At 51.2% G+C, this 70,078-nt stretch overlaps 2 protein-coding genes and 1 non-coding gene across 3 annotated transcripts; all 3 read left to right on the forward strand.

Annotated features, from left to right (window-relative positions):
* Positions 1-2,999: 2,999 nt before the first annotated feature.
* Positions 3,000-35,447, forward strand: LOC119942546 (integrin alpha-X-like). The gene is made up of 30 exons (XM_038763382.1): positions 3,000-3,084; positions 13,610-13,715; positions 17,321-17,430; positions 20,200-20,270; positions 20,462-20,576; positions 21,386-21,516; positions 21,671-21,816; positions 23,531-23,684; positions 25,199-25,349; positions 25,600-25,673; positions 25,871-26,000; positions 26,156-26,298; positions 26,592-26,732; positions 27,441-27,650; positions 27,885-28,015; positions 28,122-28,279; positions 28,989-29,149; positions 29,581-29,712; positions 29,810-29,883; positions 30,375-30,516; positions 30,598-30,699; positions 30,850-30,929; positions 31,067-31,150; positions 32,574-32,652; positions 32,878-32,985; positions 33,125-33,208; positions 33,405-33,518; positions 33,691-33,792; positions 34,004-34,114; positions 34,262-35,447. The coding sequence occupies exons 1-30, from the start codon at positions 3,051-3,053 to the stop codon at positions 34,379-34,381; spliced, it is 3,498 nt and encodes a 1,165-aa protein (XP_038619310.1). The 5' UTR covers positions 3,000-3,050; the 3' UTR covers positions 34,382-35,447.
* Positions 35,448-38,402: 2,955 nt separating this feature from the next.
* LOC119943062 lies at positions 38,403-38,540 on the forward strand. The gene has a single exon (XR_005455546.1). It is a non-coding gene; the product is annotated as a small nucleolar RNA SNORA7 (small nucleolar RNA).
* Positions 38,541-46,334: 7,794 nt separating this feature from the next.
* LOC119942547 (integrin alpha-D-like) lies at positions 46,335-63,309 on the forward strand. The gene is made up of 30 exons (XM_038763383.1): positions 46,335-46,390; positions 47,027-47,132; positions 48,568-48,671; positions 49,010-49,080; positions 49,244-49,358; positions 50,703-50,833; positions 51,001-51,146; positions 53,472-53,625; positions 55,373-55,523; positions 55,775-55,848; positions 56,095-56,224; positions 56,340-56,482; positions 56,872-57,012; positions 57,121-57,330; positions 57,544-57,674; positions 57,798-57,955; positions 58,210-58,370; positions 58,791-58,922; positions 59,020-59,093; positions 59,576-59,729; positions 59,811-59,900; positions 60,035-60,114; positions 60,249-60,332; positions 60,885-60,963; positions 61,204-61,311; positions 61,787-61,870; positions 62,183-62,296; positions 62,477-62,578; positions 62,789-62,899; positions 63,048-63,309. The coding sequence occupies exons 1-30, from the start codon at positions 46,360-46,362 to the stop codon at positions 63,135-63,137; spliced, it is 3,459 nt and encodes a 1,152-aa protein (XP_038619311.1). The 5' UTR covers positions 46,335-46,359; the 3' UTR covers positions 63,138-63,309.
* The last annotated feature ends 6,769 nt before the right edge of the window (positions 63,310-70,078 follow it).

Below are 70,078 nucleotides of genomic sequence, written 5' to 3' on the forward strand. Positions count from 1 at the left end.
GATGGGTAGGGACCGTCTCTATATGTTGCCAACTTGTACTTCCCAAGTGCTTAGTACAGTGCTCTACTCACAGTAAGCGCTCAATAAACACGACTGAATGAATAAACCTGACTTCCTTGTATCTACCCCAGGGCTTAATACAATGCCTGGCGTGTAGTTAGCGCTTAACAAATGCCATAATTATTATTATTATGATGTACAAATCTCCCACCTCCAGCCCAAACCCCAACCCTTACTTCGCCTTCTCCCCACCCAAATCTGTTTCCTCTCTAAATTCCTCTCCTTTGTAAGAAATCAGTCTCTAGCTTTCCCCTCTCTCCTCCACTCTCTGCCACTCTCTGGCTCTCTCTGCTCTACCCCACTCTACAGCTCTCTTCTCTTCCAGGATCCATTCCCCATTTTCTAGCTACAATCAAAGCCTCTTCTCCCTTCTCCCTCTGATCCAGCCCTAGGATTGAGACATTTATCCCAAGACATGAAACCTGCTCTCCCTTCCTCTTTTTAAGGAATCTGACCTCAGCTGCTAATTCTGGCGTCAGGATCTGACTCCAGACAAGACTTTCTCAATGGTTTAGTGCAGCCCTGATTAAGCCACCATTTGTATTGTTCGTCTCCATTTGTCGGCAGTTTTTGAAACTACAAAAATAGATCCCTTTCCCAGTTGGGTTTCAACAGCCAGGAGGCCCTAAGATCCAACATACTCACTGTGCCTTGTTCTTGTTTCTCCGACTTGCCAGTACCATGGCACTTGTCTGGAACTGCCCCCTGCTTCGGATCTGGAGGTCTGTTGGTCTCCCCATCTTCAAAACCCTTCTGAAATTTTCTTCCGAAATCTTTTCCAAAGAGACCAGTCCTAGTCTTGCCTTACGCTGAGTCGTGTCCGACTCATAGCGACTCCGTGGACACATCTCTCCCAGCACGCCCCACCTCCAGTTGCAATTGTTCTGGCAATGTTTCCATAGATTTTTCTTGGTAAAAATACATAAGTGGTTTACCATCGCCTCCTTCCATGCAGGAAACTTGAGCCACCGCCCTCGACTCCCTTCCACGCCACTGCTGCCCAGCATGGGTGAATTTTGACTTGTAGCAAATGGCCTTCCACTCGCTAGCCACTGCCCAAGCTAGGGATGGAATGGGAGTCTGCTTGACTCCCCAGTAGCTATCCTGAGAGGGGCCAACAATCCAACCCTTATTAATTTCTAGTCTTCCCACCTTACACCCTCCAACTGCAACTTCAGCGGTTCATCTTCCCCTAAGCACTTAAGTTGTCCCCACTCCCCTGTAGCACTTATGTTAATCAATCATTCAATGGTGTTTTTTGTGTGCTAACTGGGTGCAAATCAATCGATGATATTTATTGAGCGCTTACTAGGTGCAGAGCACAGCACTGCGCGCTTGGGAGAGTACAGCAGAATTAGCCAGCACATTCCCTGCCCATAATGAGCTTAGTATGTGCAGAGCACTCTACTAAGCGCTTGAAAGAGTACAATACAACAGAGTTGGTAGACACTTTTAGACTGTGAGCCCACTATTGGGTAGGGACTGTCTCTGTATGTAGCCAACTTGTACTTCCCAAGCGCTTAGTACAGTGCTCTGCACACAGTAAGCGCTCAATAAATACGATTGATGATGATGATGATGTTCCCTGGCCATTGGCGAAACAGCATGGCCTACTGGATGGAGCTTGGGCCTGGAAGCCTGAGGACCTGGGTTCTAAACCTGGTTTCGCCACTTGTTTGCTGCGTGATCTTGGGCAAGTCACTTCTCTGGGCCTCACTAACCTCACCTGTAAAATGGATATTAAGGCTGTCAGCCCCATGTGGTAGAGGGACTCTGTCCAACCTGATTATCTTGTATCTACCCCAGTGCTTAGTAGAGTGCCCAGAATATAGTAACTGCTTAGCAAATACCATTAAGAAAAAGGTGCTTACAGTGTAGAGGGGGAGATAGAAATTAAAATAAATTACAGATATATACATAAGTGCTGTTGGGGAGTGTATATTTTTATATTCTATTACTTCCTCGGATCTGTAACTGATTTTTGTGTCTGTTTCTTCTGCTAAACTGTAAGCTCCTTGAAGGCAGGAACCATGTCTACGAGTTCTCTTTTATTCTCCTGGTCATTTAGTCTGGTGTTTGGCACACAGTAATAATAGAGGAGCAGCGTGGCTCAGTGGAAAGAGCCCGGGCTTTGGAGTCAGAGGTCATGGGTTTGAATCCCGGCTCCACCACAAGTCTGCTGTGTGACCTTGGGCAAGTCACTTAACTTCTCTGAGCCTCAGTTACCTCATCTGTAAAAATGGAGATTAAGATGTGAGCCCCATGTGGGACAACTTGATCACATTGTATTCCCCCAGTGCTTAGAACAGTGCTTTGCACATAGTAAGTGCTTAATAAATGATGTCATTATTATTATTATTATTATTATTAATAATAATAATGATGATGGCATTTATTAAGCGCTTACTATGTGAAAAGCACTGTTCAGAGTAGACCCTCAGTAAATACTTTGATTGTGAGTGATCTCTAGCTCCTTCAACTCTGCAGTGTGGCTTTCTCTCTGCGCCTTGTTGTTCTGGACCCCAGGCTCACAGCTTTCCCTGTTATTTTATTATTTTTGTTATTGTTATTATCATGGTATTTGTTTAGTGATTACTATGGGTCAAGCGTTGTTTTAAGAACTGGGATAGAAAACACAACTGGACACAGCCCCTGCCCCACGTGGGGCTTACGGTTTAAGTAGAAAGGAGATCGGACTGGCTTAGCCAGGGCTGTTTTCTCTCCTTGGCTTCCCCATTTCCTCTAAAATTCCTTCCCCTCCAGCTGTTAACAACCTGCAACTTGGACACCCACACGTATTCAGGGCTCAAGGACCGCCCACTCCCAAACTCTCCCTCCCCTTATTCCCTAGGCCACCTATCCCAAGCGACTTCCCCTCCTCCTAGCTGGCCAACATTAGTCAGTAATCCGGCGGAGTAGATCTTCATTTATTTTGTGTGAAGTTTACCTGTGGCAACCCTGCTGTTCTGACTCTCTCAGTTGCCTCAGCCATGACCACCAGGTGTTCTGTCTTTCTGCTAACCGGTGAGCAGGAGCTACGGGGAGTAGGGAAGGGTTGGGGTTGGGCGGGGGGTAAGAGTTAAATGCTGGGGGACAGGGAAGTTGGGTCCTGTAGGGGAAAAGGGTCTGGTGTGGAGGACGCATACAGTGCTAAGTGCTTAATACAGTGCTTTGCGCACAGTAAAAGTCCAATGAATAGGACTGAATGAATTGAATGAGTGAATGGATGGGGAGGAGGCGAGCCAGGTTGTGGATAGCATCCCTGGCGTTAGATGGGGAAGACCATAGGACTGAACACAAGACCTCTGTGATCCAGAGGTGCACAGTGGCTGGGGTACGGTGCAGACCGAAGCGTAGTCCCCTCCGTTGTGTTTTCCAGAGAGGCTGAGGATGGCCCCAATCCAGGCTTCCTGCTCCGCCACCCCTGTTTCCTTTGATAATCCAAACCTCGGGCCCTCCCTCCCCTGGTGTCCTCCAGGTGGTCAGATGGATCCTAAGCTTGGGGGTCCTCACTCCGGCTGCCCAAAAATCTGAGCACCCCTAGCCCCCTTCTCTTTCAGGCACTGACCACAAGTCTCCTGGGGTTTGCTCAACAGGGAAATGACTCAGCTGGGCAATAGTGGGAACTTCCTCCTGGGAGCTTGTGTGGGTGGAAAGCTTGGCGTTAGGAGAGGAAAGCAGGACTTGGGGTGGCCACGACTTGCCCCTGGTGGTCCCCAGGCTGTAGCCTTTGGCATTCCTGAGTTGAGATCCAGGGTGAAGAGGGTAGGGGTGGGATGGGCATGGGGGGGCTATGGATGGCGGAGGGGGCAGTAGGTTCTAAGGGGCAGGAATGGTGAATCATTGATGGTGAATCTTGGTGCTGACCTCTCGCCCACATCCTGCCTCTGGCCTGGAACGCCCTCCCTCCTCATATCAGAGAGACAATTGCTCTCCTCTGCTTCAACGTCTTATTGAAGGCACATCTCTTCTAAGAAGCCTCCCCTGACTAAGCCCTCCTCTTCTCTTCTCCCACTTACTTCCTTCTGTGTCACCCTGACTTATTTATTCCCTTCATTCATCCCCCCACCCAGCACCACGCACTTATGTCTATATCTGTCATTTATTTATTTATTTATTTAATGTCTGTCTCCCCCTCTAGACTGTGAGCTTGTTGTGGGTAGGACATGTATCTGTTTATAATAACGATGGCATTTGTCAAGCGCTTACTGTGTGTGAAGCACTGTTCTAAGCATTTATTGTAATAGTGTACTCTCTCAAGTGCTTGGTGCAGTGCTTTGCACACAGTACCGTGTGCTGTGTACCGTACCTCGTTCTTACCTGTCTCGCCATCGACCCCCGGCCCACATCATCTCCCGGGCCTGGAATGCCCTCCCTCTGCCCCTCCGCCAAGCTAGCTCTCTTCCTCCCTTCAAGGCCCTGCTGAGAGCTCACCTCCTCCAGGAGGCCTTCCCAGACTGAGCCCCTTCCTTCCTCTCCCCCTCGTCCCCCTCTCCATCCCCCCCATCTTACCTCCTTCCCTTCCCCACAGCACCTGTATGTATGTATATATGTTTGTACATTTTTATTACTCTATTTATTTATTTATTTATTTTACTTGTACATATCTATTCTATTTATTTTATTTTGTTAGTATGTTTGGTTTTGTTCTCCGTCTCCCCCCCTTTTAGACTGTGAGCCCACTGTTGGGTAGGGACTGTCTCTATATGTTGCCAATTTGTACTTCCCAAGCGCTTAGTATAGTGCTCTGCACATAGTAAGTGCTCAATAAATACGATTGATGATGATGATGACAGTAAGTACTCAATAAATACAATTGAATGAATGAATGGTGGGCAGGGGAGGAAAATGTTAATATGATCAGCATTGAGACCTTCTAGGGTTTTTGGTGGTTTGTTTTTAGCACAGTCAGCTGTGAATTTAACACTCCAGTGGCTGGGACTGGCCCAGATAGATTATTGCTGTAGCTGGCACAGGCCTGCTAATCAACCATAATTATTGCCAGTTTAAAGGGTGCAGAGCTCTGTACTAAGCGCTTGGGAGAGTAGGGCCTGAGAGAAGGTCAGGGCTCTAATCCCGGCTCTGCCACTTGTCTGCTGTGTGATTTGGGCAAGGCACTTCACTTCTCTGAGCCTCAGTTACCTCATCTGTCAAATAATAATAATAATAATGACATTTATTAAGCACCTACTGTTCTAAGCACTGGAGAAGCAGCATGGCTCAGTGGAAAGAGCCCAGGCTTTGGAGTCAGAGGTCGTGGGTTCAAATCCCGGCTCCACCAATTGTCAGCTCTGTGACTTTGGGCAAGTCACTTAACTTCTCTGGGCAAGTCACTTAACTTCTCTGGGCCTCAGTGACCTCATCTGTAAAATGGGGATTAAGACTGTGAGCCCCCCGTGGGACAACCTGATCACCTTGTAACCTCCCCAGCGCTTAGAACAGTGCTTTGCACATAGTAAGCGCTTAATAAATGCCATCATCATCATCATCATCACTGGGGAGGTTACAAGGTGATCAGGTTGTCCCACGGGGGGTGCTCAGTCTTCATCCCCATTTTAAAGATGAGGTAACTGAGGCCCAGAGAAGTTAAGTGACTTGCCCACAGTCACACAGCTGACAATTGGTGGAGCTGGGATTTGAACCCATGACCTCTGATTCCAAAGCCCGGGCTTTTTCCACTGAGCCATGGAGATAGAGGCTGTGAGCCCCACATGGGACAGGGACTGTCCAACTCGATTTGCTTGTATCCATCCCGGCGCTTAGTACAGTGCCTGACACATAGTAAGTGCTTAACAAATACCATCATTATTACAGTAGAACAGAGTTGGTAGTCATGTTCCCTGTCTACCAGGAGCTTACTGTCTAGAGGGGGAGACAGATGTTAATATAAAGAAATACATTATGGATATGAACTTGAGTGGTGTGGGGCTGAGGGAGGGGGTGAGTAAATAGTCAATGAGTGGTATTGAGTACTTACTGTGTTCAGGGCACTGTACTAAGTGCTTGGGAGTGCTTGGGGAAGCAGTGTGGCTTAGTGGAAAAGATCCCGGGCTTGGGAGTCAGAGGTCATGTGTTCGAATCCTGGCTCTGCCACTTGTCAGCTGTGTGACTTTGGGCAAGTCACTTAACTTCCCTGGGCCTCAGTTCCCTCATCTGTAAAATGGGGGTTAAGACTGTGAGCCCCACGAGGGACAATCTGTTAACCTTGTATCTACCCCAGCACTTAGAACAGTGCTCAGTGTATAAGAAGCACTTAACAAAAACCACCATTATGATTATTATAATAGCACTAAATTGGTGGTCAGGTTTCCTGTCCACAAGAAGCTTACAGTCTAGAGGGGGAGACAGAAATTAATATAAAGAAATACATTATGCATCTGGACATAAGTGGCGTGGAGTTGGAGGGGCAAATAATCAATTAATGGTATTTATTAAGTGCTTACTGTGTGCAGAGCACTGTACTAAGCGCTTGGGAGAGTACAAGCCGGAGAAGCAGCGTGGCTCAGTGGGAAGAGCCCGGGCTTTGTAGTCAGAGGTCATGGGTTTGAATCCCAGCTCCGCCACATGTCTGCTGTGTGACCTTGGGCAAGTCACTTAACTTCTCTTAGCCTCAGTTCCCTCATCTGGAAAATGGGGATTAAGACTGTGAGCCCCACATGGGACAACCTGATCACTTTGTACCCCCCCCCCAGTGCTTAGAACAGTGCTTTGCACATAGTAAGCGCTTAACAAATGCCAACATTATTATTATTACAATAGAACAGAGTTGGTAGATGGATTCCCTGCCCACAACAAGCTTACAATCTAGAGGGGGAGACAGACATTAATATAAAGAAATAAATTACAGATATATGCATAAGTGTTGTGGGGTCGGGAGTGGGGATGAATAAAGGAAGCAAGTCAGGGCAATGCAGAAGGGAGCAGGAGAAGAGGAAAAGAAGAGGGAAGAACATGATCCGGGGGTCGGGGGAAGGCAGAAGTTCTTCCATAGAGAGCTGAGGGACAGGGGGTGGGAGAACACAACACCAGGGATTGTAATGATCATTATTATCAATAATGCCAACCTATTCACTGGGCCATCAAAGCTTTACCCTTGTCCTACCTCTGGCCTGGAAGTCACTTCACTTCTCTGTGCCTCAGTTCCCTCATCTATAAAATGGGGATTGAGCCTGTGAGCCCCATGTGGGACAGGGACTATATCCAATTCAATTTGCTTGTATCCAATTCGATTTGCTTGCATCTACCCCAGCGCTTAGTACAGTGCCTGGCATATAGTAAGCACTTAACAAATACCATTATCATCAACTCCCTTCCCCCTTCATGTCTAACCGTTGCCCAATCTCCCCCACCTTCAACGTCCTCCTAAAATCACATCTTCTCCAAGAGGGTTTCCTCAATGAAAGCCTTGTCCCCCACCCCTTTTTTAAAAAAATGGTACTTGTTAAGCTCTTACTATGTACCAGGCACTGTACTAAGCACTGGGGTAGATACACACTTATCAAGTTCTAAGTGCTGTTGTAGATCCAAGTCAATCAAGTCAGAGTCCCTGCCCCACTTGAGGGACACCAATCTTAATCCCCATTTTACAGATTATAATAATAATGATGGCATTTATTAAGTGCTTACTGTGTGCAAAGCACTGTTCTAAGCGCTGGGGAGGTTACAAGGTGATCAGGTTGTCCCACCAGGGGCTCACAGTTTTAATCCCCATTTTACAGATGAGGGAACTGAGGCACGGAGAAGTGAAGTGACTTGCCCAGAGTTTCACAGCCGACAGTTGACGAAGCTGGGATTTGAACCCATGACCTCTGACTCCAAAGCCCGGGCTCTTTCCACTGAGCCACGCTGCTTCTCATGCTGCTCTTCTTATCCAACAGACAATTAGGGGGTGATGGAAGCCTGGAGGGGAGAGCTGGAAGTTGAGCAACCTGACCCCAGGACCACCTGTGTCCAACCCTAGGGTCTTCATAGCCCCCCGCACTTTTTCCTCTCTTCCTCCCCAGGGCCCCACCTCCTTCCCCTCCCCACAGCACCTATATATATATTTGTACAGATTTATCACTCTATTTTACTTGTACATATTTACTATTCTACTTACTTTGGTAATGATGTGCATATAGCTATAATTCTATTTGTTCTGACGGTTTAACACCCGTCTATATGTTTTGTTTTGTTGTCTGTCTCCCCCTTCTAGACTGTGAGCCCGTTGCTGGGTAGAGACCGTCTCTATATGTTGCCGACTTATACTTCCCAAGCGCTTAGTACGGTGCTCTGCACACAGCGCTCAATAAATACGATTGAATGAATGAATAGCCAACGGATGATCATCCTCCCTACCTTCAAAGCCTTAATTAAAAGCACATGTCCTCCATGAGGCCTCATTTCCTCTTCTGTCACTCCCTCTGTGTCACTCTTAAACTTGGATTTGTCCCTTTCTCGTCCCTCTCATTCATTCATTCAATCATATTTACTGAGCTCTTCTGTGTGCAGAGCGCTGTACTAAGCACCTGGAAGGTACAATTCAGCAACAGAGACAATCCCTGCCTAACAAATGGGCTCACAGTCTAAAAGGGGAGACAGACATCAAAACAAGTAAACAGGTAACAATAGCATCAATATAAATAAATAGAATTATAGCTATATACACATCATTAATATAATGATTAGTAGCGAGCAGAAGAGAAGCAGTGTGGCTCAATGGAAAGGGCACGGGCTTGGGAGTCAGAAGTCATGGGTTCAAATCTTGACTGCCAATTGTCAGCTGTGTGACTTTGGGCAAGTCACTTAACTTCTCTGTGCCTCAGTTACCTCATCTGTAAAATGGGGATGAAGACTGAGAGCCCCATGTGGGACAATCTTATCACCTTGTATCCTCCCTAGTGCTTAGAACAGTGCTTTGCGTATAGTAAGCACTTTACAAATGCCATTATTATTATTATTATAAATAAATAGAATTATAAATATGTATACACAAGTGCCGTGGGGCGGGGAAGGGGGGTAGAGCAAGGGGAGGGAGTCGGGGCGATGGCGGGGGGAGCAGAAGAAAAGGAGGGCTTAGTCAGGGAAGGCCTCCTGGAGGCCTCCCTCCCTCCCACAGCAAGAAGTGTGGCTGAGTGTAAAGGGCATGGGCTTTGGAGTCAGAGGTCATGGGTTCAAATCCTGACTCCACCAATTGTCAGCTGTGTGACTGGGCAAGTCACTTCACTTCTCTGGGCCTCAGTTCCCTCATCTGTAAAATGGGGATTAAGACTGTGAGCCCCACGTGGGACAACCTGATCACCCTGTAAGCTGCCTAGCGCTTAGAACAGTGCTTTGCACATAGTAAGTGCTTAATAAATGCCATCATGATTATTATTATTATCATAATTCATTTATTTAAATCATTCATTCAGTTGTATTCATTGAGTGCTTACTGTGTGCAGAGCACTGTACTAAACGCTTGGGAAGTAGAAGTTTGCAGCATATAGAGATGGTCCCTACCCAACAATGGGCTCACAGTCTGGAAAATCAATATCTGTCTCCCTCTCTAAGCTCGTTTTTTTTTTTTAATGGTATTTATTAAGAGCTTACTATGTGCAAAGCACTGTTCTAAGCGCTGGGGAGGATACAAGGTGATCAGGTTGTCCCACGTGGGGCTCACAGTCTTAATCCCCATTTTACAGATGAGGTAACTGAGGCACAGAGAAGTGAAGTGACTTGTCCAAAGTCACACAGCTGACAAGTGACGGAGCCGGGATTTGAACCCGTGACCTCTGACTCCAAAGCCAGAGCTCTTTCCCCTGAGCCACACTGCTTCTCTGCTTCTGCTGCTTCTGCTGTTGTGGACAGGGAATGTGTCCACCAACTCTGTTATATTGTACTCTTCCAAGCGCTTAGTACAGTGCATTGCACACACCAAGTACTCAGTAAATACGATATTAAGTGGGTGGATTCTAAGGGGACACCCATCGCTCATGGGCTTACCTCATTCCTGGCCAGCAGTGGTTTCTGGTTCTAGTGGGGCTTAAGATGAAGAGTCGGAAATCTTGAGGGCAAATTCCCCTGTCCCCACTCAGTTTGAGCCACTTTCTGTTCCTGACACATGTCACTGCCATCTCCATGAGCCATTGCGTTTGTCATTTCCTTCCCTCTCCTCTTTCCCTCTTTAAAATTCTATTTAAAGCTCCCTTCAAGACAAGCTTTCTACCTGGCTCCAGTTATGCCGCAAGCTTTAGCATTTCTGAAGATTTCTGAACCGTGTCTCAATGTCCCAATCATTTGGGTTCTAATGAGATAAGTGTATCTTCATGATGATGATGATGATGGTATTTAAGTGCTTACTATGTGCAAAGCACTGTTCTAAGCGCTGGGGAGGTTACAAGGTGATCAGGTTGTCCCATGGGGGGCTCACAGTTTTAATCCCCATTTTCCAGATGAGGTAACCGAGACCCAGAGAAGTTAAGTGACTTGCCCAAAGTCACACAGCTGACAGTTGGCGGAGCTGGGATTTGAACCTATGTCCTCTGACTCCAAAGCCCGGGCTCTTTCCTCTGATCCACGCTAGATCATGATTGTGTGTCTGCCTTCCTACTCCCATTTTACTGGAATCAATCAATCAATCAATCGTATTTATTGAGCGCTTACTGTGTGCAGAGCACTGTACTAAGTGCTTGGGAAGTACAAGTTGGCAACATATAGAGACAGTCCCTACCCAACAGTGGGCTCACAGTCTAAAAGGGGGAGATGGAGAACAAAACCAAACATACTCACAAAATAAAATAAGTAGAATAGATATGTACAAGTAAAATAAATAGAGTAATAAATATGTACAAACGTATATACATATATACAGGTGCTGTGGGGAAGGGAAGGAGGTAAGATGGGGGGATGGAGAGGGGGACGAGGGGGAGAGGAAGGAAGGGGCTCAGTCACTTGATGCCAGGGTTGATGGAAGTGATGGAAGTCACTTGATGCCAGGGACCACTACTAATAAAAACCCAATCTTTGCCTCCCAATCCCTCACCTATCCCCTACATTTTTCTCTTCCAGGATCAAACTACTTAATGGGGTTTGCTCCTCCTCCTTCCTGCCTGGAATTCCTTCCCTCTTCCTAGCCAACAAACCACCACTCTCCTCATCTTCAAAGCCCTACTCAAATCATCATTATCAATCAGATTTATCGAGTGCCTACTGTGTGCAGAGAACTGTACTGAGGGCTTGGGAGAATACAATTTAACAGATTTGGTAGACATGGCCCCATCATATTTCCTCCAGGAAACCTCCTCTGACTAATCTCCCATTCTAATTCCCCTTCCCACCCCAACTATTATTGTTAAGGTCTTTATTAACTGCTTACTATGTGTTAAGCACTGTTCTAAGTGCTGGGATAGATACAAGTTAATCAGGTTGGACACAGTTCCTGTCCCACATGGGGCTCACAGTATAATAATAGTAATGACGGTATTTGTTAAGCACTTACTATGTGCAAAGCACTGTTCTTAGTGCTGGGGAGGTTACAAGGTGATCAGGTTGTCCCACGGGGGGCTCACAGTTTTAATCCCTATTTTCCAGATGAGGTAACTGAGGCCCAGAGAAGTGAAGTGACTTGCCCAAAGTCACACAGCTGACAGTTGGTGGAGCTGGGATTTGAACCCATGACCTCTGACTCCAAAGCCAGTGCTCATTCCCCTGAGCCACACTGCTTCTCCTAGAAGGGAGAAAAGGCATTAACAATATAATAATAATAATAATGAGACTTGTTAATAATAATGATGGTATTTGTTAAGCACTTACTGTGTGCCAGGCACTGTACTAAGCGCTGAGGTGGCTACATGCAAATTGGGTTGGACACAGTCCTTGTCCCACACGGGGCTCACAATCTTAATCCCCATTTTCCAGATGAGGAAACTGAGGCCCAGAGAAGTGAAGTGACTTGCCTAATAGAACCCATGACCTTTGACTCCCAGGTTTGTGCTCTAGTCACTGAGCCATTTACTATGTGCCAAGGACTGTTCTAAGCACTGGAGTAGATTCCAGTTCATCCGGGTGGAGACAGTCCCTGTCCTACATAATAATAATAATAAAGATGGTATTTGTTAAGTGCTTACTATGTGCAAAGCACTGTTCTAAGCTCTGGGTTGGGGCTCACACTCTTAATCTCCATTTTACAAATGAGGTACTGAGGACTGGAGAAGTGAAGTGACTTTCTCAAGGTCACATAGCAGACATGTGACGGAGCTGGGATTAATAATAATAATAATGATGGCATTTGTTAAGCGCTTACTATGTGCCAAGCACTGTTCTAAGCGCTGGGGAGGATACAAGATGATCAGGTTGTCCCACGTGGGGCTCACAGTCTTAATCCCCATTTTACAGATAAGGTAACTGAGGCCCAGAGAAGTTAAGTGACTTGCCCAAAGTCACACAGCTGACAAGTGGCGGAGCCAGGATTTGAACCCATGACCTCTGACTCCCAAGCCTGGGCTCTTTCCACTGAGCCACGCTGCTTCTCTATGATTCTCTTCTCCATGTGATTAGAACACAGGTCCTTTTGACTCCCGCCCCATGCTCTCTCACTAGCCACGCTGTTTCGCTGCTTCTCAATAGATCCCCATTGTACAGATGAGGAAACTGAAGCATAGAGAAGTTGTGACTTTTCCAAGGCCACATGGCAGGCAACTGGCAGAGCTGGGATTAGAACCCAGATCCTCTGACTCCATGACTCCGGGCTCTTTCTACTGGGCTGTGCTGTTTCTCTGTTATCCACACTGCTCACCTCCTCCAAGAGGCCTTCCCAGACTGAGCCCCCTTTTTCCTCTTCTCCTCCCCATCCCCTCCCGCCCTACCTCCTTCCCCTCCCCACAGCACTTGTAGATATTTGTACAGCTTTATTACACTATTTTACTTTTACATATTTACTATTCTATTTATTTTGGTAATGATGTGCATATAGCTATGATTCTATTTGTTCTGACTATTTTAACTCCTGTCTCCATGTTTTGTTTTGTTGTCCGTCTCCCCCTCCTAGACTGTGAGCCCGTTGTTGGGTAGGGACCGTCTCTCTATGTTGCCGTCTTGTACTTCCCAAGTGCTTAGTACAGTGTTCTGCATAGAGTAAGCGCTCAATAAATATGATTGAATGAATGAATGTTGTTCTCCCTCCTTACTGTCTCTCCATGCACTTGAATCCATACCCCACTATCCCATATGTACTCAACCTCCCCTACCCCTGCTTTTTATATCTTTATACTCTATTATCATCATCATCAATCATATTTATTGAGCGCTTACTGTGTGCAGAGCACTGTACTAAGCGCTTGGGAAGTACAAGTCGGCAACATATAGAGACAGTTACTTCTTCTACCTGTAATTGATTTTAATGTCTGTCTCCCCAACAAGATTGTAAGCTACTTGAGGGCAGGGGGTGAGTCCACTTACTCTACCGTACTCACCCAAGCACTTAACACAGTGTTCTGCACAGAGTAAAAAAGTAAACGATCAATCGATACCATTGGTGGCTTGATTGATAGATATCGTTGGCTGACTGACTCCGTGCTTTTTCTCTTCTCAGCCCTGATCCCGTGTTTGGGGTTCAATTTGGACTCGGAAAACCCCACGATTTTCCAGATGGACAGAGACGGGTTTGGACAGAGTGTGGTCCAGTTTGACGGAGCCAGGTGAGGTCTTGGGGGATATCTATCCTGGAGAGTAGTAGTAATAATAGTATTTATTAAGTGTAGATAAGCAATGTGACAGTGGAAAGAGCTTGGGTTTGAGAGTCAGAGGACATGGGTTCTAATACCGCCACCGCCACTTGTCTGCTGTGTGACCTCGGGCAAGTCACTTCACTTCTCTGTGCCTCAGTTGCCTCATCTGTAAAATGGGGATTAAAAGTGTGAGCCCCAGGTGGGACAACCTGATTACCCTGCTTCTACTCCAGCATTTAGTACAGTCCTTGGCACATAGTAAGTGTTTAACAAATGCCATTATTATTATTATTACACAAGTGGAATTAGACCCAGTCCCTATCCCTTGGGGGGCTCACAGTCTAAGAGTTTAAGTGGGGTGAAGGGATTGGAGACAGCCTTGTCAGGAGCGATGAAACATTAAAACATGACCCTGCATGAGAAGCAGCATGGCCTAATGGAAAAAGCAGGGGCCTGGGACTCAGAGGACCTTCATTTATTCATTCATTCATTCAATCGTTTTATTGAGTGCTTACTGTGTGCAGAGCACTGTACTAAGTGCTTGGAAAATACAATTCAGCAATTAAGAGAGACAATCCAGGCCCATACTGGGTTTACAGTCTGGAAGAGGGAAGACAGACATCAAACCAAGTTAACAGGCATCAATATAAATATTCTAATCCTGGTTTCATTACTTGTCTGCTGTGTGATCTTGGGTGAGTCACTTAACTTCTCCCTCAGTTCCCTCATCTGTAAAATGGGGATTAAGATTGTGAGCCCTATGTGGGACATGGATTGTGTCCAAACTGATTATTATATCTAGTAGAGTGGCTGGGACTTATTCATTCATTCAATCGTATTTATTGAGCGCTTATTGTGTGCGGAGGACTGTACTAAATGCTTGGGAAGTACAAGTTGGCAACATATAGAGATGGTCCCTACTCAACAACGGACTCACAGTCTAGAAGGGGGAGACAGACAACAAAACAAAACATATTAACAAAATAAAATAAATAGAATAGTAAATATGTACAAGTAAAATAAATAGAGTAATAAATCTGTACAAACATATATGCAGGTGCTGTGGGGAGGGGAAGGAGGTAGGGCGGTGGGGGGATGGGGACGGGGAGAGGAAGGAGGGGGCTCAGTCTGACCAAAGCCCCCACCCACAAATAAATACTTAAAATAAGCTCAATGTCTCAGAGGGGATGGAAAAATCAGAGAGAATTTGGGAGCAGTTTTAATTCCTGGTCTAGTGTGTCTGGAACCTGCTGGGAGTGGGGACCCTTGACTGGAGAGAAGGTTGTGGTTATCATGGGATTTTCTCCAGGCCCGTTGGTTTAGACCTAGGGTGATGCCTAAATATTTCTTCCAGATCTGAGTATGAGTCTGTGGCAGGGCTGAATCCCTAAGAATTCCTCTTCCTTCCTCTCTCCTCCTCCCCTACTATGAAGGGCAGAGATGGGAGGTGGGGATAGAGTGGAGTAAGTTTTCTATTCCCCACAACTGAAAATATAAAACTAAGGGAATGACTTGTCCTATTGATATTTACCTGTCCGTACCATTTTATTTTTCAGGCTTTTTGGAACATTTTTCTTTTAATGTTATTTGTTAAATAATAATAATAATAATAATAATGGCATTTGTTAAGCACTTTGTCATGTGTTTATGTGCTTACTATGTGCTTTGTATTTGTTATTTGTTATGTGCCAAGCACTGTTCTAAGTGCTGCGGGGGGATACAAGGTCATCAGTTTGTCCCATGTGGGGCTCACAGTCTTCATCCCCATTTTCCAGATGAGGTAACTGAGGCTCAGAGAAGTTAAGCGACTTGCCCAAGATCACACAGCAGACATATGGCGGAGCCGGGATTAGAACCCATGACCTCTGACTCCCAAGCCTGGGCTCTTGCGGCTGAGCCACGCTGCTTCTCATAAATGCTTACTATGTGGCAGGCACTGCACAAAATGCTGGCGTAGATACAAGATAATCAGGTTAGACACAGTCCCTGTCCTGTAGGGTTTCTAATCTTAACCCTCAGTTTAGAGATGGGGTAACTGAGATGGAAAAGTGAACTGTCTTGCACAAGGTCCCACAGCAGAGAAGCGAAGAAGCCGGGATTAGGAACCAGATCCTCTGAGCCCCTGGCCCGTGCTCTTTCCGCTAGGACACGTTGCTTTATGGAGCGTACAGTTACTCATGCAATAAAAACTCGACTACTTACAGTCCACTACAAATTTCACCATATGATTTTTTGCTGGGGTGTTGTTCAACCACCAATTTCCCAATATGAAAATGTGGGTGTTTGTCATTCAAAACCCCACTTTACCATGAGAAGGTCAGACTCATTTAAACCATGAGTCAACACATTCGATCAGTGGTATTTATTGAGCACTTACTATGTGGCGAGCACTACACTAAGTGCTTGTGGAGAGTACAATACAATACAATTAGTGGGCCCGTTCCCTGCCCAAAATGAGCTTTATAGTCTAAAGGACGATCTTTTAGTCATTCTCCCCTTCCTTCCATCCTTGCTATGTAGAATGGTTGAAAAGAATTTCCAAGTCTTAGGGACAAGTGACGACTTTGATAATCCTCCTAGGACGAAGTAAACACAGTGTTTCACTCAGTACACTGGCTGAGGACAAATATTAGGCAACCCCACCACTCCCTTTCGCCTCCTTGCTGTCACCAAGGAACTCTGCCTTTGGTCCTTACAACTTCTGCTGTGTGACCTTGGGCAAATCCCTTAACTTCTCGGTGCCTCAGTTACCTGAGACCTATTTATGAACCCGCAAAATTCTTCTTGGTTAAATTCAGCGGGCTAAAATCGAGGTTTAATTTTTTTTCCATCTGAACTTTTGGATTGAGGTTCACTCAGCCCCGTCTCTTCTATTCTCCTCCCCCTCTTCCTGAGGGATCCCCTATAACTTGAGGACTTAGATACCTTGGCAAATCCAGGGTGGGGAGACCAACTGGGGCTTTCTGGGTTCTTTGGGACATTTCAAATGGCATCTCAGGGATTTTTCTTTTTTTAGCCTCCGCCCCCTGGCCTTCTTTCCCTTCCTCCTTCACTCCCCCTCCCTTTCTCCCCCTTCTTTTCCCACTTCTCCCCTCTGACTCTTCTACTTCTCCAAAAACCTCCCACCTTCCTGCTGTGCTATAAATCTTCTTCCTAGCGGCTCTCATAATGATAATTATTATAATGGGGTTATTTGTTCAGTGCTGTACCAAGCACTGGGGTAAACACAAAATAATCACGTTAGACACAGTGCCTATCTCCCGTGGGACTCACAGCGTAAGGGGGTGGGAGGACGGATATTTAATCCCCATTTTCCAGAGGAAGAAACGGAGGCACAGAGAAGTTAAGTAGCTTTCTCAAGGTGGCACATAGCCGATAAGCGGCAAAGTTGGAATTAGAACACAGGGCCTCTTACTCCCAAACCCGGGCTCTTTCCACTGGGCCACACTGCTTCTATTTCCTGGCTCTTTCCTGTTTCAGAGCCTCTGGCTCTCTCACTACCTTGGTCGGGAGGGATTTTTATTGAATAAGTTCTCTTCTGGGGGTACATCCAATGCCCTGTGTGTGCATTCCAGGCTTGTGGTAGGAGCTCCCTTGGAGAAAGGATCTTCTAATCAGACGGGACAACTTTATGAGTGTGAATTTGGCGCTGGCACAAAGGAATGCAAACAACTCCCCCTGCAGAGTAAGTATCTGCTTTTCTTCCTCAAATCACACCTCCTCTAAGGGACCTTTCCAGACAGCCATATATTTCCCCTATCAGGCCTCCCCTCTGCGTTACTATACACTTAATAATAATAATTATGGTACTTACTTTGAGGTGGGCTGTTATCTGCTCCTTTCAGACAACAGATAAATTCTTGAGCAATAGTAATAGTGTTATTTGTTCTAAACAATATGTGCCAAACACTGTGCTGAGCATGGGGGTAAATGCAGTCCCTGTCCCTCATAGGGCCGATAGAATTTATTGTTCTTATTGCACTTGTTAGGCACTTACTGTGTTTTGAGCACTGGGGAAAATACACAATAATCAGGTTGAATGTAGTCCCTGTCCCATGTGGAACTCACAGTCTAAGTTGGAGGGAGTAGGATTTGGTCCCCATTTTTCAGATGAAGAAATTGAGAAATAAGGTTGTGACTTGCCCAGTGTCATACAGGGGATGGGTGGTATAACTGAGATTGGAACCCAGATCCTAGTGGCTCCAGGGGTCCTATCCACTAAGCCACACTACTTTCATTCATTCATTCAATCGTATTTATTGAGTGCTTAATGTGTGCAGAGCACTGTACTAAGCGCTTGGGAAGTACAGGTCGGTAACATATAGAGACGGTCCCTAACCAACAACGGGCTCACAGTCTAGAAGGGGGAGACAGACAACAAAACAAAACATGGAGACAGGTGTCAAAATCGTCAGAACAAATAGAATTAAAGCTAGATGCACATCATTAACAAAATAAATAGTAAATATGTACAAGTAATAAATAGAGTAATAAATCTGTACAAATGTATTAGGTGCTGTGGGGAGGGGAAGGAGGTAGGGCCGGGGGGATGGGGAGGAGGAGAGGAAAAAGGGGGCCCAGTCTGGGAAGGCCTCCTGGAGGAGGTGAGCTCTCGATAGGGCTTTGAAGGGAGGAAGAGAGCTAGCTTGGCGGATGTGCAGAGGGAAGGCATTCCAGGCCAGGGGGAGAACGTGGGCCGGGGGTTGACGGCGGGATGGGTGAGAATGAGGTACATTGAGGAGGTTAGCAGCGGCAGAGGAGCGGAGGGTGTGAGCTGAGCTATAGAAGGACAGAAGGGAGGTGAGGTAGGAGGGGGTGAGGGAATGGACAGCCTTGAAGCGGAGAGTCAGGAGTTTTTGCCTGATTCGTAGGTTGACAGGCAGCCACTGGGGATTTTTGAGGAGGGGAGTAACATGCCCAGAGCGTTTCTGCACTAATTCCCGGTCACGAGGTCCAGACACCCCTAAAATACACACAAACACCCACACACAGAGTGAAGATGATGGAAACAGTAATATTCTCTCCAGTGTTGAATTGGCATTGTTAATGCCTTTTCTCCCTTCTACTTATATTGTGAGCCCCCTTGTGGGACAGGGACTGTGTCCAACCTGATTAGCCTGTATCTATCCCAGCTCTTAGAACAGTACCTGGCACATAATAAGCGCTTAACAAATACCATCATTATTATTGACGTCTCATTATTATTATTATTATTAGATTGTTAATGCCTTTTCTCCCTTCTACTTATACTGCGAGCCCCTTGTGGGACAGGGACTGTGTCCAACCTGATTAGCCTGTATCTATCCCAGCGCTTAGAACAGTACCTGGCACATAGTAAGCGCTTAACAAATACCATCATTATTATTGACAAGTCTCATTATTATTATATTGTTAATGCCTTTTCTCCCTTATACAGTGAGCCTCTTGTGGGACAGGGACTGTGTCCAACCTGATTAGCCTGTATCTATCCCAGCGCTTAGAACAGTGCCTGGCACATAGTGTGTGCTTAACAAATACCATCATTATTATTAATAAGTCTCATTATTAATATTATTATATTGTTAATGCTTTTTCTCCCTTCTACTTATATTGTGAGCCCCTTGTGGGGCAGGGACTGTGTCCAACCTGATTAGCTTGTAACTATCCCAGCACTTAGAACAGTGACTGGCACATAGTAAGCGCTTAACAAATACCATCATTATTATTAATGTCTCATTATTATTATTATTATTATCATTATATTGTTAGTGCCTTTACTCCCTTCTACTTATCCTGTGAGCCCCACGTGGGACAGGGACTGTGTCCATCAACATGATTAGCTTGTATCTATCCCAGCGCTTAGAACAGTGCCTGGCACATAGTAAGCGCTTAACAAATACCATCATTATTATAAGAACGTCTCATTATTGTTATTATTGTATTGTTAATGCCTTTTCTCCCTTCTACTTATACTGACAGCCCCTTGTGGGACAGGGACTGTGTCCAACCTGATAAGCTTGTATCTATCCCAGCGCTTAGAACAGTGCCTGGCACATAGTAAGTGCTTAACAAATACCATCATTGTTATTAATGTCTCATTATTATTATTATTATTATATTGTTAGTGCCTTTTCTCCCTTCTACTTATACTGTGAGCCCCATGTGGGACAGGGACTGTGTCCACCAACCTGATTAGCTTGAATCTATCCCAGTGCTTAGAACAGTGCCTGGCTCATAGTAAGTGCTTAATGCTTGGACCAGTGCTTTGCACATAGTAAGCGCTTAATAAATGCTATAAAAAAACCAAAAATAAATACCATTTTTGTTTTTAAAACGGCTGAAGAACTTTGATTCATCTATGAGGTGCAGCTGAACATCAGGCACACCAACTTCTCCATCATAGCCCTACTGAAAAGAGGTCCCTGGCTGGTGACTTGGTAGAAAATTGACTCTGATTTCCCGTCTCTCTCTCCAGTCCCCTCAGATGCGGTGAACATGTCTCTGGGCATGACCTTGGCAGCCAGCACGACACCTTCCCAGCTGCTGGTAAGGACCCCAAGGGGCGAGCTTCAGGGCCAAAGGCAGGATCTCTGGGGGTCAGGGGGTCTGGCCTGGGGTGGAAAGGGAGTTTGGTTTGAGCAGGGACATAGTGTTGATTTTGGAGGAAGCCAGGGATGGGGTGGGGGACGTGGGATAGCAAGGCAGGAGGACTTGGGGACATTTCCCTGCTCTCCCAGGCCTGTGGCCCCACGGTGCACCAAGCCTGCGGGGAGAACTTGCACCTGAATGGTTTCTGCTTCCTGCTCGGTTCAAACCTGCAATTGACCCGACGGATCCCACCAGCCCTGCAGGGTGAGTCCCCAAGTCAGGGAATGCTGCGAGGGGTCCACAGGGGGAAGTCTCAGTTCTGCTTCTGCTCTAAAATCTTCCAGCTCCCGGAAATCCAGAGGAATACTGGGAAGGCACAGACAGGACTGGGGGTGGGGTGGGGCAAGGGACTTGTATTTTGGTGGGAGGTTTGCGTGAGTAAGGGCTAGGGGGATCCCTATTTTAGGGGAGGGGGAAATCAAGTGGGAAAAGGGCAGAGTGGAGTATGGGGGGAGTTAATAGTAATGGCATTTATTAAGCACTTACCATGTGCAAAGCACTGTTCTAAGCGCTGGGGAGGTTACAAGGTGATCAGGCTGTCCCATGGGGGGCTTACAGTCCTAATCCCCATTTTACAGATGAGGTAACTGAGGCACAGAGAAGTGAAGTGACTTGCCCAAAGTCACACAGCAGACAATTGACGGAGCTGGGATTTGAACCCATGACCTCTGACTCTAAAGCCCGGGCTCTTTCCACTGAGCCACGCTGCTTCTCAGGGTTGTTTCTGATGGTGCCCAGGACTTTGTGTGTCAGTGGTGTTTGGGAGCCAGATGGCTGGAGGTTTGGGAGAATCCTGAGCTGAGGCAGTGAAGTGATAGGGGGTGGTGGCTGTGTTTTTTTGAGAGGAGACACTGGTGTTCTGAGAGGAAGATTGTGAGGGAGGAAGAGAGGGGGGAACACATTTAGCTGTAGGGTGACGATAATGGCTGAATTTTCATGGGGAGATGTCTAGGAGCAGGGAAGACTACTTCAGTGACGCTGTGTGACACCCCTCTGCATATGTTCCTTTGCAGACTGCCCGAAGCAAGAGAGCGACATCGTTTTCCTCATCGATGGCTCAGGTAGCATAAACTCGGGAGACTTTGATCGGATGAAGCAGTTTGTCCGCGCTGTGATGCGCCGATTCCAGGGAACCAACACGCTGGTGAGGGCCGGGGGCAGAGGATTGGGCTTCTAGGGCTGGTGTGGGGCAGGGGTCAGCCTGGGAAAACTGGAAGCTCTGAGAGCTGGAGGAAACATCTCTTTTCCGGGGCCCGAAGAGACTGGGGTTGATGGCTGCCATTCCTCCCTCCCTGCAGTTCTCCTTGATGCAGTTCTCCAACAGCTTCGAGATACATTTCACCTTCAATGAATTCAAGCGCCACCCGAACCCGGAAATGCTCCTGTATCCGATTTCTCAGCTGACTGGGCTGACGTACACTGCCACTGGCATCAAGAAAGTGGTGTACGTTTCCTCCTCCGTGGGTACTGCTGCCACGTGACATTCTGGGTCTATGATCCCCTTTCTTTCTGTATCCCGCCTTCACCGTCCCAAGATCCCCTTCAGTATGGGGCAATCAATCAATCAATCAATCAATCAATCATATTTATTGAGCGCTTACTGTGTGCAGAGCACTGTACTAAGCGTCCTGAGCAGATCGTGATGGGCAAGGATAAGACTGGACCCTGAGGAACCAGACAAGTCCACCTGTCCGAGCTGCCTTGAGCTGGCACAGGCCTTGATTTCCTCATTTCATTTTCCTAGCATTCAAGGGGAGGTTGGCTGAGGAGACAGACCTGAGTTGGCTCAGGGAACCTGAGCTGTAAAGCACGTCCATCTCTCCATCCTAGTGTTAAACTTGTTTTCAGAAAAAAGGAATAATAATGATAATGATGATAATGGTGGTATGTGTTAAGCACTTACTATGAGTCAAGCACTTTTCTAAACTCTGGGGTAGATACAAGGTTGGACAAGATACAAGGTTCCTCCCCCTCCCCATCCCCCCGCCTTACCTTCTTCCCCTCTCCACAGCACTTATATATATGTATATATGTTTGTACATATTACTCTATTTTATTTGTACATGTTTATTCTATTTATTTTATTTTGTTAATACGTTTTGTTTTGTTCTCTGTCTCCCCCTTCTAGACTGTGAGCCCACTGTTGGATAGGGACCGTCTCTATATGTTGCCAACTTGTACTTCCCAAGCGCTTAGTACAGTGCTCTGCACAGAGTAAGCGATTGAATGAATAAATGAATGACACAGTCCCTGTCCCACGTAGGGCTCCCACTCTCAACCCCCATTTTACAGATGAGGGAACTGAGTTACAGGGAAGTTAAGTGATTTGCCCAGAGTCACACAGCAGAAAAGTGACAGTATTAGAACCCAGGTCCTACTGACTCCAAAGCCTGCGCTATTTCCACTAGGCCCCACCCCTTCAGTTGCTGCCCCATCATCATCATTAGCTATCTGAGTCCTGTATCAGGCATATTGGAGCATGCAGTAGAAGATGAAACAGCTCCTGCCCTTAAGGAGTTTACTCTCTAGTGATTCCCCATCTGCATCTCAGCATTTTCCTTGGCTTCTGATACCTGCCCCGTTGGCATCAGTCACATCTCAGTTTGGAGAAACTAGAAGCTCAGTCAATCACTGTTCGAAGTGATGGCTGGAGTGACACTGAAGCAGTGTGGTCTAGTGGCAAGCGTGTGGGCCTGAGAGTTAGAGGACCTGGGTTCTAATCCTGACTCTGCCACTTGTCTGCTGTGTGACCTTGGGCAAGTCACTTAATTTCTCCCTGCCTCAGTTACCTCATCTGTAAAATGGGGATTAAGACTGTGAGCCCTATGTGGGAGAGGGACTTCATCCAATCTGATCAGTGTGTATCTACCCCAACGCTTAGTACAGTGCCTGACATATAGTAAGCACTTAAATACCGTTAACAAATGTATAATAGAAATGCATATATATTCATACATGCTGAGGCCAGGTAAGTGCCAAGGGTGGTGATGGGCCAATGTGACTGGGGTGGCTGGGAGTCAACTTGAGGAGGATTTCTGGAGGAGGTGGGATTGGAGGAGGACTTGGAAAATGGAAACAGTTATGGTCAGGGGAGTTTGGTTGGGGGTGGGAAGGGAGATTCTCTCTGAGACTTTCTTTTTTCAATTTTCACGTGGCAGGGAAAAGCTCTTCCAGCAATCACAAGGAGCCCGGAGAGATGCCACCAAGATCCTCATCGTCATCACCGATGGGCAGAAATATGAAGATCCCCTGGAATACTCTGATGCCATTCCACTGGCCGAGGCTGCAGGGGTCATCCGCTATGCGATTGGGGTACGGGGACCCCTGGATCTGAGAGCCTTTCCCTGCCTGCCCCCTCTCAGTCCCTGGATCTGAGAGCCATCTTCTCCTCCCTCCCCACTCCCCCAGCTTTTGGATCAATCAATGGTATGATTGATTGATAGCTCTTCCTGTGTGCAGAGCATTGTACTAAGCACTTGGGAGAGTACAATACAAAAGAGTTGGTAGACATGTTCCCTGCCCACAAGGAGTTTTCATTCTAGAGGATCTGGATCTGAGATCCCTCTCCTCTCTCCTCTCTACTCCTCCTCACATTCACCAGGACCTGAGAGCCTTCTCCTCCTCCCTCCCTGCTTCTTTCTCCCTCTTCCCCCACATATAGACTAAACACTTTTCCTTTGTCAGTTCCCCTCACTTATAATTTCTGGTTCAGGAACAAACACCTTCTCCAGCTCTAGACACTATCTCTTGTCAGGTAGCAGTAATAATAATAATTGGTGCTATTTCCACCATGACCATTATCAACAGACACAAAAGGAAAAGTAAAACAATCAGAACACAAAAACAACATAAAAGACAAGGTCAATGACCTGTTCAATGGGAGGGATCATCATCATCATCATCATCAAAATATCTAAGCAGCTTGGCTCAGTGGAAAGAGCACGGGCTTTGGAGTCAGAGGTAATGGGTTCAAATCCCGGCTCTGCCAATTGTCAGCTGTGTGACTTTGGGCAAGTCACTTAACTACTCTGTGCCTCAGTTACCTCATCTGTAAAATGGGGATAAAAACTGTGAGCCCCCCGTGGGACAACCTGATCACCTTGTAACCTCCCCAGTGCTTAGAACAGTGCTTTGCACATAGTAAGCACTTAAAAAATACTATCATTATTACCAGGTGCAGAACACTGTACTAAGCACTTGGGAAAGTACTAAGTAGGTACTTGGTAGTAGACATGTTCCCCACTCACAGCAAGTTTACAATCTAGAGGGGGAGACAGAAAGTGGTGTATATAAATAATTTATAGGACATTTTGCCTAGAGAAGCAGATTTTCTGGCTACTTAGAAATCAGAGTCCCACAGTCACAGTTTCAGTAGCAGCCACAGGTTTGTCTTCCCCTTCTAGACTGTGAGCCCATTGTTGGGTAGGGACCGTCTCTATTTGTTGCCAACTTGTACTTCCCAAGCGCTTAGTACAGTGTTCTGCGCACAGTAAGTGCTCAATAAATACGATTGAATGAATGAATGAATGACAGCAACAGACTTCCTGACACAGAGCCTTGAAGCAGGCCTCGTGAGGCCCCTGCTTTTTCACCTTCCTGACTGAAGAAAGGGCTCAGAGGTGTATATGTGATGTGTGTGTATGAATGGGGGAGAGGTAAAAAAGGGTCCTAGCCTCTTGTCCTCATGGCCCAGGGGACCGGTTGAGAGTCCCACACTACTGCCACCTGCTCATCTTCCTGAATGGACGAAAGTGATGTTCTCTTCCTTCAGGCTTCCCCCCCCCCCCACCCCTTCAGGCCCTAACTTCCCGGTGCCCTTTGGACAGGTGGGCACTGCCTTTAAAAAATATGAAGCCCGGGAGGAGCTGGACACCATCGCGTCAGATCCACCCCAAGACCACGTGTTCCAGGTTAACAACTTTGGGGCCCTGGATAACATTCAGAGCCAGCTGCAGGAGAAGATCTTTGCCATCGAGGGTAAGCCTGGACCCCCAACTGCCAAAAGAAAGTGTTTCCTCCCCAAACTCCAAATCTATTATGTGGCCTGAGCCCAGCCCCCATGATATCCAGCGCCTGACACTTCCACCCCAGCCTGTGCTCCACCTTCCAGCACTTCACACCCAGATCCAGGGGTCTTATTTTCCCATCCTTCACTCTCCACTTTCCTGCTGCTTGAATGTGCTGGCCATATTCCTGGCCCCAGCCCCAAGGGTTCTCCTCCCTCCAGGAACCCAGACGGGGAGCAGTAGCTCTTTCCAGCAGGAGATGTCTCAGGAGGGCTTCAGCGCTCTGCTGACTCCCGTGAGTGGATCCTCTAGGGCAGGCTGTTGGGGTGGGGGGGACACTGCTTGGTCCGGGGTTGGGGGTGGTACCCCAGGTGCTCTGCCTGGGGAGGACAGAGTTTGGGGAAGGGCAGCTGGAGCATCTCGGGGGCAGAAAGGGCTGGGGGCCTGTTCAGTGGTCCCTCCCCCTGCAGTACCAACGTTTGTTTTCCGCAGGATGGGCCCGTGCTAGGAGCCGTGGGGAGCTTCGACTGGTCTGGGGGAGTCTCCCTGTACCCCCCATCGGGAGGTTCCATCTTCATCAACATCTCTCAAGAGAATGGGGACATGAATGATGCTTATCTGGGTGAGGAGAGCCCCAGGTGGCTGGGCTACCTGGGCTAGCTTGCCCCGGGGAGTGGGGGTTGGGAGGAAGTGCGGCCCCTGTGAGAGGAGGGAGCCGCATGGGAGGAGGCTCCCAAACCAGGCAGCGCCACGTGCCAGCGACGTTCGTCCCTTCAGGTTACTCCGCTGATGTGGCCACTCAGAGAAGGATTCGGGGCCTGGTCCTTGGGGCCCCCCGCTACCAACACACGGGGAAGGTTGTGATATTCAGGAAGATTGCTGGGAGCTGGAATCAGTGGGCAGAGGTCACAGGGTCACAGGTGAGCGATGGCGAGGGAGTGGACTGGGGATAAGTGGAGCGAGGACTCTCCCCAGCTCCTGTCCCAGGATCTTCCCTGTGTCTGGGTGGCCTCCCCTGGAGCCCTGTTTCTGTCCCCACTGCTGTCAGCGCCGGCACTTCAATCCACGGATGCCCCAGGCCCCGCTGCTCTTGGGTGGGGGAATTCCCTGTCTGGACATCGGACCTCGGGGCCCAGGCCTCCGCCCGGCCAATGCTGCGGGCAACCCTGGAGGAGGGGGCACCCTGTGAGCCGGCCTCCACCCCCTATCACAGATTGGCTCCTATTTTGGGGCGACCGTCTGCGCCGTGGATGTGAACAGAGACAGCAGCACGGACCTGGTCCTCATTGGGGCCCCCCATCACTACACGCAGAACTCAGGCGGGCTTGTATCGGTCTGCCCCATGCCCCTGTGGGTGAGTGGCTTCTCCCCCGCTTCAAAGCCCTGTTGATAATGTACATATTTACTATTCTATTTTGTTAATGATGTGCATCTAGCTTTAATCCTATTTGTTCTGACGACTTGACACCTGTGCACATGCTTTGTTTTGTTGTATGTCTCCCCCGTCTAGACTGTGAGCCCATTGTTGGGTAGGGACCATCTCTATATGTTGCCAACTTGTACTTCCCAGGTGCTTAATACAGTGCTCTGTACAAACTAAGCGTGCAATAAGTATGATTGAATGAATGACACACCTCCTCCAAGAGGCCTTCCCAGATTAACCCCCCTTTTCCTCAGATCCCCCTCCCTTCTGTGTCACCTTGACTCTCTCCCTTTGGTCTTCCCCCACCTCCCCGCCCCACAGCACTTGTGAATATATGTATATATCTGTAATTCTAATTATTTATATTGATGCCTGTTCACTTGTTTTGTTGTCTATCTCCCCCTGCCAGACTATAAGCCTGCTGTGAGCAGGCATTGTCTCTCTTTATTGCTGTATTGTACTTTTCAAGCGCTTAATACAGTGCTCTGCACATAGTAAGTGCTCAATAAATACAACTGAATGAATGAATGAATTAATGGCTTGGGTGGCCAGGACCCCTGGGTCCTGGGTGGGGACTGGGGAGGGCAAGTGGGAGAAAGGAGCCTGGGGCCCGGAGAGAGTGCTGGTTTTGTCTTGCAGAGGGAAGATTGGTGGTGCAAGTCCTTCCTCAGGGGACAGCCGGGGCAGCCTCTGGCCCGTTTTGGGGCGGCCCTGGCCGTGCTGGGGGACACGAATGGGGATGGGCTGGCAGACGTAGCGGTGGGGGCGCCTGGTGAGGAGGAGAACCGGGGAGCCGTCTACTTGTTTCACGGTGCGGCGCCGGCCCAGATCAGCCCCACCTACAGCCAAGTGAGCCTCGTCCCCTCCGGCCTTCCCCTGCTCCAAAGCTTTAGCCCACAGGGTCTCGTCGCCCGCTCCCAGGGGTCCCACCTGCCCTCATCGGCCTCCTTCTCTCTGCTCCTTCCAACCCTCTGGCTCTATCCTCCCTTGTCCCTCTCCCCTCGGTCCCTCCCCCCTCTCTTTCTCCCCCTGACTTTTCTCATCCTTTCCCCTCTCTCCCACCTCTCTCTGTGTCCCCCCTAGCGGATTGGGGGTTCTCAGCTCTCCCCGGGACTCCGGTACTTCGGACAGGCCCTGAGCGGGGGGCAGGACCTCACCCAAGACGGATTGGTGGATGTGGCCGTGGGCGCCCGGGGCCAGGTACTGCTATTCAGGTGAGCACGGTTGTCCCTCGGACTCCGAGAAACCCGGGGATCCCGTTTCCCATGACCAAACCCCACCGACCCAGTGGGATCCGTAAACCCCGCGATTGTCATCCAGGTCCCGGCCAGTGCTGAGAGTCGACGTTTCCCTGCGATTCATGCCCTCGGAGCTGGCACGGGCCGTGTTTGACTGTGGAGAGCAGACGGTCCCCCACCGGGAAGTAGGGGAGGCGAGAGTCTGTCTCACCGTCCGCAAGACTTCGCGGGACCGGCTGGGTGAGTCTCATTTTCTGGAGTCGGGGCTGCCTGAGCCTCAACCTTGGGGACCGTGTTCTTCCCAGCGGCTCCAGGACCTGCCCCAGGATTTCCAGGCTCATCTGGACCTCTGGTTTGGGCCTGAGGCCCAGAATCCTCCTCTGTCCATGTGGCCCTGGAGAGACCTCAGCACCAGGCCCAGACATCTCTCTCTCCACTCTGCCCTCCTCACCTGGCTATTCCCTGTCCTTTTTCCCAAGAAGCAACATAGCTTAGTGGAAGGATCACAGGCTTGGGAATCAGAGGATGTGGGTTCTAATCCTGGCTCCACTGCTTGTCTGCAGTGTGATCTTGGACGAGTCACTTACCTTATCTGTGCCTCAGTTACCTTATCTGTGCCTCAGTTACCTCATCTGAAAAATGGGGATTAAGACTGTGAGCCCCACATGGGACAACTTGATTATTTTGTATTCTCCAGGTGATGCCCTCATCCATTTGCTTGCAAGGGTGCAGCCCAGCTCAGACCTGTGGAAATGTCGACCCAGTTCAGAGCCCCATGGGGCTGTTCTCTCTTTCACGGCTGGGCCGTGAAGGGACCAAGGCTGTCAAGGCCGCTGTGAGCTGCTGGGCTGCTGAACTGGGGAATCTGATTGGCACATAGTAAGCGCTTGATAAATACCATAATTTTTTGTATTATTATTAATCCTTTCAAACCTTTTTCTCTCACCAGGTCCAAGTGACATCCGGAGTTCTGTGACCTATGACCTGGCCCTGGATCCTGGACGCCTGAGTTCCCGTGCTGTCTTCGACCAGACAAAGACCCGGACCCTGAGGTCAGAGAGAAGTATAGGACTGGGGAAGAGCTGTGAGGCCGTGAAGCTGCTGCTACCGGTAAGTTGAGGGCAGGAATCCCAGGCACCAGGGAAGGGACGGGGGCATGGGGTCCGATGAGGTCCGGAGCCCCGTGGGGTCTATGATCATCCCCAGAGTGCAGGGTCTCACTGTCCGCCCTGTTCATGGAGGAAGCCCAAAGCCCTGTCCTTCCCCGGGCCAGTGTATCTGGCCAGCCCCGGGACATGGGCGTCCGGGATGCAGAGGGGTCCTCCAGCCCACTTCAGACCCCTGGGTCCAGATCTGCCGGCTGAGCTCAAGACTGGCCTGTTTGGTCTGGGGCAGAACTGGACCAGAAGGCTTCCAGGCTGCTCTGGGGGGCAGAAGAAGGGGAAGAAGCTGGGGCAGAGAAGGCCCGGTCAGAGTATTTGGGCTCTGTGGACCACAACAGAGAGGGAGGCCCAGGGTCCCTGAGACAAAGTGTCCCCCAGGAGTGCGTGGAGGAGTCGGTGACCCCTATCGTCTTGCGCCTCAACTTCTCGCTGCTGGGCCAGCCCATCCCCTCATCTGGGCAGCTCCGCCCCGTGCTGGCCGAGGGCTCACAGGACCTGTTCACTGCCTCTGTGAGTCTGGGGAGGGGACTGGGCCCTGAGGACGGAGACTGGGGTCGGGGTAGGGCCTGGGGCGCCTGGTGCTCAGTCTCCTCCCCTTCTCCCTCAGCTCCCCTTCGAGAAGAACTGTGGTGCCGACAGCATCTGCCAGGATGACCTCAGTGTCACCTTCAGCTTCTCCAGGTGACGCCCTCATCCAGTTGCCCACAAGGACGCAGCCCACCTCGGACCTGTGGGAATGTCGGCCCAGCTCAGAACCCCATGAGGCGGTTCTCTCTTCCCAATCGGCCGGGCTGTGATGGGACCAAAGCCGGCAGGGCCGCTGTGGGCTGCTGGGCTGCTGAACTTGGGAATCCCAGATTGCCCGTGGAGAAATATCCATGTGCCGGGCACTGAGGGTGATGAGGCTGAACTCGGCCCTCGTGGCTACTGGTAGCCATTGGAGAGAACAGATTACACAAGTCCAGGCAGTCATAGTGCAGACTTGATCAGCTCAGTCCTGGAGACCATTCCTGGCAGCTGCCCAAACCCAGGTTCCCTTGCATCCACAGAGAACCAGAAGCCTCAGCCCCTTCCTTCCCCAGGCCATGATGGCTCCCCATCCTCAAACCCAGGCAACCGGGCCCCCATCTTCCACTGCGGGAGCTCCCAACCCCATCCTCTCTCCCACACAGTCAACAGAGCCTGGTGGTGGGGACGTCTCCGGACCTGAATGTCACCGTGACGGTGCGCAATGAGGGCGAAGACTCGTACGGGACCCTGGTCACCTTCTCCTACCCCCCGGGGCTGTCCCACCGCCGGGTCTCCGTGCTCCAGGTGAGTCGGCCCGTTCTGTGGGGCGCTGGACCAGGGGTCTCACCGTGACCCTCACTCACCCCCTCTGCTCGGCCCTCCCAGAACCCCCGGCAGCCACGGGCCCTGCGTCTCACCTGCGAGTCCGCGCGGCCGAGGAGCAGCAGCTGCAGCATCAGCCATCCCATCTTCCGGGAGGGAGCCGAGGTCAGCAGCGCCGCCCTCACAACCTTGTCCTCGGGCCTGTCCCTGCCCATCCCTCCCCTCCACATCCTCCCCTCCGAGCCCTCCAGTCTGCTCCCCACGGCTCCTCCTCTCCCTCCTCCTCCACTCCATTTCTCTCTCCTCTCCCACCAGGTCACCTTCCTGGTCACCTTCGACGTCCCGCCCACGGCCGACTTTGGTAGCACTCTGCTCCTCAGTGCCAATGCCACCAGGTGAGCGGCTGCCAGAGGCAGAGCCCAGGCTCCCAGCAGCTATTGCCCCTTTGCTGTGGCTTCCTCGCCCTTCACCCTTCCCCCAAACATTGCCCCCAGCACCCTCCCCAGCAGGCTCTCTTCCTCTCTCCCCCCAGTGACAACAACACCCCCAAAACCAGCAGAGCCTTCTTCCAGCACCAGCTGCCCGTCAAGTATGGAGTCAACGTTCTCGTCAACAGGTGTTGCCCCCTTGCCTCCTGTCAGGCCACCTTTTCTTTCTCTCTTTTTTTTTTATGGCATTTGATAAGTGCTTACTATGTGCCAGGAACCATACTTAGCTCTGGGGTAGAAACAATCTAATCAGGTTCAACACAGTCCCTTTCCCACATAGGCCTCACAGTCTGAATCCCATTTTACAGATGAGTTAAATGCAAAGTGAAGTGACTTGCCCAAGGTCACACAGCAGACAAATAGCAAATTGTCAGCTGTGTGACTTTGGGCAAGTCACTTAACTTCTCTGTGCCTCAGTTCCCTCATCTGTAAAATGGAGATTAAGGCTGTGAGCCCCCCGTGGGACAACCTCCCCAGAACTTAGAACAGTGCTTTGCACATAGTAAGTGTTTAATAAATGCCATCATCATTATTATTATTATTGTTATAAATATCAGAGCAGGGATTAGAACCCAGGTCCTTCTGATTCCCAGACCTGTGCTGTTTCCACTAGGCCACACCACCCGGAGTCATTTGGGGAACTGCCTCATGGATGAATGCCCTGATGTCAATCTGTGGGTGTGACAGTGTCTTTATACGTCACTGTGGGTGTGTGGCAGTAGTAGGAGTCATAACATTATTTTTTGAGGGCTTAGTGTGTGTCAAGAACTGTACTGGGAAAGAACACAGGTGCGAATTAGATACTGTGCTTGGAGTTCTCAATCGAAGAACATATTTTGCCAATTTGTACTTCCCTAGTGCCTAGTACGGTGCTATGCATACAGGAAGCGCTCAATAAATATGGTTGAATGAATGAATGAATGGCACGTAGTATGGGCTTAACAAATACCACAGTTATTATTATTATATTAGTATTTGACTATTGTTATTGCATCATTATTACTACTAATAATATTTAGTACCCTGGAGAATTATAGAAGGTGGAAAAAATGTGCTAACACATCATCACCCAGCTAAGCAGGTATCTCTATCTCTCTACACATACACAGGAGAAGCAGCGTGGCTCAGTGGAAAGAGCACGGGTTTTGGAGTCAGAGGTCATGGGTTCAAATCCCGGCTCCGTCAACTGTCAGCTGTGTGACTTTGAGCAAGTCACTTAACTTCTCTGTGCCTCAGTTACCTGATCTGTAAAATGGGGATTAAAACTGTGAATCCCCTGTGGGACAACCTGATCACCTTGTAACCTCCCCAGCGCTTAGAACAGTGCTTTGCACATAGTAAGTGCTTAACATTTACCATCATCATTATTATTATTATATTTGGGGCAGACACATCAGGAGGCTGAAACCAACAAACACTAAGACGGCATGAAAGACTCAAAATGAAAAGAAAAATCTGTAGGGGGCTGAAGCTAGAAAAGGAGAATTTCAGGCTCCTCTAGCTTTGGTGTTTACCTCCCTACGCCCCATCTCCCCTCCCTTTTCCTGGCAGCGGAGAACAATCCACAAGCTACCTGAACTTCTCGGCGTCAGAGGAGAAGAGCGGCCACGTGCTGCAGCACCAATACCATGTGAGGGGCAGGGCGGCTGCGCCGTGTCCGAGGGCAGGAGAGGAGCCAGGCTGTGGGAGACCTGGCAGATCACGGGAAAGGCCCAGGGCTCCAGGACTGGGGCGGACTCACAGGATCATGAAAAAGGCCCAGGGCTCCAGGACGGGAGAGTCGGGCTTGAGGGAAGGACCCCCAGGGCCTGGAGAAGGGAGTCAGAAAGATGAGCTGCGGCCTCTCCCCTACCAGGTGAACAATCTGGGTCTCCGGAGCCTCAGCATCACCGTGGCCTTCTGGATCCCCGTGGAGCTGGACGGGCTACCTGTGTGGATGGCGCCTGAGGTCATCACCCCTCAGGTACCTCTGGTCCTGCTGGCCGCGCCCTGCCCTCCCCAGCTGGTCTTCTCCCTTAGCTCTGACTCCGCAGCCCTTCCCCGGCTGTCCTTCTCCCTAAGGCCCCGTCCCCCTGCGCTGACCGACTCTTATCTCCGCCCAGGACTTCCCAGTGCAGTGTGTGAGTGACACAGAAAACCCCCGGGACCCTGGCTTCCGAGCCCTCCTCCAGCAGAGCCCTGACCTGGTGAGGATGGGCCCAGCACGACCAACTTCAGTCCCTACTTGGGGAGATGAAGCGGGGTTTCCCTCGGCCCCCTGCTTTCCCACTTCAGCTGCAGTTTCCCACTTGGCCTCGGGGTTCCCGATTGATCCACTCACCCGGATAAGGGCTGGAACAGCCCCCTAATGTGTCCTTCTGACCTCGCTCTCCCCCTCCCTAGAATTGCTCAGTTGCTGTCTGCCGGAGAATCCGCTGCTCCATCGCATCCTTCCAAGTCCGAGAGGAACTCACCTTCACCCTCAAAGGCAACCTCAGCTTCGACTGGGTGGGCCAGGTAAATGGACGGGGGCCTCGGGCTGGGCCCGGAGAGGTCAGCTACCTGCCTGGGTCCTGGATCGGGGCCGTGGACTACTCCACCCCAGAGCCCGCCACATTCCCTTCCTCCTGGGCTGCGGCCATGGCGCCCCAGGCCCGGCAGTTTCAGCCCCTCTTGTCTTCTTTGGCAGATGAAGCAGAAGCGGCTGTCGGTGCTGAGTTCGGCCGCGCTGCTCTTTGACACTGGGCGATATGCTCAGTTTCCTGGCCAGGAGGGATTCCTGACAGCCCAGGTGACCTGTGGGGAAGGCGAGGGGAGAAGCAGACGGGCTGGGGGGAGGCAGGTGTCAGCGAGAGGCCCGGGGTCTGGCCGAGTGGAGCGGGAGTGTCCAGGGCCAGTGGGCAGAACAGGGTAGGGGTGGGGAACCCTGTCACTGGGAAGGGCAGGGCTGGGGCTGGTACTCCTGGCTCCCTGTGATGGAAACCCTTCCCCCCACGTGCCAGGTGAAGACCGTGGTGGAACGCTATGAGGTTTATGATCCCCTTCCCCTCATCGTGGGCAGCTCCATCGGGGGGCTGGTCCTGCTGGCGCTCCTCACTGCCGGCCTGTACAAGGTAGGGCCCCTCCCACCCTCTCTCTGCCCCCCCACCTGCTCCTGCCCCATCCTTTCCCCAGTTCCTCTCTCCCTGACCCTTCTGTGCCACCCCCCATCTCCCTTGCCCCCCAGCTCCCTGACTCTCTGTCCTCTGGTCCCTCCTCAGCTTGGATTCTTCAACCGGCAATACAAGGACCTGATGGCTGAAGGAGCTCCAACAGCTGGGGAGACCCCCGATATGCCCCACCCTAAGCACCTTCTAGACTGTGAGCCCGTTGTTGGGTAGGGACTGTCTCTACATGTCGCCAACTTGTACTTCCCAAGTGCTTAGTACAGTGCTCTGCACACAGTAAGCGCTCAATAAATACGATTGAATGAATGAATGAATGTCCCCCAACTGTACCCCAGTAGGCCCAGGCCGCTTGTCCAGGGACCTAACCTTTAGGCTTTCCCACCCCAGGGGTACCACCCATGACAGAAGATGGATGGTGGTTTACCTGCTCTGTGTTTTTCCATAGGTGCAATGGAGAACCCTGTGATTGTGTGTGTGTGTGTGTGTTTGTATTTGTATCTATTTGCACCCCTGCTATGGGGATAATGGCGCCTTCTCTTCTTGCTGCTAATAATAACAGTTGTTACTATTATGTTATTTGTTCATCACTTACCAAGTCCACCAGCCCTGCAGTAGGTTCTGGTATCGATACAATATGAGCTGATCAGACACGGTCTCTGCTCCCCATGGAGGTCACGGCCTAAGAGGGCGGGAGAATGGAGATTTAATCAGATATTTAAACAGATATTTTACAAATAGGGAAACGGAGGCATAGAGGAGCCTTAGTCATGTGGTAGGATCAGGATGAAAGCCTGGTCCTCTGACTTCCAGTACTGAGATCTTTTCACTAGGCCCCATTGTTTCCCCCACTCCTCTCCCCATCCTACCCGTGTGTGTGTGTGTGTGTGTGTGTGTGTTTGTGTAATAATAATAATAATAATAGTAATTGTGGTATTTGTCAAATGCTCACTATATGCCAGGCACTGAACTAAACACTGGGGTGTATACAAGCTAATTGGGTTGGACACTGTCCAACGTGTGTACACACACGGACCTCTCAGTGGCAATAACGATACCGTTCCCCTCACCCCTCCACCATCTCTCTGGGCAGGTGCGAAGCCTTGGGCAATCTTGGGCAGGACGGCCCTATGGAGATTCCCGATAAGGGCGGGCACAGGTGGGATTTTCTGAGGATGTGTCTGACACCAGGTGGCTCCATATAAGTGTGTAAACCCACTGGTCAGGGGTTGATGTCCGCGAGTTCCCATTCTAAGTAGAAATAAATGGAACTGAGGGGTTTTTCCTCTGTTGGCAGAGTGATGATTCCCAGGGGGACCGGGCATGGCGTGTGACCCTGGGGATGCCCTGGGGCTTGGGGCGTTAGGGTTGTGGCTGGGTGGGTCAGCTCTTGAGGGTCATTGCCAGGCTGAAAGGCTCCAGTGTTACCGACACATCAAGGGGTGTCCATGGTTGTTGATGGGGGACAAACCTCTGTGCCATCGCAGGCAGGGAAAGGAGGGTGTGAGGTGCCACGGGATGGGCTCGGTGTCCCTGCCATGGGGCTACTCCACCCATCTATCCCCTGTGGCCTTGGGGCATCTCTTAGACCAGCTGGGTCCCATAGAGTGGACCGGGCCCTTCCAGTGTCACCACAAGCGTCCCCGCCCCTAGGCACCTACCTCCCCCGTGCCACCCAAAAGAGCTGAGCAGGAGAGTTCAGAAGTGGAGGTGGGGAGTGGAGGCCTCTGATGAGGAGCCAAGCCACTGGTCACCCTCCCAGTATCCAGTAGAGCCTTAACATGCCACTCCTGCCCCATCGTGTCACCTTTCCAGTCTGGAGCCCAACAGAAGTCCGAAAATATATGATCCCTCTGCTGATGCCTTCCGTTGGGGGCTCTGAGCCCCCTGCCCTTCCACGGGCTGCTGGTTTCCACCAGGTCCCCAAACCTGGCACTGATGGGAGCTGGAAATTCCCAAGGGGCACAGCCTTGGCCAAACAAGATAAGGATGGTTTACTGAATCTCGGTGAAGCCCAGAGACACCTGCCCCCAATCCTCAGTCTGTCCTGAGAGTAGAACAGCTCAATCCCCATTCCCCTCCAAGTCTCAGGCCTGCAAGCGGGGTTCCCCGCAGCCGCGGATGGTGCAAGGGAGCTGTGTCTGAGACAGGTGACAGTGTAGCCCCCAAGCAGGGGTTCAGATTCATTCATTCATTCAATCATATTTATTGAGCCCTTACTGTGTGCTTGGGAAGTACAAGTTGGCAACATATAGAGACGGTCCCTACCCAACAACGGGCTCACAGTCTAGAAGGGGGAGATGGACAACAAAACAAAACGTGGACCAGTGTCGTCAGAATAAATAGAAGTAAAGCTAGACGCAAATCATTGACAAAATAAATAGAATAGTAAATATGTACAAGTAAAATAAAGAGTAATAAATCTGTACATACATATATACAGGTGCTGAGGGGAGGGGAAGGAGGTAGGGCTGGGGGGATGGGGAGGAGGAGAGGAAAAAGGGGGCTCAGTCTGGGAAGGCCTCCTGGAGGAGGTGAGCTCTCAGTAGGGCTTTGAAGGGAGGAAGAGAGCTAGCTTGTTGGATGTGCGGAGGGACGGCATTCCGGGCCAGGGGGAGGACGTGGGCTGGGGGTCGATGGCGGGATGGGCAAGAATGAGGTACAGTGAGGAGATGCTGCCCGGGTTTCTCTCCTGGCCACATGGCTCTGTCAGGCCTGGGACTTTCACAGACACAGCTTGGAGACTCTCCAGTAGTTTGGCTTCCTAGTGCTGCAGGGACAGGAGCTCAACAGTAGGCTGGATGGGTCCTTTGTACTCAGGCCAGCCAGTGGGGGCCAGCCCTCTGGTTTCCTCTGCCCTGCCAGTGGGGCCAGCCCATTGGTTTCCACAGGCCAGCCAGGGGCCAACCCTCTGATTTCCCCAGGCCTGTCAGGGGGGGCCAGCCCACTGGTTTCCCCTGGTCAGCCAGTGGGTCCAGCCCTCAGATTTCCCCAGGCCCGCCAGTGGGGCCCAGCCCTCTGATACCCCCTGGCCAGTCAGTGGGGGCCAGCCCTCTGGTTTCCCCAGGCCAGAGCGACCCTGAGGCTAGCCCGAGGCACCCTTGGCTGCGGGACAGCAGGCCCAGCAACTTGGGAGGATGAGAGAGCTGCTGCAGATCTTGAGGGGATGTACACAAATTCAGAACATAGTTCTGGCACACTCAGAGCCTCAGAGGAGTCACAGCTACAGGGGACAGAGCAGCGATTGGGCACAGGGTGCAGAAGAAGAGTCACAGGAGTAACCTGGCACACTGGGCAGGAATGAGGTCAGAGCGGTAACCTGGCACACTGTGAGAGCCGGAACAAGGCAGTAACCTGGCACACTTGAACAGGAGATAATTTTTCTGTGTGTGTATGTACATGTTGTATTTGTCAAGCACTGTTCAAAGCACTGGGGTAGATACAAGCTAATCAGGTTGGACACAGTCCCTGTCCCACTTGAGGGTCACAGTCTTAATCCCCATTTTGCAGATGAGTTTACTAAGGCCCAGAGAGGTGAAGTGACTTTCACAAGGTCACACAGCGGACAAGTGGCAGAGCTGGTATTAGAACCCAGGTCCTTCTGACTCCTGAATCTGTGCTCTATCCATTAAACCATGCTGGGGTTAGAGTAGTAACCTGGCACACAGCGTGGCTCAATGGAAAGAGCCCGGGCTTTGGAGTCAGAGGTCATGGGTTCAAATCCCGGCTCCACCACCTGTCAGCTGTGTGACTTTGGGCAAGTCACTTCTCTGGGCCTCAGTTACCTCATCTGTAAAATGGGGATAAAAACTGTGAGCCCCCCATGGGACAACCTGATCACCTTGTAACCTCCCCAGCGCTTAGAACAGTGCTTTGCACATAGTAAGTGCTTAACAAATACCAACATTATTTTTATTGACACACCGAGCAGAAGCGGGGTCAGAGCAGTAACTTGGGACACTGGGCGAGAGCAGGGTCAGGTTAGTAATAATAATAATAATGATGATGGTATTTGTTAAGCACTTATTATGTGCCAAGCACTGTTCTAAGCGCTGGACACTAAGGCTGTGCCATGGCCTGGCAGGGTATGAAGAAAAAGGATTAGAACAGTAGTTCAGCATGCTGTGTGGGCCCAGGGTTAGGGCAGTAGTCTAGGATGTGTTGAGGAAAACCTTCATGGATTCTGCGCTGTGCTTGAGCGTTTATGTCAGAGACAAGTTTATTTATTACTACTTCTCCCCTCTCAGGGTTGCACCTGGAGAGTTTCCAGTCCTCTACCAGTCTCAGTTACGGGAAGGAGAGTCAATCAGAGGCCTACCCATTCCATTCCTAGCTTGGGCAGTGGCTAGCAAGTGGAAGGCAATCTGCTTCAAATCAAAATAATAGAAATACTAATCACGATGGCATTTGTTAAGTGCTTACTATGCACAAAGCACTGTTTTAAGTGCTGGGCACTGTTCTAAGCGCTGGCCACTGTTTTGCTCGGCAGCAGCCTCGTGGGAGAGACGAGAGCCTCGTGGGAGAGGGTGGAGACTCGCGGAAGGTGGCAATGGTAAACGACTTCCTGCATTTTTAACAAGAAAACTCTATGGATACTGATTGATTACAGATGGACCGCCGGGCGTTCTGGAAGAAATGTATCCCTGGTGTCTCTATGGGTTGGAAACGACTCAACGGCGTAAGACAAGTGCTTCTTCTGGCCCAGAAGAACTGTGGTACAAATACCATTGTTACCATTAGAAGGGCGAGGGATCCATACCTATATATATGTATGTACATATTTATTACTCTATTTACTTGTACATATTCTATTTATTTTATTTTGTTAATTTGTTTTGTTGTCTGTCTCCCCCTTCTAGATTGTGAGTCCGCTGTTGGGTAGGGACCATCTCTATATGTTGCCAGCTTGTACTTCCCAAGCGCTTAGTACAGTGCTCTGCACACAGTAAGCACTCAATAAATACAATTGAATGGAATGAATTTGAGAAGTAGAGTTTCCCCTGCTAATCGAGGCCAGCTCAGCTCCAAGCAATCCAGAGCTTCTTTACATACAGTGGTACAGCATCTAGTACATACAGTGGTACAGCATCCCAGACGGAGCCCCCTTTTCCCTCTCCTCCTCCCCATCCCCCCCGCCCTCCCTCCTTCCCCTCCCCACAGCACCTGTATGTATGTTTGTACAGATTTATTACTCCATTTATTTTACTTGTACATATTTACTATTCTATTTATTGTGTTAATGATGTGCATCTAGCTTTAATTCTATCTGTTCTGACCACTTGACACCTGTCCACATGTTTTGTTGTCTGTCTCCCCCTTCTAGACTGTGAGCCTGTTGATGGGTAAGGACCATCTCTATATGTTGTATCTGTACTTCCCAAGGGCTTAGTACAGTGCTCTGCACACAGTAAGCGCTTACTAAATACAATTGAATGAACGAATGAATCTAATTGAATCAAAGAGTACGATACAGGATAAATCCATCAGGATAGGCAGCAATAACTCCTTGGGACGGATTTTCCCATCCAGCCCTTGCCTTGTTGTCAAGGTGATTAAACCCTACCCAACCCCACTAAAGGAGGAGGTTCATCTTGTTTTCAGCTACTCCTTTCAGAAGACCTAAAGAACAAAGGGGAGATATGTTGTGAAGCATTCATTCATTCGTATTTCGCCTAAATGAGGGACTTGACCGTTATGATTCCACAGATTCATTCATTCAATCGTATTTATTGAGCGCTTACTGTGTGCAGAGCACTGTACTAAGCGCTTGATGCCATGCAGGAGCAGGATTAGAGAAGTAGGTCGGCATGTTGTGTGGGCACAGGGTTAGAGTAGTAGCACAGGACGCCATACGCGAGTGGGGTTAAAATAGTAGCCCAGTATACCATGTGGGAGCAAGGTTAGAGCAGTAGCCCAGCACACCATGTAGGAAGTGGGTTAGAGCAGCAGGATGCCATGTCGGAGCAGGATTAGAGAAGTAGCTCAGCATGCTATGTGGGCACAAGGTTAGAGTAATAATAATAACAATTGTGGTATTTGTTAAACTCTAACTGTTCATTCATTCATTCATTCAATCGTATTTATTGAGCACTTACTGTGTGCAGAGCACTGTACTAAGCGCTTGGGAAGTCCAAGTTGGCAACATATAGAAACAGTCCCTACCCATCAACGGGCTCACAGTCTAGAAGGGGGAGACAGACAACAAAACAAAACATATGGATGGGTGTCAAGTCATCAGAATAAATAGAAATAAAGCTAGAATCATTCATTCATTCAAGTGTATTTATTGAGTGCTTACTTTGTGAAGAGCACTGTACTAAGCGCTTGGGAAGTCCAAGTTGGCAACATACAGTGACGGTCCCTACCCATCAACGGGCTCACAGTCTAGAAGGGGGAGACAGACAACAAAACAAAACATATGGACGGGTGTCAAGTCATCAGAATAAATAGAAATAAAGCAGGATGCACATCATTAACAAAATAAATAGAATAGGAAATATCTATAAGTAAAATAAATAGAGTAATAAATCTGTACAAACATATATACAGGTGCAGTGGGGAGGGGAAGGAGGGTAGGGCAGGAGGGATGGGGAGGAGGAGAGGCAAAAAGGGGGTTCAGTCTGGGAAGGCCTCCTGGAGGAGATGAGCTCTCAGTGGGGCTTTGAAGGGAGGAAGACAGAACTGTGTGCCAACACTGGGTTGGATACAAGCAAATCGGGTTGGACACAGTCCCTGTCCCATATGGGGCTCACAGACTCAATCCCCATTTTACAGATGAGGAAGTGGGGCATAGTGAAGTGACTTGCCCAAGGTCACACAGCAGACAAGTGGGGGAGCTGAAATTAGAACCCGTGACCTTCCAACTCCAAGGCCCATGCTCTATCCATTACGCCATGCTACTTCTCAGCATGCCATGCGGGAGTGGGGTTAGATCAGCAGCCTAGGACCCCGTTGGGATAGGGGTTAGAGCAAGTAGCTCAGCCCACCATGCAGGTGAAGGTAATAATAATAATAATAATGGCATTTATTAAGCGCTTACTATGTGCAAAGCACTGTTCTAAGCGCTGGGGCTATTACAAGGTGATCAGGTTGTCCCACGGGGGGCTCACAGTCTTAATCCCCATTTTACAGATTCATTCATTTATTCATTCATTCAATCGTATTTATTGAGCGCTTACTGTGTGCAGAGCACTGTACTAAGCGCTTGGGAAGTCCAAGTTGGCAACATATAGAGATGGTCCCTACCCAACAGTGGGCTCACAATCTAGAAGGGGGAGACAGACAACAAAACAAAACATATTAGAGAAGCAGCGTGGTTCAGTGGAAAGAGCCCGGGCTTTGGAGTAAGAGGTCATGGGTTCAAATCCCGGCTCTGCCATTTGTCAGCTGGGTGACTTTGGGCAAGTCACTTCACTTCTCTGGGCCTCAGTTCCCTCATCTGTAAAATGGGGATTAATCAATCAATCAATCAAACAATCATATTTATTGAGTGTTTACTGTGTGCAGAGCACTGTACTAAGCGCTTGGGAAGTACAAGTTCGCAACATATAGAGACAGTCCCTACCCAACATGAGGTAACTGAGGCACAGAGAAGTGAAGTGACTTGCCCAAAGTCATACAGCTGGCACTTGGTGGAGGTGGGATTTGAACCCATGACCTCTGACTCCAAAACCCGGGCTCTTTCCACTGAGCCACGCTGCTTCTCTAAGATGCTTCCAAGATGGTCCTGGAAAACTTTCATTCCCGGAAACCAGAGAATGTTCCTTTTGGAACAGCACAGAGGTTGCTCGTCTCCCCAAGAGCTGCCAGTGGCCCACACTTTCATCACCCCACAGTTAGATAAATGTATCAGCCTCCTCTCTGGCCTCCTCCCTCAGAACCCTCTCCATTTCACCATACACCGCATGCTGCTGTCGGGGACATTTTGAAATGTTTCTCGGCACGTACTTCTCAGGTTTTCAGAATCACTCAGTCAGTCAAATGTGGTTTAGTGGAAAGAGCACAGGCTTGGGAGTCACGGGTCATGGGTTCTAATCCCTGCTCTGCTACTTGTCAGCTGTGTGACTTTGGGCAAGTCACTTCACTGTGCTTCATTTACCTCATCGGTAAAATGGAGATTGAGAATGTGAGCCAAGCACTGTTCTAAGTGCTGGGGTAGATACAAGGTAAATAAGTAAGTAAGCGCTTAACAAATACCATTATTATTATATTTTGTTGGGCAGGGACCGTCTCTATATGTTGCCAATTTGTACTTCTCAAGCGCTTAGTGCAGTGCTTTGCACACAGTAAGTGCTCAATAAATATGATTGAATGAATGAATTATTATTATTATTTGGTGCTTCCTGTGTGCACTAAGCGCTTGGGAGGGTACAATAGAAAAATAGACACATTCCCTGCCCACAGCAAGCTTACATTTTAACTTCCCAATGGCTTCCACCTCCCCCTGCGGTAAACACAAGCTCTTTACAATTGGCATCAGTCTCTCCCCGCTCTCCCCAACTTGCCAAAGCCGCTCTTTTCAGCTGGTGCTCCCCAGCTCCCCTCTTCAAGTGGGAGCTCAACACCCTCCAATCAATTGTCAGTCATTTTTATCGAGCACTTACTGTATGTGCAGAGCACTGTTCTAATACTAAGCACTTGGGCGAGTACAATTTAACTCCATTTAATTCTTCTGTGGAGTAGAGTAGGTGGTGAGCTCCGAATCCTCCCAAGCAGTCAGGAGAGTTGGCAACCTGGCCTAGCCTCGGGTGGATTCTTTGGGGCAGAACTGGGGGGGAGATGTGTCTCTCTCGGGGAGCTCATCTGCTCTTGTGGTGGCCACTTTCCATTCTGTGTGGGTGACCCACAAATCTACATCTCCAGCCCAGACCTCTCACTGACCCCACCATCACATATTTCCTCCTAACAATAAAAAAAATGGTATTTGTTAAGCACTTACTATGTGCGCTATATACTTATATGCACTGTACTAAGCGCGGGGGTAGAGCGCTGATAATTTTTTGATAATTGGGGTGGGCACGGACCCTATTCCACATAGGGCTCGCAGTCTAAATCCTCATTTTACAGATGAGGTAACTGAGGCACAGAGAAGTAAAGCGACTTGCCCAAGGTCACACAGCAGGCAAGTGACGAATCCGGGAATAGAACCCATGACCTTCTGACTCCCAGAAGTGTGCTCTATCCACTACACCACGCTGCTTCTAGATTAGACATGGCAAAACTGAACCTCTCATCTTCCTTCCTCAACCACTTCCTCTACGTAAAGTTCCCATCTCTGCTAAAACTTCCCCTTCCCTATTCATAAGCTCAAAACTTGGCTGTCACCTTTGGCTCCCCTCTCCCATTTACTTCTACGTGGTAGGTCTCGAAGTTCTGCCAGTTTTTCCTCTTTACTATCTCACAGATCCACTCCTTCCATGCCCCAGTCCTACCAGTCTTGGTAATAATAATAATGATAATTATAATGTGCCAAGTACGGCACTAAGCACTAAAATTTTTAAAAGATAATTGGGTCAGACTTAATCCCTGTCCCATATGGGGCTCACAGTCTAAATAGGAGGCAGGACAGGTATTGAATCCCCCTTTTACAGATGAGGAAACTGAAGCAGGGAGAAGTTGAGTAATGCCCAAGGTCATGGAGTGGGCAAATACCTAATGGAAAGAGCACGGGCCAGAGAGTCAGAGGACCTGGATTCTAACCCCGGTTTCATCACTTGTCTGTTGTGTGACCTTGGGCAAGTCACTTCACTTCTCTGTGCCTCAGTTACTTCATCTATACTATGTGGATTAAGACTGAGTCCCTCTGTGACACGAACCACGTCTAACCTGTGGCACCTCCATCTTTTCTGTCTCACAAGCCCACAGCCTTGGCATTATCCTTGACTCCTCTCTCTCATTCAACCCACTTATTAAATCCACTACTGAATCCTGTCAGTTCAACCTTCACAGCATCGCTAAAATCCTTCCTTTCCTCTCCATCCAAACTGCTACCACGTTAATCCAATATCTTATCATATCCCATCTTGATTACTGTATCAGCCTTCTTGCTGACCTCCTTGACTCCTGTCTCTCTTCCCTCGAGTCCAGACTTCACTCAGCTACTCAGATCATTTGTTTACAAAAATGTTCAGGCCATGTTTCCCCTCTCCTCAAGAACTTCCAGTGGTTGCCTAGCCACCTCCGCAATAAACAGAAACTCCTCATCATTTGCTTTTAAACAGTCAAATCGCCTTGCTCCCTCCTAGTTCACTTCGCTATTCTCTTACTACAGCCCAGCCTGCACACTTTGATTCTCTAATACTAACCTCACTGTATTTCAGTCTCGTCTATCTCACCACTGACCTCTGGCCTGGCCTCCTCATATCTGACAGATAATTACCCTCTCCCTGCTTCAAAGCCTTACTGAAGGCACATCTCCCCCAAGAGATCTTCCCTGACTAAGCCTTCTTTTCCTTTTCTTCAACTCCCTTCTGCACTGCCCTGACTCGCTCCCTTTATTCATCCCTCCATCCCAGCCCCACAACACTTAAGGACATATCTGTAATTTATTTATTTATATTAATGTCTGTCTCCCCCTCTAGACTGAAAGCTCATTGTGGGCACGGAGTGTGCTTATTTATTGTTCTTCCAAGCACTTAGTACAGTGCTCTGCACACAGTAAGTGCTCAGTAAGTACGACTGACTGACTGACTGATTGACTATCTAACCAGTCAAGCAGTTAAGAAGCAGCATGGCTTAGTGGAAAGAGCCCGGGCTTGGGAGTCAGAGGTCGAGGGTTCTAATCCCGGCTCTGCCACTTATCAGCTGTGTGACTTTGAGCAAGTCACTTAACTTCTCTGTGCCTCAGTTACCTCATCTGTAAAATGGGGATTAAGACTGTGAGCCCCCCGTGGGACAACCTGATTACCTTGTATCAACCCCAGAACTTAGAACAGTGCTTTGCACATAGTAAGCGCTTAACAAATACCATAATTATTGGGAAGCAGAGTGGCTTAGTGGAAAGAGCGTGGGCTTGGAAGTCAGAGGACGTGGGTTCTAATCCTGCCTCTGCCACTTGTTTGCCGTGTGACCTTGGGCAAGTCACTTAACTTCTCCGTGCCTCAGTTACCTCATCTGTAAAACGGGGATTAAAAGTGTGAGCCCCATGTGGGACAACCTAATTACCCTGTATCTACCCCAGGGCTTAGAACAGTGCTTGGCACATGGTAAGTGCTTAACAAATACCATCGTTATTATTATTATTATTTTGTTGGTATGTTTGGTTCTGTTCTCTGTCTCCCCCTTTTAGACTGTGAGCCCACTGTTGGGTAGGGACTGTCTCTATGTGTTGCCAATTTGTACTTCCCAAGCGCTTAGTACAGTGCTCTGCACATAGTAAGCGCTCAATAAATATGATTGATTGATTTATTGATTGATTATTCTTAACCCGGCAGCTAGTAGAGTGCCTGGCCTATAGTAAGTGCTCAACAAGAACTATTAAAAAAAACAGTTCTAGAGTCAGAACTAGAACCTGGGTCTTCTATCTTCCAGGCCTCTCCTCTTTCCACTAGGTCTCGCTGCTTCGCCCCCTCACCCCAGTAGGACAAGGACCCCACAGACTGGAAAGAGTTTGCCCCCACTGTGCCTTTAGTGGTCCCTTCTTCAAGCTCAGAACTCAGGGGGACTGTGGCTTCCTCCAGCATTCCTGCCCCGCCCCCTTCTCTGCTCAGCATCCCCAGGATATTTGCAGTCACGGAAGGGGACTTTTCCCTCCCCGACTCCTACCGTGATGCGCTCTATCCTAAATGCTTTATTTCATTCAAGGCACTGTCGGGGCAGTTGGATGTGTGTCTCTAGGTCCCTGCCTTAGAGGAGGCTCTTCAGATTGGAGCCAAATCTGTACTTAATGGCTTGTCTGGTGCCCAGCAGAGCTCCGTGGCTGACCCTTACAAAGGATCCAGTTTGGTTGTGGGTGGGGCTGAGGGCAGCCTTTTGGGCGGGGTTAGATGTGGTCAGTGGAGAGGAAGATAAATTTTCACACCCCTCTGAGGTTAACTGTGTTAGACGTCCTCATCTGATTCAGTCACTTATCTGACTTCCCTCCCTGGTCGCCAATCCGGTCCACTTCTCATTCCACTGTTACCCACCTTCAGGGCCTGGCCCAGCGGCTCTCCTTCCGAAGCCCTGGACCTCGCCTGTCCTTTGGTGGCCCTGCCATGGACACCGGAGCACTGCTCCTGCTGACTGGTGAGTGAGGATGCGGAAAAGGGAGGGGAGGGGTAGAGAGAGGCATTCAGGGGTGAGGGTAGGGCCCTGGGGTCATGGGCAGGATGCAGGATAGTTACCTGAGCTCTGGACCGCGGCTTGGAAAGGTCGCACAGAGGCCAGGATCGCTGGAGTGTGTGATGGGAGAGAGTGTGGCTTGGGATCAGGACACCTGGATTTGGAAAAAGGAAAGGTTCTGGGAGGTTTGGAAGAAGGAGTGAGAAGGGAAGGATCATCTGGGAGGAAGTGGGATTTCAGGATTTAGGACAGCTGAATCCCGGGTGTCCTATCACCTGGCCCTGAGGTTCCCTTTGAGTGCCTCATTGTGGAGGATGGTGAGGAGAGAGGGGGCAAAAGAGAAAGGGAAGACACTCACTTAACCAACAGGGGATAGGAACTTCCTCTTAGCCAATGTCTGGGTGGGGCAGGATGTTTGTGTCCAGCGGGGGAAGGAAGGAGATAGGAGGGGGAAGGGGTGCCAGGACAGGGGGACCAGTGTCCGGGGACTTAGAGGGGCTTGGGAGCAGGACGGCTGGGCTACAGGGATTGAGACATCCCTGGCAGAGAGAGCCCTGGACAGGGCGGTCACAGCTGCTCTCCCTCTTCCGCCTTCTCCAGGTCTGGCCTCTTGCTGTGGATTCAACCTGGAAACTGAAAACCCTATGATTTTCCAGATGGGTGGAGCTGGGTTTGGCCAGAGTTTGGTCCAGTTCCAGGGCTCAGAGTACGACCGTGGGTCCACCTGTCCTGGGGAGATCCTTGCCTAATTCCCTCCTCATCCCCTCCCTCTCATGTGTTCCTGATGTCGGCTGCTTACTCCCGCTGTCGGGTTCCTGGGGACCCCGTGGGCTTGACTGTGGTAAAAAACAAGGTGGCTCTGCATTCCAGCGAGGGCCTGGAGGGCATTGGCTCTTGTCCATTTCTCTCCTGGGCATCGGTCTGGTTCTTCCTGCCAGGTTCTCCCTTGCCTGTGTCCTGGGTATGTCCCCGTGGGGACACTGTGGAGACAACAGAGACAACAGAGAACCACTGTGGCCTAGTGTGTAGAGCACAGGCTTGAAAGTCAGAAGGACCTGGGTTCTAATCCCGACTCTGCCACTTGTCTGCTGAGTGATCTTGGATAAGTCACTTCACTGCTCTGGGCCTCAGTTACCCTATCTGTAAACTAGGGATTAAGACTGTGAGTCCCACGTTGGACATGGACTGTGTCAGACCTGATTAGCTTGTATCTATCTCAGCGCTTAATACAGTGCCTGACACACAGTAAGTGCTTCACAAATACTGTAATGAAAACCCAGAGCCGGCTGTTCACCCACCTGCTCCCTTCATTCATTCATTCAATCGTATTTATTGAGCGCTTACTGTGTGCAGAGCACTGTACTAAGCGCTTGGGAAGTCCACGTCGGCAACAAATAGAGACGGTCCCTACCCAACAGTGGGCTCACAGTCTAGAAGGAATGAGAAGGAATTTGCCCCTTCCTGGTGGGGGAGGTGATGGAGGTCGGGGTGTGGAACTTGAACTTGGGGAAGCAGCATGGCTCAGTGGAAAGAGCACAGGCTTGGGAGTCAGAGGTCGTGGGTTCGAATACCGGCTCCACCACTTCTCAGCTGTGTGACCTTGGGCAAGCCACTTAACTTCTCTGTGCCTCAGTTCCCTCATCTGTAAAATGGGGATTAAGACTGTGAGCCCCAAGTGGGACAACCTGATCACCTTGTATCCCCCCAGCGCTTAGAACAGTGCTTTGCACATAGTAAGCACTTAACAAATGCCACCATTATTATTATTACTGAACACTGCCCATTCCCTCTGACAACACCTGAACGCAATTTCAGCTGTCTCTCACCTGCAGCCCAGAGCTAACTTTTTGCTTTGGAAACGAAGTCCTCTTCTGTTGACATTTCCTCGCCACAGGGCCCCAGAGCTGTCCTGGCCTGGGGAAAGCAGCTGGTCATCCGGCCCCTCCACAGGTTCACCCCACTTGCTTCCTCCCACATTGCTGTAGGGGGGCATGGGAGCACCGTGCATCTGAGCTCGCTCCATCTTGCTCTTGGATGGCAATTCTACCTTCCCAGCCCTCTTGGTGCTCTCCCCCTCCCACCCGGCCCCTTATCGTGGGGTGGTTCCCCACCCCTGTGCTTTCCCATCCATGGTTTACCAGGCTGGTGGTGGCAGACCCTCTGAAAGGGGAATCGGCGACGACCACAGGACAACTGTACAAGTGTGACTATGGCACTGGGCGCTGCACTCCCATCCCCCTGCACAGTGAGCATCACAAAGGCCCTCCTTCTCCCCCGGCTCCCCTGCTAGGGACCCCGTCCCTGGGAAAGTCAGTGTCTCTTCCTTCTTCTCCTTCTCTGGACTAGCTTAGGGGCCCCATCCTCTCCTGGCCCTGAGGCAGCTTCTGCTCCAACCCTTTACTCCTTTTCCAAGCAGCCAGGAATCCTACCACCTGCCCCCAGCCCTCTGCCACAGACACTGCTCCTCGCCCAGAACTCAGGTCCCCAGTCCCCACCCTCCGGGGCTGAGATCTCCTTTGTACCCCGAGCAGGCCCTCCGCCCCCATCGTATGTGTGTGTGACTCCATGTGTGTCTCCTCCCAGCCCCCACAGAGGCGGTGAACATGTCCCTGGGTCTCTCCCTGGCTGCCAGTTCCAGCCCTTCACAGCTCCTGGTCAGTTTGTGGGAACCAGTGGGTGGCTGAGGAGTGGGGGAAGGAGGGAAGGCAGGAAACTGGGTTCTGGCAGGGATGGGAGGGCTGGGGCATGGCTGGGCTTTGGGGGCAGGATGGGAGGATCCCGAGGAAAGGAGTTTTCTGTTTGGCCCTGCTCACCCAGGCCTGCGGCCCCACGGTGCACCGAGCCTGTGGGAATAACATGTATGTGAATGGTATCTGCTTCCTGCTGGGCTCAAACCTGCAGCTGGACCGGCGGATCCCAGAAGCCCTGCAGGGTGAGTCTATGAGCCTCATGGTCACTGACAGAGAGGAATGCGATGGACCCAGGACCTGGGCTGCACCCAGAGCGCAGAAAAATAATAATAATAATTGTGGTGTCTGTTAAGCTCTTGCCATGTGCCAAGCACTGTACTAAGCACTTGCAGAGATGCAACATAATCAGGATGGACACATTCCCTTTCCCATCTGGGGCTCACAGTCTAAGGAGAGCGAACAGGTATTGAATCCCCATTTTACAGATGAAGAAACTGAGGCATAGAGCAGTTAAGTGACTTACCCAAGATCACACAGGAGGCAAGTACCATGCCGGGATTAGAAGCCAGGTTCCCTGACTTCCACGCACCTGTTCTTTCCACTGGGATATGCTGCTTCTCAGTCCTGTCTGGATAGAGCTTCTGTAATAGAAGCCCAAAGGTCCTTTGACACTTTGACACAGAGTCAAAGTGATGCAGGGAAGGAACAGACAGGAACAGCGGCACATCTGCTGCTTTCTGGTGGAAGGGTCTGCTTGAACAGGGATTGAGGGGGGACTCTTGTGGGAAGGGGATGGAGAGACAGAAGGGGTTCTAGCTAGAAAAAGACAGGGTTTTGTGTAGGTGGCGGCTGGTTTTTTTTACTGTGGACAGGACCCTGGGTTCCAATGGCAGATGGAAGCTGGGTGGTCTGGGGTTTGGGAGAATACCGAATGTGCCAGGGAGGTGAGAGGTTGGTGACTGTGTTTTATACGGGGAGAAGGCCACAGATGCTGAGGAAGATGGTGAGAGAGGAGGAATGGAGCTATGTATATTTGTGTGAGAGGTGGCTTCATAGCCTGCAGTTTCTCTATAGAACTCTATAGAGATGGCTACAGAGATCAATCAATCAATCGATCAATCAGTACTTATTGAGCGCTTACTGTGTGCGGAGCACTGTACTAAGCGCTTGGGAAGTACAAGTCGGCAACATATAGAGACAGTCTCTACCCAACAATGGGCTCACAGTCTAAAAGGGGGAGACAGAGAACAAAACCAAACATACTAACAAAATCAATAGAATAGATATGTACAAGTAAAATAAATAAATAAATAAATAGAGTAATAAATATGTACAAACATATATACATATATACAGGTGCTGTGGGGAAGGGAAGGAGGTAAGATGGGGGGATGGAGAGGGGGACGAGGGGGAGAGGAAGGAAGGGGCTCAGTCTGGGAAGGCCTCCCAGATCTCTATAGGAGGCCTAGGTGGGACCTTCTCCCATTTATTTGCCACCTCTCATCCTGACTCTTGTCCTCACCCTGCTGCTCTGGCATAAAGCAAGATGGTCCCCAATGACAAGGGTCCCGCATGCTCTATCCCAGACTGCCCGAAACAAGAGAGCGATATTGTTTTCCTCATCGATGGCTCCGGCAGCATTAACCTGAGAGACTTCGATCGGATGAAGCAGTTTGTCCGTACTGTGATGCAACGATTCCAGGGAACCAACACGCTGGTGAGGGCCGAGGGCCGGGGGCCGGGGGTTGGGCTCCCAGGGCCGGCGTGGGGCAGGAGTGAGGCTGGGAGAGCTGGGAGCTCTGGGGGCTGCGGCTGGAGAAAGCATCTTTTTCCCGGGGCCGGGAGAGACCAGGGTTGATGGCTGATGTTCCTCCCCCTCCGCAGTTCGCCTTGATGCAGTTCTCCGACACCTTCGAGACGCATTTCACCTTCGCCGAATTCAACCGTAACCCGCACCCAGAAAGTCTCGTGAATCCGATTTCTCGGCTGGATGGGCTGACTTACACTGCCTCTGGCATCAAGAAAGTGGTGTATGTTTCCTCCTCTGTGGGTACTGCTGCCACGTGGCATTCTCGGTCCATGGTCCCCTTGCCTTCTGTATCCTGCCATCTCTGTCCCAAGAGTCCCTTCATTTGGGGGCAGGAAAACAGAGCTCTGCACTGAGTCTAGAGTAGATCACGGAGGGCAAGGATGAGACTGGACAGTGAGGATACAGCCAAGTCCACCTGCCTAAGCTGCCCTGAGATGACACAGGACTTGATTAATAATAATAATAATGGATTTTATTAAGGCTTACTATGTGCAAAGCACTGTTCTAAGCGCTGGGCGGGGTACAAGATAATCAGGTTGTCCCACGGGGGGCTCACAGGCTTCATGCCCATTTTACAGATGAGGGAACTGAGGCACAGAGAAGTTAAGTGACTTGCCCAAAGACACACAGCTGACAATTGGCGGAGTTGGGATTTGAACCCGTGACCTCTGACTCCAAAGCCCGGGCTCTTTCCACTGAGCCACGCTGCTTCTCATTTCTCATTGATTGCCTCATTTCATCTTTCTAGAATTCAAAGGGAAGTTGGCTGAGGACAAAGACCTGGCTAGCTCAGGGAACCTGAGCGGTAAAGCACGTCCATCATGTCATCCTAATGTTAAACTTGCTTTTAGTAATTATTATTATTATTATATTATGGTATTTATTATACAGTGGTATTCTTAAACACTTACTGTGTGTCAAGCCCTGTTCTAAGTGCTGCGGTATATACAAGCTTATCAGGTTGGACATAGTCTCCATCCCACATGGAATTGACAGTTGTAACACTCCTTTGAGCTCCTTGTGGGCAAGGAATGTGTCTGTCTGTTGTTGAATTGTACTCTCCCAAGCGCTTAGTACAGTGCTTTACACCTGAAAGAATCCCGCCACCACCACTTGTCTGCTGTGTGACCTTGGGTAAGTCACTTAACTGCTCTCTAGAGAAGCAGCGTGGCTCAGTGGAAAGAGCATGGGCTTTGGAGTCAGGGGTCATGAGTTTGAATCCCGGCTCTGCCAATTGTCAACTGTGTGACTTTGGGCAAGTCACTTCACTTCTCTGTGCCTCAGTTCCCTCATCTGTAAAATGGGGATTAAGACTGTGAGCCCCCCGTGGGACAACCTGGTCTCCTTGTAACCTCCCCAGTGCTTAGAACAGTGCTTTGCACACAGTACATGCTTAATAAATGCCATTATTATTATTATTATTCTCTGTGCCTCAGTTACCTCATCCGTAAAATGGGAATTAAAAGTGTGAGCCCCACGTGGAACAACCTGATTACCCTGTATCTACCCCAGCACTTAGAACAATGCTTGGTCCATAGTAAGCGCTTAACAAATACCATAAAAATAATAATAATTATGAGATGCAGATGAGTGGCAGAGGCAGGATTAGAACCCAGGTTCTTTTGACTCCCAGCCCCATGACCTTTCCACTAGGCCACTTGGCCATGCCACTTCAGTTGCTGCCCCATCATCATCATTAGTAATCTGAGTCTTGTATCAGGCATATTGGAGCATGCAGTAGAAGATGAAAGAGCTCCTGCCCTCAAGGAGTTTACTATCTAGTGAGTTCCCCATCTGCATCTCAACATTCTCCTTGGCTTCTGATACCTGCCCTGATTGGCATCAGTCACATCTCTAGACTGTGAGCCCATTGTTGGGTAGGGACCGTCTCTATAAGTTGCCAACTTGTACTTCCCAAGCGCTTAGTACAGTGCTCTCCACACAGTAAGTGCTCAATAAATTTGATTGAATGAATCTCAGCGTAGAGAACATAGAAGCTAGTCCATCAGTTTTGGAAACGATGGGGCGAGTAACAGAGAAGCAGCGTGGCCTCTCAGAAAGAGCATGGCCCTGGGAGTTAGAGGACCTGGGTTCTAATTCTGGCTCTGCCCCTTGTCGGCTGTGTGACCTTGGGCAAATCACTTAATTTCTCCCTGCCTCAGTTACCTCATCTGTAAAATGGGGATTAAAGCTGTGAGCCCTACGTGGGTTAAGGAACTGTGTCTGATCTGATCAGTGTATATCTACCCCAGTGCTTAGTACAGTGCCTGACACATAGTAAGCGCTTAACAAATACCGTTACCAAATGTACAATAGAAATGCATATATATTCATACATGCTGAGGCTAGGTAAGTGCCAAGGGCGGTGATGGGCCGATGTGAATGGGGTGGTTGGGAATCAACTTGGGGAGGGTTTATGGAGGAGGTGGGATTGGAGGAGGGCTTGGAAAATGGAAACAGTTATGGTCAGGGGAATTTGGTTGCGGTTGGGGAGGGAGATTCTCTCTGAGACTTTCTCTTTCTTTTTTCAATTTTCACATGGCAGGGAAGAGCTCTTCCAGCAATCACAAGGAGCCCGAAGAGATGCCACCAAGATCCTCATCGTCATCACTGATGGGCAGAAATATGAAGATCCCCTGGAATACTCTGATGCCATTCCACTGGCCGAGGCTGCAGGGGTTATCCGCTATGCGATCGGGGTACGGGGACCCCTGGATCTGAGAGCCTTTCCCTGCCCGCCCCCTCTTAGTCCCTGGACCTGAGAGCCATCTTCACCTCCCTCCCCACTCCCCCAGACTTTGGATCAATCAATGGCATTGACTGACCACTTACTCTGGGCAGAGCACTGTACTGAATGCTTGGAAGGGTATGATACAACAGAGTTGGTAGACACTTTCTCCACCTACAGGGAGCTCAAAGTCTAGAGGATCTGGATCTGAGAGCCTGCTCCTCTTCCATCTGTGCTCCTCCTTACACTCACCCAGACCTGAGAGCTTTCTTCTCCTCCTCACCCCCTTCTCACTCCCACCCCCGGACCCGAGAGCCTCCTCCTCCCTGTGGCTCTCCCCAAAAACCCCTGTCCCCCTACTCCTGGACTTGAGACCATCTCCTCTCTCCCTGCTCCCCTGATCCTCTCCTCCAGGACCTGAGTGCCTTTTCCTCCTCACCGCCTGCTCTCCCCAACCCCTGGACCCAAGAGTCTTTGCCTCTTTTCTTGCTCCCCCTCATTCCCACCCACCGAACCTAAGAGCCTTTGCTTCCTCACCCCCTGCTCTCCCCGACCCCTGAACCTGAGAACTTCCTCCTCCTTGCCCCCTACTCTCTTCCACCCCTGGGACCGGAGAAACTTCTCCTCTCTCCCTGCTCCCCTCATCCCCTCCTCCAGGACCTGAGTGCCTTTTCCTCCTCACCTCCTGCTCTCCCCAACCCCTGGACCCAAGAGTCTTTTCCTCTTTCCCTGCTTCCCCTCACCCCCACCCACCGAACCTAAGAGCCTTTGCTTCCTTGCCCCCTGCTCTCCCCGACACCTGAACCTGAGAACTTCCTCCTCCTTGCCCCCTACTCTCTTCCACCCCCGAGACCTGAGAACCTTCTCCTCTCTCCCTGCTCCCTCTCATCCCCAGCCCCTTGGAGCTGAAACCCTTCTCCTCCTTCCTCCCTGCTTCTTTCTTCACCTTCCCCCACTTGTGGATTGAATGTTTCTCCTTTGTCAGTTCTCCTCATTTGTAATTTCTGGTTCAGGCACAGATACCTTCTCCAGCTTTAGACCCAATCTCTCCTGTCAGGTAGCAGTAATAGTAGTAGTAATGCATTCTCTTTCCACTGCTACCATTATCAACAGACACAAAAGGAAGGATAAAACAATGAGAACTCAAAATCAACATAAAGGGCAAGGACAACCATAGGGAGGGATCATCATCATCATCATCATCATCATCAATGTATCTATTGAGAGCTACTTACTAAGCGCTTGGGAAAGTATCTTAGACAGACTTGGTAGACACATTCCTCTCCCACAAGTTTACAATCTAGAGGGGGAGACAGACATCAATATAAATAAATAATTTATAGGACATTGTGCTTAGAGGAGCAGATTTTCTGGCTCCTTGGGAATCAGAGTCCCACAGTCACAGTTTCAGTAGCAGCCACAGTCATGGTGGTAGCAACAGGCTTCCTGACACTGAGCCTTGAAGAGGCCTCAGGAGGCCCCTGCTTTCTCACCTTCCTGACTGAAAAAGGGGTTCATGGGAGTACAGGTGATGAGTGTGTATGAATGGGGGAGAGGTAGAAGGGGGCCCCATCCTCTTGTCCACGTGGCCCAGGGGACCAGCTGAGAGCTCCATGCTGCTGCCCCTGCTCATCCTCCCGAATGGACAAAAGTGAGGGTCTCTTCCTCCGGGCTTTCCCCTCCCCTCGGGCCCTGACCCCACTGTGCCCTGCGGACAGGTGGGCTCTGCCTTTAGAACAAAGTCGGCCAGGAAGGAGCTGGACAGCATCGCGTCAGATCCGCCCCAAGACCACGTGTTCCAGGTTAACAACTTTGGGGCTCTGGATAACATTCAGAACCAGCTGCAGGAGAAGATCTTTGCCATTGAGGGTAAGCCTAGACCCCCAGCTGCCAAAAGAAACTGTTTCCTCCCCAAACCCCAGATCTCTTATGCTGCCTGAGCCCAGCCCCCATGATTCCCAGCACCTGACACTTCCACCTCAGCCTGTGCTTCACCTCCCAGAACTGCACACCCAGATATCAAGGTCCTTATTTTCCCATCCTTTGGACTCCACTTTCCTGCCACATGAGTGTGCTGGCCACATTCCTACCTCCAGCCCCAAAGGTCCTTTTCCCCTTAGGAACCCAGATGGGGAGCAGTAGTTCCTTCCAGCATGAAATGTCTCAGGAGGGCTTCAGTGCTCTGCTGACTCCTGTGAGTGGATCCCCCCCTAGGGCATGCTGGCAGGGAGTTGGGGGGGACACATGGGTGGAAACGGGACGGGGGGACCAGGGACACTGTCCGGTTTGGGGGGTAAGGGTGGGAACCCGGGCTCTCTCCCTGGGGAGGGCAGAGGTTGGGGCAGGACAGCTCAACTGTCTCTGGGGCTGCAAGGGTCGGGGGTGGGGGGGGTTCTTCAGTGGCCCCTCTCCCTGCAGTACTGACATCTGTTTTCCCCAGGATGGGCCGGTCCTGGGAGCCGTGGGGAGCTTTGACTGGTCTGGGGGAGTCTCCCTGTACCCCCCAGGGGAAGGTTCCACTTTCATCAACGTCTCCCAAGAGAACGGGGACATGCATGATGCTTATCTGGGTGAGGAGAGCCCTGGGTGGCTGGGCTACCTGGGCTACCTTGGCTCGGGGAGTGGGGTTTGGGAGGAAGCTGCATGGGAGGCGGTGCCACGTGCCAGCGACATTTGTCCCTTCAGGTTACTCCGCTGATGTGGCCACTCAGAGAAATATTCAGAGCCTGGTCCTTGGGGCCCCCCGCTACCAACACACGGGGAAAGTCGTGATATTCAGGAAGATCGCTGGGAGGTGGAATCAGTGGGCCGAGGTCACGGGGTCACAGGTGAGTGATGACGAGGGAGAGGGTGGGGATGAGCGGAGTGAGGATAGTCTGGTCCAGCCAATTCAGGTCTCCCCCAGTGACGCTCTCCACCACCAGACCCCAAACGATCTTTGCCCTGTCCCTAGTCCGCAGGCCCCATCCCGGGACTTTCCCCATGGCTGGGTGGCCTCCCCCGGAGTCCTGTTTCTGTCCCCATTGGTGTCAGCACTAGCACCTCTATCCGTGGATGTCCCAGGCCCCACCACTCTGCAGTGGGAGAAGTCCCGGTGCGAACATCGGACCTGCCGGGCCCAGGGCTCTTCCTGGGCAATGGGGTGGGCAGCCCTGGTGGGGGCACCCTGTGATCTGGCCTCTGCCCCCTACCCCCACCCCCTACCCCCTACCCCTAGATCGGCTCCTATTTTGGGGCGACCGTCTGTGCCGTGGATGTGGACAGAGACGGCAACACGGACCAGGTCCTCATCGGGGCCCCCCATCACTATGAGGAAAAAGCTGGGGGGCTTGTGTCAGTCTGCCCCGTGCCCTTGAAGGTGAGTGGCTTGGGCGGCCAGGATTCCTGGGTCCTTGGTGGGGGCTGGGGAGGGCGGGCAGGTGGGAGGGGCCTGAAGTCTGCTGAGACTGTCGGTTCTGTCTTGCAGAGGGAGGGTTGGCAGTGCAAGTCCATCCTCCAGGGCCAGCCTGGGCAGCCTCTGGCTCGTTTTGGGGCAGCCCTGGCCGTGCTGGGGGACACGAATGGGGACGGGCTGACTGATGTGGTGGTGGGGGCGCCTGGTGAGGAGGAGAACCGTGGAGCTGTCTACTTGTTTCACGGCGCGGCGCCAGCCCAGATCAACCCTACCTACAGCCAGGTGAGTCCCGTCCCCTCCGGCCTTCCCCTGCTCCAGGACTTTGGCCCACAGGGTCAACTCACCCGCTCCCAGGGGCCCCACCAGCCCTCATCGCCCTCCATCTCTCTGCTCCCTTCAGCCCCCTGGGTCTCCCCCTCTGCTCCTCTCCCTGACCTTCCTTCCTGTTACCTCTCTCATCCTTTCCCCTTCCACCTCTCTGGGCATCCCCTCTAGCGGATTGGGGGCTCCCAGCTCTCTCCGGGGCTCCAGTACTTTGGACAGGCCCTGAGCGGGGGGCAGGACCTCACTCAGGATGGACTGGTGGATGTGGCCGTGGGTGCCCAAGGGCAGGCACTGCTTCTCAGGTGAGCACAGTTGTTCCATTGACTCTGAGGGAAATGGGATTCCATGGCCCAAGATCCAAACTCCACCAACTCGGCTGATCCGGGAATGCTTCTCTTCTCCCGGGCTTTTTCCGGGGTCCCTAGGTCCCGGCCGGTGCTGAAAGTCGACGTTTCCCTGCGATTCGTGCCCTCGGAGCTGGCACGGGCTGTGTTTGACTGTGGAGAGCAGACGGTCTCCCGCCGGGAAGCTGGGGAGGCAGAAGTCTGTCTCACCATCCGCAAGACCTCGCGGGACCGGCTGGGTGAGTCTCGTCTTCCGGAGCGGGGGCTTCCTGACCCTCAGGGACCATGTTCTTCCTCAGAAGCCCCCGGACCTGCCCCAGGATTTCCAAGCTCATCCAGACCTCTGGTTTGGACCTGAGGCTCAGAATCCTCCTCTGTCCATGTAGCCCTGGAGAGACCTCAGCACCAGGCCCAGGCATCTCTCTCTCCACCCTGCCCTCCCAACCTGGCTATTCCCTGTCCTTGTTCCCTTTAAACCTTTTGCTCTCATCAGGTCCAGGTGACATCCAGAGTTCTGTGACCTATGACCTGGCCCTGGATCCTGGACGTCTGAAGGCCCGTGCTGTTTTTGACCAGACGAACACCCGTACCCTGAGGTCACAGCGAAATATAGGACTGGGGAAGAGCTGTGAGGCCGTGAAGCTGCTGCTACCGGTGAGCTGAGGGCAGGAAGCCTGGGCACCAGGGAAGGGGCCCGGGGGGGATGTTCTGATGGGATCCGGAGCCCTGTGGGGTCCGTGATCATCCCCACAGTGCAGGGTCTCACTGCCCATCCTGTTCATGGAAGAAACCCAAGGCCCTGTCCTTCCCTGGGCCAGTGAATCCAGCCGGACTGGGGACACAGGCATCCGGGGTACCGAGGGGACCCCCAGCCCACTTCGGCCCCCCCGAGGTCCAGATCAGCCTGGCTGTGTTCAGCGTTAGTCTGCTTGAGCCGGAGTGGAACTGGACCGGAAGGCTATCGGAGCTTTGGAACAGAGAAAGAGGCTGGGTCCGGAAAGGCCCGGGTCCGGTCGGGGTACGAGATGCGATGGGGAGGGAGGCCCAGTGTCCCTGAGACTGAGCATCCCCCAGGAGTGTGTAGAGGAGTCGGTGACCCCTATCGTCCTGCGCCTCAACTTCTCCCTGCTGGGCCAGCCCATCCCCTCGTCTGGGCAGCTCCGCCCCGTGCTGGCCGAAGGTTCTCAGGACCTGTTCACTGCCTCTGTGAGTCTGGGGAGGGGACTGGGCCCTGAGGATGGAGACTGGGATCGGGGTAGGGCCTGGGGTGCCTGGTGCTCAGTCTCCTCCCCTTCTCCCTCAGCTCCCCTTCGAGAAGAACTGTGGTGCCGACAGCATCTGCCAGGACGACCTCAGTGTCACCTTCAACTTCTCCAGGTGATGCCCTCGTCCACCTGCCCGCTGAGGGCAGCTCAGCCCGGAACAGAGGGAATGTCGGCCCAGCCCGGAGCCCCGGGACCAGTCTCTCTTCCCAGTCCCCCTGGTTGCATTGGGACCAAAGCAAGCATGGCCACTATAGGCTGCTAGGCTGATGAAAAATGTCTGTGTTCTGGGCACTGAGGATGATGCTGCTGAACTCACCCTTCGGGCTACTGGTAGATGCCAGGGAGAACGGATTGTCCAAGTCTAGCCAGGTGTGGCCCAGATTTCCTCAGCTGAGTTCTGTGGCCCAGTCCCTATGGCTGCGGCTGTGCTTGTCTGAATTAGGGTCTCTGGCATCCACGGAGAACCAGAGGCCTCAGCCTTATCCATTCCTCTACCCCCACAACACCTCTGGCTCCCTGTCTTCCACTCCCCACTCCTGCCCCCCTCCATCTCCCCTCTGTAGGATCTCCCAACCCACCCTCTCTCCCACACAGCCAGCAGAGCCTGGTGGTAGGGACATCCCCAGACCTGAACATCACTGTGACGGTGCGCAACGAGGGCGAGGACTCATACGGGACGCTAGTCACCTTCTCCTACCCCCCGGGGCTGTCCCACCGCCGGGTCTCCGTGCTCCAGGTGAGTCGGCCCGCTCTGTGGGGCGCTGGGTCTGGGGCCTTGCCGTGACCCTCGCTCACCCCCTCTGCTCTGCCCTCCCATAACCTCCAACAGCCACGAGCCCTGCGTCTCACCTGTGAGTCCGAGCGGCCGAGGAGCAGCAGCTGCAGCATCAGCCATCCCATCTTCCGGGAGGGAGCCAAGGTCAGCAGCACCACCCCCACAGCTGTGGCCTCAGGCCTGTCCCACTCTCCCCACCCCATCCTCTCCCCAAGCCCTCTGGTCTGTTCCCCATGGCTCCTCCTCCTCCTTGCCATTTCTCTCTCCTCTCCCACCAGGTCACCTTCCTGGTCACCTTCGACGTTCCACCCGCGGCCAACTTTGGTAACACTCTGCTCCTAACTGCCAATGCCACCAGGTGAGCGGCTGCCGGAGCAGGGCCCTGGCTCCCAGCAGCTATTGTCCCTTATCTGTGGTCTCTTCACCCTTCACCCTGTTCCCAACCTTGCCCCCAGCGCCCTCCCCACCGGCTCTCCTCCTCTCTCACCCCAGCGACAACAACATCCCCAAGACCAGCAAAGCCTTCTTCCAGAAACAGCTGCCTGTCAAGTACGGGGTCAATGTGGTTATCAACAGGTACTGCCCCCCTTCCTCCCAGCTCCGGACTCATTCATTCATTCATTCAATCATATTTATTGAGCACTTACTGTGTGCAGAGCACAGTACTAAGCGAGTGGGGAGTACAAGTTGGCTACTCCCTTCCCTGCCTCCTGTCACCTGTTCCATGACCACCCAGGAGCCACCCAGGGACCCTCGGGGAGCTTCCCCCTGGGTGGACACTGTGACATCCTAATGTGCGTGACAAGGACACTGTGGGTGTATGACAGTAGTAGTAGCAGTTACATTTTTTAAGGTCTTTGTGTGTGTAGAGCGTTGTACTGGGGAGCAACACAGGAATTAGACACCATCCCTGGTCCTCAAGGGGCTCTCGATTGCCGGGTGTATGCGGGGGAGAGGGGACTGATGACAGGCACATCAGGAGGATGAAACCATTAAACCCTAAGAAAGCGTAAAAGACTCAAAATAAAGGCAAAAATCTGTAGGGTGCTGGAACGAGAGAAGCTCTTGTGGCTCACTGCCTACCCACAACCCCAGCACTTCAACGTTTCCCCTCCCTCTTCCCGACAGCGGGGAGCAATCCACGACCTACCTGAACTTCTCAGCGTCGGAGGAGAAGAACGGCCACGTGCTGCAGCACCAATACCATGTGAGGAGTCGGGTGGCTGCGCCATGGACAGGGCCTGAGGCGATGATGTGTCGGGGGGCCAGGGGGAGGAACTGGACTGAGGTGGGCCCAGAGGATCACGGGAAAGGCCCAGGGCCCCAGGCTGGCAGGAAGCATGGGGCAGGGCAGGAGAACCAGGGAGGGAGGACAGGACCCCCAGGGCCCAGAGAAGGCCCTGTAGAAGGGAGCGGGAAAGATGAGCCATGGCCTCTCCCCGACCAGGTGAACAACCTGGGTCTCCGGAGCCTCAACGTCACTGTGACCTTCTGGATCCCCTTGGAGCTGGACGGGCTGCCTGTGTGGACCACGCCAGAAGTTGTCCTCCCACAGGTACCTCTGGCCCCTGAGACCTTCCTTCCCCGGCGCTGGAGGTCGTCACCCCACAGATACCTCTGGCTCCGACACCTTCCTTTCTGACCCCCCCAGAGATAATCCCCTGTCAGGTACCTCCAATTCCTAAACCTTCCTTCCCCTACGCCAGAGATCTTCACCCCCCAGTTACCTTCGGCCCCTGAAAGCCTTCTTCCCCTGCCCCCAGACCGGTATACCTCTCATCTGCCCCACCGGCTCCCAGACTGGATACCCAACTTCTGTTCTCGTCCGACCCAGATAAGGATGACGGAGCCTCCCAACACCCGATCCCCCAGGAGGACCAAGAACTTTCTTGTCAGCTGTGCTCCTGTGTCAGTCCCAAGCAAAGTCGCCCATGCCCCTTCCTCAGCCCGGCCCCCAAACCTGTCCCCCCGGCCACTCTTCTCCCTAAGGCCCGGTCTCCCCACACTGACCGACTCTTCTCTATGCCCAGAACTTCTCAACACAGTGTGTGAATGACAGAGAAAACCCCCGGGACCCTGACTTCCGATCCTTCCTCCAGCAGAGCCCCGACCTGGTGAGGATGGACCCCAGTGCCCCCAACTTCAGCCCCTGTCAGGGGAGGAGGAGTGGGGTTTCCCTCGGTCCCCGCTTCCCTGCCTCAATCAACCGAAGCTCCTCGTTTGGTCTCGGGATTCCCGACTGTGAGCCCACTGTTGGGTAGGGACTGTCTCTATATGTTGCCAACTTGTACTTCCCAAGCGCTTAGTACAGTGCTCTGCACACAGTAAGCACTCAATAAATACAATTGATTGATCCACTCACCCGGAGAAGGGCCAGAGCAGCCCTCCACAGTGTGTCCCTCTGACCCCGCTCTCCCCCTCCCTAGAACTGCTCGGTCGCCGTCTGCCAGGTAATCCGCTGCCCCATCGCATCCTTTCAAATCAGAGAGGAACTCACCTTCACCCTCAAAGGCAACCTCAGCTTCGGCTGGGTGGGCCAGGTAGGTGGGCGCAGATGCCTTGGGCTGGGCTTGGAGGGGTCAGCCACCCACCAGGGCCTGTGGTCCTGGGCCAGGCTGCAGCCTGTTACTCCCCAGAGCCCGCCACATTCCCTTTCTCTCGGGCTGCAACCACGACGCCACAGGCCCGGCGGCTCCAGCCCTTCTCGTCCTCTTCCACAGACGAAGCAGAATCGCCTCTCAGTTCTGAGTTCGGCCGCGCTGATCTTTGACACGGGGCGGTATGCTCAGTTTCCTGGCCAGGAGGGATTCCTGATGGCCCAGGTGACTGGGGAGGAGGGGAGAGAGGAGGAGAGGCAACCAGGGTGGAGGGAGTGACTTGCTGGAGGAGGGTGACAGGGGCCAGCATGAGGCATGGAGTTCAGCTGGGTGGAGGGTAAGTATCCGGGGCCGGGGGCTGGCCCGAGGGAGGGAGGCCCCGGGATGGGTGGGCTGCTCTGTCTCTGACGGAGAACCTTCCCTTCCACGTGCCAGGCGAAGACTGTGGTGGAGCGCTACGAGGTTTATAATCCTCTCCCCCTCATCGTGGGCAGCTCCGTCGGGGGGCTGGTCCTGCTGGCGCTCCTCACTGCCGGCCTGTACAAGGTGGGGCCCCTCTCACCCTCTCTCTGCCCCCACCCCCCGTCTGCTCCTGCCCCATCCTTTCCCCAGCCCCTTCTCCCTGACCCTCCTGTGCCACCCCCATCTCCCTGGCCCCGGCTCCCTGACTCTCTGCCTTCCGGTCCCTTCTCAGCTTGGATTCTTCAAGCGGCAATACAAAGACCTGATGACTGAAGACACTCCAGCAGCTGGAGAGACCCCTGATGTGCCTCCTCCTGAGTAGCTGCTGCCCTGCTCCCCAACTTCCTCCTGGAAAACCCAAGCCCGTTGTCCAGAGACCAAATCATTAGGGTTTCCCACCCTGGGGGTACGAAAGATGAATGGTTATTTCCCTGCTCTGTGCTTTTCCATGGGGGAAATGAAGAACCTTGTAGGGAGTGTGTGTGTTTGGGGTGTGTGTGTGTGTGTGTGTGTGTGTGTGTGTGTGTGTTCATTTTTATGCACCCCTGCTGAGGGGATAATGGGACCTTTTCATCCTGTAGCTGCTGATAATAACTATTCTTATTATTGTGCTATTCGTTAATCACTTACCAAAGTCAAAGCACTGTAATAGGTGCTGGTGTTGATAAAATGAAAGGCGATCTGTCAAGGCCTCTGTTGCCCATGTAACTCACAGTCAAAGAGAGTTGGAGGACTGATAGTTAATCCCCGTTTTAAAAATGGGGAAACTAAGGCAGGGAGTAGTGAACTGTCGTGACTGTTGGGTGACCTAGAAAAGCAGCGTGGCTCAGTGGAAAGAGCACGGGCTTGGGAGCCAGAGGTCATGGCTTCTAATTCCGGCTCTGCCACTAGTCAGCTGTGTGACTTTGGGCAACTCACTTAACTTCTCTGGGCTTCAGTTGCCTCATCTATAAAATAGGGATTAAGACTGTGAGCCCCATGTGGGACAACCTGATCACCTGCATCCCCCCAGCGCTTACAACAGTGCTTTGCATATAGTAAACACTTACCAAATGCCATTATTATTATTATATAGCAGAGCCTGGACGAAAGCCTGGTCCTCTGATTCCTAGTCCAAAGATCTCTCCATTAGGCCTTGTTGTTTCTCTTTGTGTGTGTGAGTGTGTTTGCGTGTGGATGTATGCACATGGACTCCCTCAGTGGGGATAATGACACACCCTTCTCCCCCTCTTCCAACTCCGTTGCCAAGTCCTGGGTACTCTTGAGCAGGACAGCCCCAACCAGAGATCCCTGTCATGGGTGGGCACAGGTGGGATTTTCTGTGGATGTGTCCGACCCCGCGTGGCTCCGCATGAGTGGGCAAACCCACCGGCGTGGGTTGATGTCTGCGTGTTCCCATTCTAAGTAGGAATAAATGGAACTGAGGGGCTTTTTTCTGTTGGCAGAGTGATGACCCCCCAGGGGGACCGGGCATGGTGTGGGACCCTGGGGCTGCCCTGGGGCTCGGGTTGAGATGTGGTTGACCCGCTCTCGTGGGTGAGAAGGGTCTCTGCCAGGCTGAAGGGTCCCAGTATTGCTGACACCTCTGGGGGCATCAGTGGAGGTTGATGGGGAATCAGGCCCTGTGCCATTGGAGGCGGGGAAAGGAGGGTGCTGGATGCTGTAGGATGGGCTCAGTGTGGGGCCAGCTGGACATTTAATAATAATAATAATGATGATGGCATTTATTAAGTGCTTACTATGTGCAAAGCACTGTTCTAAGCGCTGTGGAGGTTACAAGGTGATCAGGTTGTCCCATGGGGGGCTCACAGTCTTAATCCCCATTTTACAGATGAGGTAACTGAGGCCCAGAGACGCAAAGTGACTTGCCCAAAGTCGCACAGCTAATTGGTGGAGCTGGGATTTGAACCCCTGACCTCTGACTCTAAAGCCCGAGCTCTTTCCACTGAGTCACGCTGCTTCTGCCCAGGGCCCTCCATCACTTGTGACCTTGGTGTGAATGGAGCCCTTCTACTACCACCCCAGATTTTCCTGCCTCTTGCCACCTGCCTGTTTCACCTGACAGAGCTGAGCAGGGAAAGGAGTGCAGAAGTTGCGGGGGTGATGGGAGGCTTCTGCTGAGGAGCCAAGCCCCTGGATCCCCTGGGTCTCATTCATTCATTCGATCATATTTATTGAGCACTTACTGTGTGCAGAGCACTGTACTAAGCACTGTACTAAACAGACACATTCCATGCCCCCAGTGAGCTTACTGTTTACAGGGAGAGACAGACATTGATATAAATTATTAAATTGCATATTGGTACCTAAGTGGTGTGGGGCTGGGAGGAGGGATGAATAAAGGGAGCAACTCAAGGTGACACAGAAGAGAGTGGGAGAAGAGGAAAGGGGGACTTAGGGAAGACTGCTTGGAGGAGATGTGCCTTCAATAAGGCTTTGAAGTAGGAGATATTTGTCTGTCAGATATGAGGAGGGAGGGCGTTCCAGGCCGGAGGCAGGATGTGGATGAGGTGTTGGTGGCGATTGGCGGCATGATAGATGAGGTCGTCTCCTTCCCAGTACCCAGCAGAGCTTTGAGCTGCCACTCCTGCTTCACCCCAGCCCTCTTTCCAGTCAGATGCCATTGTTCCCGACAGGAAACCAGATGACGATGATGGCATTTATTAAACGCTTACTATGTGCAAAGCACTGTTCTAAGCACTGGGATATGTGTGAGTCCTGTCCTGGCTCCTTCCATGGAGGATTCTGAGCCCCCCACCCTTCCCTGCGGTACTTGCTTCCACCACCTCCCCCAGCCTGCCCCCCGGGTACTGATAGTGGCTGGAAATTCCCAAGGGGCACAGCCTCCGTCGAGCAAGATAAGGATGGTTTATTGAGTCTTGGTGGAGCCCGGGGGCACCTGCCCCCCATCCTCTGTCCGTCCTGAGAGTAGAACAGCTCAATCCCCATTCCCCTCCAAGTCTGAGGCCTGCAAGCAGGGCTTCCCCGCAGCCACGGATGATGTTGGTGAGCCGTGGTTGGGCCGGATAGGAGTGGGATCTCCTCACAGCTATGGATGGTGCAGGTGAGCCATGGCTGAACCAGGTGGCAGCAGGCCCCCAGGCAGGTGGTCAGATGCTACCGCTATTTTGTCGCCCCTTGCTCCTTCCAATGCGGTCCCATTGGGAATATCCTGGTACTTTTACCGAGACAATGCGGTCCCATTGGGAATATCCCGGTACTCTTACCGAGACTTCCTTCCCTCCTCCCACTGGGAAGTTCCCCGCAGAGCCTTCCTGCCCCCGTCTGGTACTGCCCCACTGCTCCACAGACTAGCTCATTCGCTCCAACTCTGTCCTCCACATCCCCTGGCAATCCCAGTATGTGGGCTAGGTTGTGTTTGATTGACTGTGCCGGTCACCAAGGTATGGAGACCAGGCACTTGGCGGGGAGTGAGCAGATCTGGGGAAACAATGCCCAAAGGTCCCTGGAACCAATGGGTCTCCCTGAACAGGCCTCAGATCTCCTAGCAGCCACCTGGGCACCCCCCAGGCACGGATGTACTCCGCAGAGGGAACCACTGGGGCTGCAGAGAGAGGCTGGAGCCAGACATGGGAGGGGGAGAGGCAACTGGGAGACAGAGGCCGGCCAGAGCCAGGGCCAGGGCTAGATGCAGGACAAGCAGGGATAAGGAGGGGAAGATGGAGCGGGAATTAAAGGAGGACCATGGGGTCCTCAGGGTGGGAAGCACATCCTAGTGGGACGGACCCCAGTTGCCAGAAAAGCGGAGGGATCCCGCTTCGTTCATTCATTCATTCAATCATATTTATTGAGCGCTTACTGTGTGCAGAGCACTGTACTAAGCGCTTGGGAAGTCCAAGTCGGCAACATCTAGAGACGGTCCCTACCCAACAATGGGCTCACAGTCTAAAAGGGAGAAGCAGCATGGCTCACTGGAAAGAGCACGGGCTTTGGAGTCAGAGGTCATGGGTTTGAATCTCAGCTCTGCCACATGTCTGCTGTGTGACCTTGGGCAAGTCACTTAACTTCTCTGAGCCTCAGTTACCTCATTTGTAAAATGGGGATTAAGACTGTGAGCCCAGTGTGGGACAACCTGATCACCTTGTATTTCCCCCCCCCCGAGCTTAGAACAGTGCTTTGCACATAGTAAGCGCTTAATAAATGCCATCATAGAAGGGGGAGACAGACAACACAACACAACATGTGGACAGGTGTCAAGTCATCAGAATAAATAGAAGTAAAGCTAGATGCACATCATTAACAAAATAAACAGAATAGTAAATATGTACAAGGGTACTTGAGTCATTCAGCGTGGCTCGGTGGAAAGAGCCCGGGCTTGGAAGTCGGAGGTCATGGGTTCTAATCCCAACTCCCCCACATGTCTGCTGTGTGACCTTGGGCAAGTCACTTCTCTGGGCCTCAGTTCCCTCATCTGTAAAATGGGGATTAATTGAAGACTGTGAGCCCCCCGTGGGACAGCCGATTGGGACTGTGGGCGGCCGCTCTGCTGTTCCGAGCAGGGGTGGCCAAGTTAGGTGGAGGGTGAGGAGTCCTGGAGGCTGGGGTTTAAATGATATTACAGAGGAGAAGTGCAGCCGGGGCTGGAGAGGTAGATTTGGGAGTCCTCTGCATAGAGGTGGTGGGTGATGTTGTGGGAGAGACTGAGGGTAAAGTGAGAAGAGAAGGAGACCCAGAACAGGGCCTTGACGGACTCCATGGTCAGCGGGTGGGGGGCAGGGGAGGAGCTGGTGAATGATCTCAAGAAGGAGTAGCCCAGGAGGAAAGAGGAGAACCAAGAATATCTATTGAGTGCTTATTCATTCATTCATTCAATCATATTTATTGAGTGCTTACTGTGCAGAGCACTGTACTAAGCGCTTGGGAAGTCCAAGTTGGCAACATATAGAGACGGTTCCTACCCAACATTGGGCTCACAGTCTAGAAGGGGGAGGCAGCGAACAAAACAAAATGTTAACAAAATAAAATAAATAGAATAAATATGTACAAATAAAATAAATAGAGTAATAAATACGTACAAACATATATACATATATACAGGTGCTGTGGGGAGGGGAAGGAGGTAAGGTGGGGGGATGGGGAGGGGGAGGAGCGGGAGAGGAAGGAGGGGGTTCAGTTTGGGAAGGCCTCCCGGAGGAGGTAAGCTCTCAGTAGGGCTTTGAAGGGAGGAAGAGAGCTAGCTTGGCGGATGTGCGGAGGGAGGGCATTCCGGGCCAGGGGGATGACATGGGCCCGGGGTCGACGGCGGGACAGGTGAGAACGAGGCCCAGTGAGGAGATTAGTGGCAGAGGAGCAGAGGGTGCGGGCTGGGCTGGAGAAGGAGAGAAGGGAGGTGAGGTAGGAGGGGGCGAGGGGATGGACAGCTTTGAAGCCGAGGGTGAGGAGTTTTTGCCTGATGGTTGATTGGTAGCCACTGGAGATTTTTGAGGAGGGGAGTAACATGCCCAGAGCATTTCTGGACAAAGACGATCCAGGCAGTGGCGTGAAGTATGGATTGAAGTGGGGAGAGACAGGAGGATGGGAGATCGGAAAGGAGGCTGATGCAGTAATCCAGTCGGGATAGGATGAGAGCTTGAATGAGCAGGGTAGCAGTTTGGATGGAGAGGAAAGGGCGGATCTTGGCAATGTTGCGGAGCTGAGACCGGCAGGTTTTGGTGACGGATTGGATGTGAGTGGTGAACGAGAGAGTGGAGTCGAGGATGACACCAAGGTTGCGGGTTTGTGAGACGGGAAGGATAGTAGTGCCGTCAACAGTGTTGGGAAAGTCAGGGATAGGGCAGGGTTTGGGAGGGAAGACAAGGAGTTCAGTTTTGGACATGTTGAGTTTTAGATGGCGGACAGACATCCAGATGGAGATGTCCTGAAGGCAGGAGGAGATGCGAGCCTGGAGGGAGGGAGAGAGAGCCGGAGCAGAGATGTAGATGTGGGTGTCATCAGCGTAGAGATGATAGTTGAAGCTATGGGAGCGAATGAGTTCACCAAGGGAGTGAGTGTAGATCAAGAACAGAAAGGGATCAAGAACTGACCCTATATGTACAGAGTTGTACTAAGTGCTTGGGAGAGTTCAGTACAACAGAATTTGGGGATGTTTTCCCTAAAGTTTATAATCAATCAACCAATCGATGGAATTTATTGAGCACTTACTTTTTGTAGAGCACTGTACTAAGTGATTGGAAGACTTATCAGAGATATTCCCTGCCTGTAGCGAGTTTGCAGTCTAAAGTCATCATCAGTCATCATCAGTGGTATTTTTTGAACACTTACTCTGTGCAGGGCATTGTGCTAATGATAATAATAATAATAATGGTATTTTTAAAGTGCTTACTATGTGCAAAGCACTGTTCTAAGCACCAGGGGGAATACAAGGTGATCAGGTTGTCCCATGGGGGGCTCACAGTCGTCATCCTCATTTTACAGATGAGGGAACTGAGGCTCAGAGAAGTTAAGTGACTGCTCTGCACACAGTAAGCGCTCAATAAATTTGATTGATTGATTGATTGCCCAAGGTCACACAGAGACATGTGGCGGAGTCAGGATTAGAACCCATGACCTCTGACTCCCAAGCCTGTGCTCTTTCCACTGAGCCACGCTGCTTCTCTGTGCTAAACTCTTAGGAGAGTACAATACAATAATTATGTAAGCTCCTTGAGGGAGGGAGGGAGCAGGAATTAAAGAATCCACGAGGCTCAGTGGAAAGAGCCCGGGCTTTGGAGTCAGAGGTCATGGGTTTAAATCCCGGCTCCACCAATTGTCAGCTGTGGGACTTTGAGCAAGTCACTTAACTTCTCTGTGCCTCAGTTACCTCATCTGTAAAATGGGGATGAAGACTGTGAGCCCCACGTGGGACAACCTGATCACCTTGTAACCTCCCCAGCGCTTAGAACAGTGCTTTGCACAGGGTAAGCACTTAATAAATGTCATCATTATTACCAGTGCTTAGAACAGTGCTTTGCACATAGTAAGCGCTTAATTAATGCCATTATTATTATTAATAAATACCCTAATTATTATTATTGTTACTCCTCTCCCAAGCACCGAGTACAGTGCTCAGCACACAGTAAGCGCTCAGAAAATATCAGCGACTGATTGCCAGAAGACAGCAGACAAGGTAGGCCTGTCCCTTCTGGGTAGAACCTAGGGTGGGTTAGCACATTCATTCATTCATTGAATCGTATTTATTGAGCGCTTACTGTGTGCAGAGCACTGTACTAAGCGCTTGGGAAGTACAAGTTGGCAACACATAGA

The sequence above is a fragment of the Tachyglossus aculeatus genome, chromosome 21 (assembly GCF_015852505.1).
Source record: "Tachyglossus aculeatus isolate mTacAcu1 chromosome 21, mTacAcu1.pri, whole genome shotgun sequence".
NCBI classification, from domain to species: Eukaryota; Metazoa; Chordata; class Mammalia; order Monotremata; family Tachyglossidae; genus Tachyglossus; species Tachyglossus aculeatus.

Excerpts from the sequence above, each read along its gene's own strand:
- LOC119942546 (XM_038763382.1), top strand. The coding sequence starts at position 3,051 with ATGACCACCAGGTGTTCTGTCTTTCTGCTAACCG. Across the intron at positions 20,577-21,385 it reads GATCCCACCAGCCCTGCAGG|ACTGCCCGAAGCAAGAGAGC; the intron begins GTGAGTCCCCAA and ends GTTCCTTTGCAG. Across the intron at positions 29,884-30,374 it reads GTCACCTTCAGCTTCTCCAG|TCAACAGAGCCTGGTGGTGG; the intron begins GTGACGCCCTCA and ends TCTCCCACACAG.
- LOC119942547 (XM_038763383.1), top strand. The coding sequence starts at position 46,360 with ATGGACACCGGAGCACTGCTCCTGCTGACTG. Across the intron at positions 47,133-48,567 it reads GTCCAGTTCCAGGGCTCAGA|GCTGGTGGTGGCAGACCCTC; the intron begins GTACGACCGTGG and ends ATGGTTTACCAG. Across the intron at positions 59,094-59,575 it reads GTCACCTTCAACTTCTCCAG|CCAGCAGAGCCTGGTGGTAG; the intron begins GTGATGCCCTCG and ends TCTCCCACACAG.